The following is a 72089-nucleotide window of genomic DNA, read 5'->3' as shown; positions in this document are numbered from 1 at the left end:
CCAGCTAAATTCAGCAGCCCTTACATGTGGGCAGTGCCCCCAACCCCACAGGGCAGGCTCAGTGTAGCTCAGGTGGTCTCCCCAGCTGCGTCTCCTGATGTCCAGCTCCTCAGAGGATGGAGTCAGCCTGCAACAGCTAAGTATGAGCATCCTGGTCCCCTCCCCCCCAGCCCAGGCCCCTCCCTCACCACAACAGCGAATGTCCTGGGCAAGTTTTCAGCAAACTTTCCTCCCTCCCTCTGGCACCTAGGAACCCCTTTTTCCCCCACTGACAGGAACTGAGCCCTTCTGCCTTCCCCCACACACACGTAAAGTGAAGTGTGATGAACTAGACTGTAAATCGTTTGTGAACATCCTCAGTAAACATGTATCACATTACAAATCATTGTGTGTGCACTGTTCTTAAACTAGAGGTTGCAAACAGTACGGTCTGATGTAATTTATTAAGTCTCGTAGTCACGTGCATTGTGGCTCTTGAAGTATTGATTTTGTAACTGAATTTGAAAAAATGTCTCTTCTCGCTGTTTTGGTTGCAGGCCCCCAATTTAGGAGATGGACTCTGACTAAATAACGAGCCAATCCTCAAGCCTAGGGGGGAGCTCTGTTCTGCTGGAGTTGCCAGTTTGGGGGATGGGCTGTAACACCAAATTCTTTGTGAATGGGGGTTACTAAGGGTTTGTCTACACAGAATTTTAGTGGGATTGAGAGTGAGCATTTTAGCTGGGCTCAGCTGAGTCAAGCTCACAGAGCCTACACCAGTGCTCTAAAAATAGCTGTGTAGACATGCACTGGAAGTTGCCGCTTGGGCCCTGAAGCTTGAGAGGGCAGGAGAAAGGTGTCAGAACTTGAACTCCAGTCCAAGCAGCATTTTCAGAATACCATCTATGCCACTTCCCCAAATCTTTTGACCCAGGCTGGGAAACTCACTACCGCTTACTTGAAAATACGACGTAGACATTACCTGTAGATCCCATTCTGCTCTTCTTTAAAGTGATTGGTTAATTCATACGTAGTGAGCATTGTCCCTTCCTGGTAGTTTGTTTCTGTCTAGCTGCCTCCATGGTCAGTCTGACATGATATTATTTGCTGTTAACACTGCAGGGATGTGCTTCTCTACATTCTTCCACAGAAACTATTTCACTCTGCATTTCAGTAGCCTCCCTGTAAGGTTTGTATATCACCTTGTTACATCTGCAAAAAGGGCATTTGAATTTTTGGAGTGAATATTGGGTAGAGAAATAGGTTAGTCTCTGTACCTAAGAGCTGAGTGAGTTCTGCAGAAACTAGTTTACAAATATTCATTCACATGTTTAAACAAAGGTTCTTCCGCCATGTCTGTGACCCGTTGTATTTGCTTTTTGTGAAGTTTATGCTGCAACATTTTACTAGTTCAAGTGTTTATTGAAAGCAAGTTATAACACTAGTTTACATAAACGTGGAAATTTATAGTACTGAGCTTTTGCACATGAAATCTGATGAGAGCTATCCTCATCCAATAAAGAAACAGAGCCAAATCATGTGACTTAACTGAGCCAAGCAAGTGATGTGAGAACTATTCCATGCACATGAACTGTGCAAGGATGACTTCATTTGTAAATTTCAAATTATTTTTATCTATGATCAGTATTTGCGTAAGTACAGCAAAAGATACAACTACCTTTATGGTAGTTGATGTATAATTACAGCTACTCTCAATTAACATAATTTAGTGGTTGAGGTTATTGGCCAATCAGAATGCTATTTGATCAGTTGCTAACACCCTTATTTTGCATAGAAAAGGGGATCACATCCTGAAGAATTCACTGCTTATGAGAGTTTTATTTGTAAAATGTTATGGATGGAAAAAGTGATCTGACTGGATGGAGAAATTTTCACTCTTTGCCTGGATAAACCATAGCCCAGTTCATAAACTACTTCAGTAGAACTGGGTGCAGGAATGCTGCAGCAAAAGTGAAATGAAGAAGGGATTACAACTCACCACCAGCCTAGACATTATCAGAGGGCAGTCTTCTAAGTGCCATATAACCAGGGAGTGCTGTGGAGGGATTTAGAGAAGACCCTGGTGGAGTTTGATTGGAAGCTTTGATTCACACTGCACTTATGAGCCGTGTCTACACGTGCACGCTACTTCGAAGTAGCAGCATTAACTTCGAAATAGCGCCCGTCACGGCTACACGTGTTGGGTGCTATTTCAATGTTAACATCGACGTTAGGCGGCGAGACATCGAAGCCGCTAACCCCATGAGGGGATGGGAATAGCGCCCTACGTCGACGTTCAACATCGAAGTAGGGACCGTGTAGTCGTTGCGCGTCCCACAACATCGAAATTGTGGGGTCCTCCATGGCGGCCATCAGCTGGGGGGTTGAGAGACGCTGTCCCTCCAGCCCGTGCGGGGCTCTATGGTCACCGTGTGCAGCAGCCCTTAGCCCAGGGCTTCTGGCTGCTGCTGCTGCAGCGGGGGATTCATGCTGCATGCACAGGGTCTGCAACTCGTTGTCGGCTCTGTGTATCTTGTGCTGTTTAGTGCAACTGTGTCTGGGAGGGGCCCTTTAAGGGAGCGACTTGCTGTTGAGTCCGCCCTGTGACTCTGTCTGCAGCTGTGCCTGGCACCCTTATTTCGATGTGTGCTACTGTGGCGTGTAGACATTCCCTCGCAGCGCCTATTTCGATGTGGTGCTGCGCAACGTCGATGTTGAACATCGACGTTGCCAGCCCTGGAGGACGTGTAGACGTTATTCATCGAAATAGCCTATTTCGATGTCTCCACATCGAAATAGGCTACTTCGAAGTAGGCTTCACGTGTAGACGTAGCCATGCAGAGCAAACTTTTCTCAGGGTTAATGGCACAGTTGGCATAACTGCACCAGTGCTGAACACATTATTACAGATGAGACCAGACCATTGATTTTATAATCATATTTAAATTGTTTCCATGTTATTCTTTATGCATCCTACCATCTTATTTGCTTTTTGGACCACAGCTGCACATTGAACACATACTTCCATTAAGCTCTGAGCTGTCCACTGCTCCCTTTCCTGATTTGACAGAGTTAACTTGGCACTATTGAACCTATATGAATAGTATAAGATGTTTCTCGTTCAATATGCATTATTTACTATCTAGCAACTTTGAATGTCATTCATCATGCTGTTTATTCATCTTGTTTGATTGATTCCCTCTGAAGTGTATATATATAGCCTTGTAATCTAAATTACTTTGTGCCATCTACAAATTTGCTACCTCCCTGCTCACTCCTGTTTCCATACCCTTAATATATAAGTGAAAAACTGGAACTAATACAGAACCTACAAGAACTTACATAACACACTACTATTCATCTTTTGCCATAATGAAAACTGACCATTTATTCATACTCCTCAGGGATGTTTACGCTGCACACCCATGGCAGCGTGTAGGGTACATACATGGGTAGTTTCTTTAGACACTGCAGTTTAGACAGTAAAGCATGGTTTAGGCAAACTAAATTAAATACATCACTAAAGCCTGTGGACACAGGCCTTGGTACCCGCCCAAGGAGTGTTTCCTCAGTCTACCCCGCTATTTTTCACACTGTAAAATCCCATTCCCTCCCTGCTGCTGAAGATTTTCCTCATCATGAAGTAAAAATTTGGCAGTACTCACAAGCTTAGTGTTAACCCACTACCAGGCCTGCTAATGGGAATGAAACGCAAAGGGGGACAATTGCCTGGGGATACAAAAGTGTTCGGGGTTCCTGGCCACCACCACAGCTACTGTGGCAGCAGCGGTGGCCAAAGCCTCAGACCCTTTGAGGCATAAACAGAGCCCCTGCAGTGTGCTCCAGGCAGCGCTGGGTGTTGGGGGTGGGTAGGGCGTTCCATGGTCTGGATGCCCCAGCCCTTCCCCTTATGCCCACGGATCTGCCCTTTCCAGAGGTGTAGGGCAGGGCCCCCGCCACCACCTTTGCCACTACTCAGCCCCACTGCCCACTACTCAGTCATATTGCTCAAGCAAGTCACTAAAGCTTGTCTCTACAGAGGGGCCTCATATGTTGCTTTTTACCAGCTGCTTTCCATTTGTAGATCATGAAGTGCCTGATAGGGCATATATGAGCAGCTTCCACCTAACTGAAAGCATTCACTGGGCTGAATTTCTAAATTAAATTAACTTTTCTCAAAGTCTTACGGACTTTCACATCAGCATTCTGGGCTCCATTTCCAAGGTCTGTCTTCAGCTGCTTATGTGACTGTTTGGACAAATCAATTGACCTACAATTTTAAAAAGCATCCCCTGATTTTGTCTGACAGGATTGGGTCATCTCTTCCGTACGTTCAATATAGGACATTTAGAGGTGTGTAACTATTAAATCAAACACGCTCCACAACAAAGGCTATTTCCATAACACAATTCAAATTTCAACCCCCAGTTGCTACAGGTACAAGGCCACATGATGAAAGGGTCCCAAGAAGTTAATGTCTGAAAAGAAAAGTAAACCTTCTATTCTTCACACAGTCAAAAATGGCCCACGCATTTTTAAGCAAACTCTGAAAAACCAAAAGTCACATTCAGGCAGAGGGGAATAAAGCCTGAAGAATTCTCCCCTCCTCCCTCCCCCGCGGAACATTTCAGGAAGTCATAAGCAACTGGAAACAGGGGATTCTTATGGTAATCCTTATGCAGTCTTAACTAGAGAAGATCATAACAAACACTCACTAATTCAACATTTCTTTCAGCCTCTGTTTTATGAGCATTTGTGGGACATCATTTGAGCTGAAGTAATTAAAACACTGGTGCATCTAATGTTCATTAAATTCAGAGACAGTCTGTAGCAATTTCTTCCAGCCAGATGTTTTATTTTACATTTACAGAACCATGCTGTGTAATCTCATGACACAATCTACAGTTAGAAACAAAAGGTTTTAGTTCTGATAGACATATAGACAAAGGTATATATAATATTTCTCTTCTTCATGTCATGGCACGTCAGTGTAAAAGCACTCAAAGAATATAATCTAACTGGCATTATAAACTGTATGTAATTTTGCTTTGTTTCTCTTCAGCTGTAACCATTTACCAAATGTCTTTCGTCAGAAGATAAACATGTCTCTATAAAATCCTGATCACCACTTGCCAGCACATCTCTGAAAGCTTTAATTGTAATCCTATCTCTAAGGCTACATCTACACTACAGTTCTGTTTCGAAAGAACATCTTTCGAAATAGAACATCGAAAGGTGGTCTTTCAAAACGGAGCATCCACACACACCAGCGGGGACCGAAGGTTCAGTCCGTTCTTTACAAAGGCCCCCAGCACAATTTCGAAAGAGAGCGTCCACGCACGCCAGGGCGCTGTTTCAAAAGAGCAGGGGCAGGAAGCACCACGGGAAGGGTTGCATGGCGGATGAGCCCTTCCGGGGCCGCTATCCGCCATCCTCTTAAAGGGTCCCCCCCCGGACCTCAGCCTGCACATGCTGAGGGCCAGCAACCCTCTCCCCAGCCAGAGTGAGAGCAAGAGGGAGTGAGAGCAAAAGAAAGAGGCATCGGAGGTGGCATCCCAGTCCCCCATGGACCCCGAGCAGCACTCCCGCTCCATCACAGCCATGGCCAGTGCCCTGGCCACAGTCCTGGCCACCATGCTGCAGCGGCTCCAGGTGGCCACCACAATAGCCACCCTCATGGATGCCATCCTCAGGGCACAACGTCCCCAGCCAGTCCCCCAGATCATCTGCCGCCTGTGGAGCTTCCCCACAAACAGCGACTGGTGGGACCAGCTGGTGCTCTAGGACTGGGGCAACAACCGGTGGCTACAGAACTTCAGGATGACCACGGAGACTTCCTGGAGCTGTGCCACTGACTCGCCCCAGTCCTCCAGCACCAGGACACACACCTGAGGCCAGCAGTCCCCCTGCAGAAAAGGGTGGCCATCGTGCTATGGAAGCTGGCCACTCTGGACAGTTACCGATCCGTCGGCCACCAGTTTGGGGTGCGCAAAGCCACCATCAGTGCCGTCCTTATTGAGGTAAGCCGTGCCCAGCTCACACCTAGACTGCATGCGGGGGGGTGGGGGACAGCCTGGCTACAGGCACCGTTGGGAGAAGAGCAGGCATCCCAGAGACAGGGGCGGGGATGGGGACAGGCTTGGGTGGGCACCCTGGGGACAGGGGCAGGGATGGGGACGGGCACGGGTGGGCAAGCCACAACCCACCCCACGCTCACGAGAGCACCCCGCTATGCCCTGCAGGTCATCCAGGCGATCAGCAAGGTGCTCCTGAGGCAGCTGGTACGTGTTGGGGACCTGGACGATGCCATCCGGGGATTCCAGGAGCTGGGCTTCCCCAACTACTTTGGGGCCCTGGATGGCACCCACATCGCCATCTGGGCCTTGGAGCACAGCTGTGGGGCCTACATCAACTGCAAGGGCTACCATTTGGTGGTCCTGCAGGCCCTGGTCGACACCATCAGCCAATTCCAGGATATCTACGTGGGCTGGGGTCTTCAGGAACTCAGGGCTGGGACGTCGTATGGCCGAGGGGACCTTCATCAGGAGCTCCCCATCGAGGACATGACGATGCTGTCCTGCATCATGGCAGACGCAGCCTACCCCCTGCAGGCCTGGCTGATGTGGCCATACATCGGGCACACCCGGCTGAGCCAGGACCTTTTTAATGAGCGGCTGAAGCATGCCTGGAATACCGTCGAGCAGGCGCTCAGCTGCCTCAAGGGGCATTTTAGATGCCTCTGCACCAGGCTGGAGGTGGGCCTCCCCAGCGTCCCAGCAGTGGTCGGGGCCTGCTGCACCCTCCATAACCTCGTGGAGGCAAAACACAAGCCCTATATGCAGAGGTGGGCCGCCAAGGCAGGGCGCAGGTACAAATAGCCCCCTGCCACTCGGTGACACCAGGCCCAACAGGACAGGATGCATGTAAGGGAGGCCCTGTGCCAGGCCTTTGAGCAGGGGCCACAGTAACCCCCACACCTGCCACGCTCCCCCCAACCCACATCTGGCCTGCCCATGCCCTGGGGCTGATGTTCCTGTGGGTGGGCTGTGGCCACCCCGGGCGGGAGTGCACACCCCCTCCCCTGGCCCCACGGCCACCAGTCTGCACAGTGTGGGTCCCTCCAGGAAATCGAGCAAGGCATGGTCGGAGGGGGCCAGTCTGGATGGACCCAAGAGGACATCAATGACGAGGGCCCCCTCACTCGAGCCCTCATCATCGCTCATGTCCTGGATCCTTGGGGGGTGCATGCGGGTGGCCGGTGGTCCAGGCAGGTCCTCCCCCTCAGTCCCCATCCCTGTCTCCTCCGGCTCAGTCGGCGGTGTGCAGGTACATGGCTGGGGGTGCTGCCTCCTTGAGCCCAAGGAGGCGGTCCAGCTCTCGGTAGTAGGAGCAGCTGGTGGGCACTGCTCCTGACTGCCCAGCCGTGTCCTGAGCCCAACAGTAGGCCTGCCAGAGCTCCTTCACTTTCAACCTCACCTGGTCCGGGGTCCAGATGGGGTGACCCCGGCCGGTGAGACCCTTGGCGAGGCGCTCGAAGGTGGGCGTGTTTGGGTGCTGGACCTCTGTCTGCTGCAGGACCTCCTCATCTGCCCAGAGGGCGAGGAGGTCCTGCATCTTGGCCTCTGTCCAGGAGGGGGCCTGATGTTTGGGGGGCTGGCTCCCCTCCTGGGAGGATTTTCCCCATTCAGCGGGAGTCCTGGCTGCTGGCCATGGTGCCGGAAGATCTGCGGCTTCCCCCAGGGCGTCGTGTCTGGGAGCTGTGTGCGCAGCAGTGTGGGCTCCCTGCTGCCTGCATGCTCTCAGCTTCCTGCCTAAGGACTTCTGGGAACCTGTGAGCTGAAAGGCAGCCAGACGCTGGAGCCATAGAGCTCTGCTTGTGCTATGAGCGGCGCCACCACCTGCCAGCTGATCGCAGCCATGGAGGACCCGCTCTTTTGAAAGAGCAGGCCGCGGAGCGTCTACACTTGCTCTCTTTTGAAATTGTCTTTCAAAAGAGGGCACTTTTCCCATCCCGGGAGTGGAGGACCAACTTCAAAAGAACGGGGGAGTTCTTTCGAAGTTAATTTTGAAAGAGCGCCATGTCAGTGTAGATGCTCCGCGGCTTCTTTCGAAAGAGCTCGGTCTTCCGATCCTAATTTCAAATGTACTTGCTAGACGCACCCTCATGATATTATATCATTGTGCCAATTTGATGAAAGTCTTTTACTATTTTTTTTAATTACATGTTTACTTTTTATGATTCTGTTCTGTCCAGCTACTTTAGACTGCTAAGCTAATCCATGGCTTTGGCAAGTTCAGCCACAAGTCACGGGGCAAAATACAAGAATTACTGCATAAAATTATATGGCTCGGTTGTGCAAGAGGTCAGGCTAGTTTGTGGGTTTTCAGTCTGGAATCATGTCCCCTGCCCCTTCTTTATGAATGAACAGTAGAAGGGTTTCCTCTCCTACCCCTCCATCTCCCAAGATGTGTGTAACATGGTACGATGGCATAGACAATATGGAAAACCTCTAGACTAGTTGATCACAAGGGCCTTCTGATCCTAACATCTATGAATATTTTGAAATGCAGTTCCCAACCCTTGAGGTTGCTGGAGCTTCTCTGAACTGCCCTAAGGATCTCATACACAGCCCACTGAAATCAGTGACAAGATGCCTAATGACTTTCATTGACTCTGGATTGGCCCCAGTGAGCCAGTCCATCCACTGTAGGATACTCCACCTGAGCACAGGAGAATCCTCATGTGGGATACAGCTGCCACAGTGCTGCCCATTTCATGCTTACTACTCACAGCATAGGATGCATGGATGGGGGAATGGAGGCATAGCCAGGGTATTTCTATGCCCTGTGATTCAGGACTTCTGGCATGGACACGTGAGGGCTGCTCTAATAGGCCTGATGTAAAATCAGCCCCAGAATCAGGGGTTTTGGATGTTTACAAAGGTGGGTTAAAGCGAGACCTCATCTAATTCTTTTCAGTCAAAAATATTTAGACAAAAATTGACCTTTTTTTCTAAATTAAATTTTGTACAGAATATTTTTCTTGAATCCTATATTTTCCAGATGTTAAAAAACAAAACATTTTGGTACTCAACCTTCCTTTTTTTCCCTTTTCCATGGACCAAATGAACAAAGGAAGAAAAGGGGAAAGAGAAAGATATAGGGGGAAATGAAAAATCTTCCGTTTGCAAAAACTCCAGAATATTTGGTTTGCAGAAAATTCTGAAAAAAAAAAGAAAACATCTTGTAAAAGATACTTACTGGCTGGGTCTACATGTGCCCCTCCCTTTCGAAAGGGGCATGTTAATGAGCAGGTTCAAAATATGCTAATGAGGCGCTGCAATGTATATGCAGCACCTCAATGGCATAATGGCGGCTGCGGCGATTCGAAAGTGCAGCTTTTCGAATCGCGCACCACCCATGGAGACAGGACCTTCTGAAAGGACCCTCCCAGTTTTCGAAAGCCCTTCTTCCGATCACCAGATAGGAAGAAGGGCTTTCGAAAACTGGGGGTGGGGTCCTTTCAGAAGATCCCGTCTCCATGGGCAGCACACGATTCAAAAAGCCGCACTTTCAAATCGCCGCAGCCGCCATTATGCTAATGAGGTGCCGCATATTCATTGCAGCGCCTCATTAGCATATTTCGAACCTGCTCATTAACATGCCCCATTCGAAAGGAAGGGGCATGTGTAGACCCAGCCGCTATGTTTGACCACCTGTGGATAAAGCCGCCTTTGAAATGCTCCCATGGGAACAAATAACCAAACACAGCCTAGTTCACTTTCTAAATGGCTGCTGTTAGTCCTCCAACTGAAACAAAAAGTAGGTTGATTTTGAAGGAAAAAAACACAAAAATGAAGAAAGTTGAACAAATATGAGCAGAGCAATTTAGAGTCATAGTCATAGATGTGAACTTGAGAAGGGCTCATCAGATCATCTACTTAAACTTCCTGAATATCACAGGCCACCAACACCTCCCAGCACCTGCACGCCAAGCCCAACAACCAGAGTTTGACCAGCGTATGACAGCCCACTGGAGATTTGACCACTGTGCTCCACAGGCAGATAATTGAAGAACTAGTGCCCAAGGCCCCAAAATAGCAGGGACGTGATTAAGTGAAATATACCCACATAATCCTGGCAAGTGACCCGCCCCTACACTGCATAGGAGGGTGAAAAATCCCAAGGTCACTGCCAATCTGATATGAGGGAAGACTCCTTCCCAGCTCTATATATGTCAGTCAGTTAGGCCCTGAGTTTTGTGAGCAAGAGCCAGCCAGCCAAGCACCTGAGGGAGAGAGAAAGAATGTTCAGTGCCACATCAGAGCCCTTACTCCACCCAGTGCCCTGTTTCCCATCATCTCCTTCCCTAGTGATTCCGAGGAAGGCAATTTTAAAAAGAACAGAACATGCCGGCAGGAGGAATCCCCTCCATACCGCTGCAAGTGGCTGGCTGACAGGCACACAAAGTGTAAATTGGAAGTGAGGCCCAGGCCTGTTAAGTTCTAACCTCCACTAGCACAAGCAACCCTGTCATACAACTGCATGCATAACTTTGTCCAGCTCTCTTCTGAAATTAATTGTTTGTCCCAGACCTCCTATTGGGAAGTGGTACAAGAACCTCATTTATCTGGAGGGGAGAACTCTTCTTCTAATTTCTGCTCTGAATTTGTTCATGGCCAGATTGTATCCAATTTTTTTTTCTTGTGCTAACATCATCCCTTAATTTAAATAGTTCTTCACTTTTCCTGGAATTTATACCTATAGTCAGCTATCACATAATATCCCCTCTCAGCCTTCTCTTCACTCACCTAAACAAACCAGGTTCCTACAGTCTCCCCTCATTCTCAGTCATCCCAGTAGCTCATTTTCTGAAGCTGCTCCAGATTAAATTCATCTTTCCAGAACCTCTTCTTGTGGCAGGTTACATCAAGAACTTTTCTTTGCTGCCCCAGTAAATTATACCAGCTCAAAAGTCTCTACAACAGCTTGAAACAGAAAATACATCTCCATTTTTTAGCTTGTTGTCCCATTATTTTACCTCCAAAATGTTAGTTTAATTTGGTGTAATGTTAACCCTTATATAACTAACACTTTTGAACTGAGGTTCTGACACTGTTTCGTAAAAGTTAAGACCTACTGGAAGGTGTTTACACCTACCATCTATAGATTAAAATGGGCCAAGAAGGATTAACAGAGTCATCCAAAATTACACCAGCGGATGATTAAAATGGTAATGGAAAATGTGAGCCCCAAGTTTCAGCTCTCTGATGCGACCATTAGATTGTATTGATGTGGGAAAGACAGACATCTTGGACTCTCATGAGAAAGTGCTCCAGACCAAAGTAATCACTATCATAAGTGGCTGTAACTCCACTGAAGTGAAGCCAGGGATGAATTGGGCAACTCATCTTCCAATAAATAGAATTTAATGAATTCGTTGCATTTTGCCTTCTAAACTATTAACCCTATGCTGGCGAGAATGAGAGTCCAGGCATATTCATGCAATGCACGTTTCAACATGCAATTTTACCTATTTCTCACCGTTTATTTAAATTGTTTGCAGTCAGGTTAATAAAGAGCCACCAGATGGTTTGTTACCAGCTATGGACACAACCCTGCTTCTATTGAAGCCAATGGAATGATAAAACTCACATTAATTGCAATAAAGCAGGATTGGGCCATAAACCTGGAAGAAATCTTAATCAATTTTAATTAATGAAAAAGGTTTGCTTGGACCCTGAAGGATGGACTAAAGGAAATAAAAAGTGAGTTTATTATCAGTACCTGACCTAACCGGAGGATTGTAACCATTTATTTAAGAATTGTGCCCCTCCATTTCTAAGATTATTTTGGGTGGCACATGCTAAATTATATGCAATATTTGCACATAGAATACTTCATAAATTAATCAGAATTATTTGACTATTAAGAGTCCAATCCTACATTCCTTGGGTACCGAGAACCCACCCTTAAGACAAAATGTGGGGAGCACAAGGACAATACCAAACTGAGTTCCTGTAAACAGAACAAGAAAAAATAATGTTATATTGGTAACATGTGAGCACAGAAGCATGTAAACTGTCAGAAATCAATTTTTAGAGCTCTCAGTTTCAAGAAACAAAGGATCAATTTCATTATTCTGTCAAAATTTATAAATTCTACAGTAAAATGGCACAACATTAGGAATGCAGAGTAAGAGGGTCCACATATGCCTTGGTGCACGTAACGTAATTTATTCTGCCTCTAGATGGAAAAAATTATAGGGAACATGGATGAGCAATTTTCATCTTCTTTTAGTTCACAATAGTGGAAACGTGTATGGAACTCTGTTTTGGTAGATAAAAACATTGCATAAAGTTAACCACATGCTCTGTCTAGTGGTTCTAAGACTTTCTGTGTAAGACTTCTTAGCTGAGGCAAATTACTACCAAATGTACTTGTTCTTTATCTAACATATTGAGAAAAGGTCTCCTAACAACACACTAGGCTGCAGGGGATATTTTTAGTAGCATGATATTTTTCAAATCACCCATGCCTCTATCTGCCAGTATAATTGCAGCTGCTGAGATTATCCAAACAGATTTATCAAGAATGTGTGTATGTATGTGTTTGATAGAGAGAAAAGGGGACAGAGGTCAATGTTTCTTTGAGGTGCCATGTGTGATACATGTCCTTGATCAATTGTTTCTCTATTTTTGCTGAGTCCTTCTAGAGTGAAGTATCACATGCACCTCAGGGAATCCACACAAATACTATGGGAGTGTTAATAAATCATTTGTGCCCACATGCTTTGATAATCATAAAGGGCCATATGTTCTCCAACACTGCAGATCAGAAAAGGAAACACAGGGAGGTGGAAATTGAGCCGGGGAATGGAATGGAGACATTAGGCAATTAAAATATGTACTTCTAATAGCTGGTTTCCACACCCATTGTCAGAGGGAAACGTAATTCACTCCCTTGGCAGGGGAACCAGAGGCAATACAGCCTTCCAGTTGTCCATGCTGCTGCAAGTGGGTTTAACCAGGAGGGCACACAGAGGGATGTGACCTCTTCAGGGTGATGACCCAAAATCCAGGATTCTTCCTGGATCTTCAATATTCATGCCCTTGGTTCAGACTCGGATATAGGCACAAAATGTAAATCCACACCAGACCCAACTAATGCAAAATCTTCAGACAAATCTCCACCGCTACAATGATCATTCAGCTTTTGGCCTCCAATTTTGAGGAGCCTTTAAATACACAAAAAAGATTTCCAAATTATATTTTTTGGGTAATGCTGTAGTGCCTCTTTAACTTGACATAGCTTAGGGCCTCAGTATGTCTCAATAGCTATGTCTACACTTGTATTCCTCCTTCAAAAGAGGAATGCAAATGAAGGAAAACGAACATGAAAATGAGCCACTGATTTTCATATCTCATGTTTCATTTGCATAATCTCTTTTTGGAAAAGATTCTTTCAAAAGAAAAAAGGCAGTGTAGATGAGGCTCTTTTGAAAATCAACCCCATCTTTGAAAGAACCCCTTCTTCCTGAAACAAAGTAGGAAGAAAGGTTCTTTCAAAGATGGGGTTTATTTCTGAAACAGCTCCATCTACACTGCTTTTTTTCTTTTGAAATAATATCTTCCGAAAAGAGACTATACAAATGAAGCATGAGATATGTAAATCAGTGCGTCATTTGCATTTTTGATTTCCCTCATGTGCAATCCTCTTTTGAAAGAGGAATGCAAGTGTTGGCACAGTCAATCTGGCCCTGCACTGGCAGGTCAGATCCCTTATACTTTTGCTTCACCATGGCTACGTCTACACTAGCCCCAAACTTCAAAATGGCCATGCAAATGGACATTTCGAAGTTTACTAATGAAGCACTGAAATGCATTTTCAGCACTTCATCAGCGTGTGGGCGGCCACAGCACTTCGAAATTGACGCGGCTCGCCGCCACACGGCTCATCCCGATGGGGCTCCTTTTCGAAAGAACCCCGCCTATTTCGAAGTTCCCTTATTCCCATCAGCTCATGGAAATAAGGGGACTTCGAAGTAGGCGGGGTCCTTTCGAAAAGGAGCCCCATCGGGATGAGCCGTGTGGCGGCGAGCCGCGTCAATTTCGAAGTGCCGCGGCCGCCCGCATGCTAATGAAACGCTGAATATGCATTTCAGCTCTTCATTAGTAAACTTCAAAATGGCCATTTGCGTGGCCATTTCGAAGTTTGGGGCTAGTGTAGACACGGCCCATGAATCCCTCCCACAACAGAGGGGAAAGTGGGACTGTTTTCTTGATGTAGTGTACTTTATTTATTGTAATGTAAATGTGAACAAAAGGTTGTCCATTCTACCCAAAAATTTGCATTAGTGGAAGAGATGGGGTCTAAATCTTGATGCATCTGCCACACAGCATACAAAGCCATATAGCAGGCTGACCTGGATTCCAGGGAATATCCGGTGGTCTAGAGGGCTTCTCTGCTTGGCATAGTGGCCAGGAAACAATTTTACACCATTCCTGAGAAACCTGTATTGCAGGGACATATTGCAGGCAAAGAGGTGGAGTCAGAAGTCATGGCCAGAACACACTGAGAGCCAGCTATTCTCAATGGCCAGAAAAAAGCTGTGGGTAATGTGAGCAAAACTGAGCTTGAGGCTTCATGAAAGACAACATGGATGAGGTGAAATCGTTTATTGGACCAACATCTGTTGATGAGAGAGACAAGAATTGAAGCTTTCACAGATATCACAGAGGTAGCCGAGTTAGCCTGTTATCTTCAAAAGCAACAAGAAGTCCTGTGGCACCTTATAGACTAACATATTTTGGAGCATAAGCTTTCGTGGGCACAGACCAGCTTCGTCAGATACATGAGTGGGGGGTTTCAGACCTCCTCTGAACCACCCCCCCCATGCATCTGATGAAGCGGATCTTTGCCCACAAAAGCTTATACTCCAAAATATCTGTTAGTCTATAAGATGCCACAGGACTTCTTGTAGCTTTCAGAGGTCATCTTCAGGTCCAGGAACTATAAGATGGAACATATTTTAATGTAAGTTCTTAACACACATTTCAAGGTACATTCAAGGTGAAGTGACTCTTTAACAGCTGTCTAGTCGTAGGGAGGAAAGAGGAAAAGAAAAACTTTGAGAGAGGGAATGGGTTATAGATTGTTGTAATAATTTATAAATCCAGTGTGTTTATTCAGTTCATGATGACTGGTGTCTAACGCAATTATGAATTTAAGCACGCAGGCTTGCCCTTTGAAGGTGTTGTGCAGATGTTGTTTGAAGATAAGAACATACAGGTCAGCTATAGAATGATTCCTTAGTGATAGGTGATAGGGCATTTTTGTCTTTTATCATTTTCTGTGTGAGTTTATTTGTGAGCATAACAATTGAATCATTTCCACCAAAACTTTGCATTAACTGCATTGGATGGGGTACACTACATGTTGTGATAGGCATGTGTAGGACCCATGTATCTTAAAAGGTATGTTGTGGGAGCCGTTGATCATTGTAGCAGTGGAGATACGTCTGAAGATTTTGCATCTGTTGGGTCTGGTGTGGCTTCATGATGGTATGTCTTGGTCTCTGAAGAGCTTGCTTCTGATGGGCTACGTCTACACGTGAAGCCAACATCGAAATAGCTTATTTCGATGTAGCAACATCGAAATAGGCTATTTCGATGAATAACGTCTACACGTCCTCCAGGGCTGGCAACGTCGATGTTCAACTTCGACGTTGCGCGGCACCACATCGAAATAGGTGCTGCGAGGGTACGTCTACACGCCAAAGTAGCACACATCAAAATAAGGGTGCCAGGCACAGCTGCAGACAGGGTCACAGGGAGGACTCAACAGCAAGCCGCTCCCTTAAAGGGCCCCTCCCAGACACAGTTGCACTAAACAACACAAGATACACAGAGCTGACAACTGGTTGCAGACCCTGTGCCTGCAGCCTGGATCCCCAGCTGTCGCAGAAGCAGCCAGAAGCCCTGGGCTAAGGGCTGCTGCCCACGGTGACCATAGAGCCCCGCAGGGGCTGGAGAGAGAGCATCTCTCAACCCCCCAGCTGATGGCCGCCATGGAGGACCCGGCAATTTCGACGTTGCGGGACGCGGATCGTCTACACGGTCCCTACTTCGACGTTGAACGTCGAAGTAGGGCGCTATTCCGATCCCCTCATGAGGTTAGCGACTTCGACGTCTCGCCGCCTAACGTCGAAGTTAACTTCGAAATAGCGCCCGACGCGTGTAGCCGCGACGGGCGCTATTTCGAAGTTAGTGCTGCTACTTCGAAGTAGCGTGCACGTGTAGACACAGCTATGATGAGCTTGGGAGGCTGGGTTGCGGGGAGGGTATTGAAGGCCAGAAGAGGAGGTTCAAGAAAGATTTCTTTCAGGATGTGGTCTCCATCAAGTATGGGTTGTAATTATTTAATGATTAAGGTTTCAGTAGGGGACTGTAGGTGACAAATAAGGCTGTGTGTTCAGAGGGGAGGTTATTTCTGTATTAAAGTTGGTTCTCCTGTGCTATTTGGGTGGGCCTTTCCAAGATGTAATCTGCTTCTCTGAGGGGGTGTCCTTGTTTGGTAAAGGCCATTTGAGGGTGGTGGTTATCCTGGACTTTCTTCTCGAAGCCTATTTCTGCAATGTCTGAGTAAATAACAGCTGTAAATAACAGATTTTTGGTGTGTCTGGGGTGGTAACAAGAGCTATTATGATGGGGTAATCTATGGGTTTCTTGCATATGGCTTGTGATCTGGCGCGATCACAGAAGACTCCTTGGGATTGTTCCACTGTCTACTGATCATGCCACTGACACCAGCCCTCTTGCTCTCTGGGGCTTCCTACCACCTTATGCTGCTGAGCCAAATCCTTTGGTCTCCCGCAAACTCTGCATAGAGTTGGGGTTATTGTTTCCCTGCAGAGCAATGCAGATACTGACCCACTTCAGCTCTGAGAGGATGGAGTTCTAAGGCACTGCACCCAGGAAACCAACCCCCACAATGACACCAAAAATAGTAAAAGTTCTCCTCTAAAGAATTTTTGTAAATCATTTGGAATCCATTGAAATGTTTTGCTCCAACAAAATCAAAATGTTTCATTTCAATTTTTCATCTTAAAGTTTAGTATAATGTAAGATATAATAGAAAATTAACTGATTTTGAAACAAAACATCTTTTCTAACCAAAACTCGAAGTTTCATTCCAAAAACATTGAAATGTTTCAACACTGTCAGAACTTTTGTCCCCTCATTTTTTTCTAAACAACATGTTTGATGAAATTGATATAATTTCAAAAAAGTGTTTCAATTTTGATGGAACTGAATTTTCTGCTGGAAAATGACTTCACTGCATTTTTCCCAACTGGCTATAAAAATGAATAATATCAAACACTAACACACTGCTTGGGGCAGGTGAGCAAGTGTACTTCAGAGTTCTTGGCAAGGTCAATGACTGACAGATGATAGGAATGATGGGCCAATGGTTAGGTACAGTAATAAAGGACTTCAGAGACTTCGATTCTCTGTTGAGCTGAAGACTTCCTTTATCAAGCCATTTGCAGTATCTAACTTCATGTAGACTGACCCAAGCTAGGAGCTGCACATGAACTATCAGTGAGGTTGCAATACCATGGGCTGTACAAACCCATCCAGAGGCCAGGATGATTACTCAGTCACCTAGCTGGCTGTGTGGTAACTGAGCTAGATAGATGAAAGCTAGCTTGCGTGTGTCCACACCTACAACACTCACACCTTGTGATTACAGCGCAGACATTCACTTAGGCTTGTTTTCTTGTGCAGCCCTGAAGCTGCAGCACAGCCACTACAGCACTTAAGTGAAGATGCTACTCCACACTGAGGATATGTCTATACTTACCAGGATATAGACCCAGTCAGGGTCGAACTTCCAAGGTTCAATTTCATGCACATAGTGGGGTCATGCAAAATTAAACTATCAACTCAACAGCCAACCCCCATGCTCCTCATTATCATGAGGAGTAAAGGAGGTTGATGTGAGGACAGCCAGATGTTGATCCTAGATGCATCGATTCCAGCTGTGCAACTTTCAGGTCAAGTGAGGACCTGGCCTAACTGCAGCTCTCCTGACAACAGAGTTAGTCCACTTCCCTGAGAGGCGGGAGCTACGTTAAGAGGAGAAGTGTGATATGTGGATTTTTCACAGCCCAGAGCAATGTAGTTATACCAATTTTAGAGCATAGTGCAGACCTGACCTCAGTCTCTCTGCATCTCAGGTCTGTAAAATGGGAATAATACTTCCCTACCTCACTGAGATGGTGTGAGGAATGGATAAATGTGTTAAAGGCTGCGAGATGCTCAGAAATAGCAGAAATGGTAGTGACTTGGAGGCACTTCCACTGACGGGGTGGGGCAAAGAGGGCAGTTGCCCCCAGGTTCAGTGTTCTAAAAGGGCCTGGAGCTCTGGCCATTGCCACTGCTACTTTGGCCGAGGTAGCAGCTGGAGCTCTGGGCCTCTTTGAAATGCTGTGTCAGTGCTGCTCCAGTGCTGTGCATAGCTCTGAGGGGGGCAGCACTGTGGTCTCAGCGGTGCTGAGGGCTGACTGCCCTGAGCCCTGGCCCTTCCACTCTTGGCCCTGTCCCTTCTAGAGGTGCAGAGCCAGGACCCCTTGCTCTAGGGCCCATGATAGTCCCTTGCCCCTTGCTCTAGGGCCCATGACAGCTGTCAGCCCCACTTCTTGGAGGGTGAGCCTTTGTCCTTGGAGTAGTATATTGTGGTCATGGACTTACATATGTGTGTAATCAAACCAAGTTACATTAAAAAAATACCCCAACACTGTGTCACTGATTTTTCCTTCAATAGGAGAACAACCTACCGGGCCCTGAGACTGGCAACTGCTCACCAGGTGGATGATAACACTATGTGCAGTTGACACTGCAGAGGGAATTATGCTGATGGAATGATCTGCTCTGGAAGTTGGCTAGGACAACACAGAGTGTGAACAGTACTACATGTGCTTTTAAACTCTTTTGTCTTCAGTAATGGAAACAGCCATTTCTCAAGTAGCATAATTCACTGCAATGTTATATGCACAACAGAATTTCCAGTTGTTGCTTTGTGTTTTTGATTACAACATCAGAAAATCATTGTACAATCACAAGAAGATGATGGAATCAATACGTATGCATTTTTACCACACTCATCCTCGTCATATTTGAGTACAACGAACGAAATCAGCAACAACTTTGGAGATGGTTAAAACGTCTACTGTGCGTACTTGATTAGCAAATATTTTTGGTCTCAGTTTTCCTTGCTTCTGGTTTACTGTTAGTAGCCGACAACAAGCACTAGCCAGTCCACCTGGTATTCCCAACAACTTCATGCAGGGCCTGATCCTGCTGTCATTGTAGTCAATGGAAAGATCCCCTTGAATGCACTGGAAGTTGAAGCAGCATCCTAGAGCTTTAGTTGTAGTGGCAGTACCCTGAAAATTGTCAGGCCCTATGGTTAAGTGATGCCAAACATAGCAATTTAACTTCAGCTCTAAACAACCTTGGGAACATTTTAAATAACTAGAAATACATGAAGATGTGGGGAAGAAGGAGCTTTGGTCTTTCTTTTGGTTTCTTTAAGCACGATTGTTTGAATTCTGCAGGAATATTTTCTTTTCCTCACCTTGATTTTATAGTCTTCCTTCCTTTTTATTTTCATGCTTCCATGGATGGACTGAAAAACTATTTTCCACTACTGCTTTTCACTCTCTCCTCTCCCAAGAGAAGCTGGGCTGCAAATGGTAAAAAGCAGGACTTGTACCCTAACCGGGGCTGAATCTATATTCTCCATACCTGGTGATTTGTGCACCAAAATAGCCATCTGGCAGAATGTACTGTGTGTACTGTGGTTTACAAAATATAAAGCTCAGTGTTAAATTATGGTGGGTTTTTGTTTTTCAGAATAGTTGTTAAACTAGGGGAGGGGACAAGAATAGATCATATGGTCACCAGTACCACCTCACAGACCAGGACGCTGTCTGTAAGACCTGTATGCAGGAAAAGACAGTATTAATTAATCATGTGATGTATTTGGTGACTTACAACTCAGTTAAGGTCAAATTTTGTTACTCTTAAAAATAATTATAAAACTCCATTGAATTCCTTGTGTGCAAAATCAAGTCTATGGTGTGCTGGTAAATAGCTAAAAGACAAATCAGGGACAATCAAAATATTTTGTGTGGGTTTGTGTACCTCACAAAGGGTTTGTCAGTCACTCCTGATGCCAAGGAAATTACAAAAATCACCTATTTATGTTCTATTCTAAAAATATGACATTTCTTTCTTTTCTGGAGATAGCTGAAATCAAAATGCAGCAGAGCAATGCAGACACTGACCCTCTTCAGCTTACGTCCTTGTCCCTGCAGCGACAACAGCAATGCAAGCCTGGCTGAGAAGCCCTGCGACATTAGATACACTGTACCTTTTCAGTCACATTTGTATAGAGAAACACATTAATTGCAACTTGTTCTGCACTATAAAACTGTCATTTTTCCCCTTAAATAGCCAGAGTGAGATGTAATACAATTCATTTTTCCCCGTATCCTCAGAGGTGAAAGTAAGGCAGCACAAGCCCACTGGGATGCACTGCTGCAGGTGGAGGCAGGGCATGCTCCCAGCCCACCTCCCAGGGCTCTCCTGCAGGCTGCCGTGCTAAGCACCAGGCAGGTGAAATGGGCTGGCTAGGGGCATGCCGCACACCAGCCTGGGATTACCCCAGGCCCAGACCCCCTCAGGACACCCTTTAGGGAGGGCTGGAAGGGTGAAGCCCCCTGGCTTGCTGCTTGCTCTTCACCTGCCATCACGCACAGGAAGTGGGAGGAAAGCACACAGTGGTGTGCATTCCTCCCCCTCCTGCCCACTGTGGGCCAGGGCAGGGGAGTGAGTGACCCAAGCTGTGAGGTTTCCTCTCACTCCCTGACAGTAAGAGACAGGGAAAAGCAAACAACAAACAGCATTGGTAGGAGTGGGGTGTTTCAGCCCCCCCCAGCCATTCCTAAAAGGAGTCCTTGCCCCCCCACAGCCCCACATCATGCCCAGAGCTCTCCTCTGAGCCCTGCATCCTCCTGTACTGATTCCTGCACCCCCATATATTTCCAACCCTCTGCCCTGAGCCCTCCCATGCCCCCAGCCCTGATTTCTACACACCCCAACTCTCTGCTTTGTGCTCCCCAAACCTAATTCCTGTACAACCCACACACATACCTGAGTCTTACCACAATACACACCCCAACCCCCTGCCCTGAACCCCTGCGCTCCACCCCACACTTAAATTTATTACAGGTTCTGTCATATCACACACCAAATCCTCTGTCCTGGGGTGGAGGGGCAATACAACAGTATCTATAAGAAATTTAAGTTACCTTCTCCCTTGTGTATCACACAGAACTTAAGACTTGTTTCGAACATTCTAACTAGAGCTGAACAAATAATAGGAAATCTTCATTCAAATTCAAAAGAGAATTTGAATTTGACTGTGTTCACAACACTTTTGTGTTCACCTTCTGCAAACATTTGAGTGCTCAAGCTTAACTCACAAAAATCCTAGAGCAAAATAAATGCTCAGATAAGTCCTGATCCAAAACCCACCAAAGTCAAAGGGAAGGCTCATGGTGATTTTCATGGGCTTTGGATCAGACCCACAGTTACTAAAAGCCAACTTGGAGTTACATGCTAGTTGTAAGTTTTGCAACTCAACAGTGTTGTATAGTCACATAAATAATCCAACCAGGAAATGCTGTGTAAATTTGGGATAGTTACCATAAATTATTTATGAATAATCTGCAGATTAATTAAAAATTCAAGATTAATTTAAAGTAATGTATAAATTCCAGACTTTGGGAATATTTTCATGGGCAATTCACAAACAGAAATGGACTAGATAACTTTTTTTTATCAGAAACTATTGTCTCAGGTCTTCGAATAACTGTTTACGTCCTGCTCTTTTTAAACTACATTAGTTATTGCAAACATTTTTTTAAATTAGCCATTAGCAGATAGTAGAATGTGACATTGGCAGAGCACTACTGAGCTCAAGACTAATGTGTTTCTTATTCTTCATGAAAGTGCCCATTTGCATTACCTATACTCTCCCAAGCTTCCTTTCTCGTCTACTGTTTTTTTTTAAATATCCCTCATGGTATTGGATGCCCGCGAGCCAGAATTTTGAGGAAGAAGGGGCTTCCAGAAGGAGGGTTTCCTTCCAGAAGATCCCCGTGGGCTGTGCGTCTGCACATGTATTTTGGAACTTCTTCCAGACTCCCAATCATGTGCTCATATGCTGAAGAGGCAAAGGAAATTTACATCTGTGCCTCATTAGCATATTCAGGACGGCTCATTACCATGCCGCTTTTGGAAGAAGTGGCACATGTAGACACAGCCAACGATTGCTGTTCTTCACTGATGTTGCAGTGACTCAAGTCAAGTCTAGCTTTTACACTCCAGCCCCAAGCTGCTTTGCATTGTGACTTGCTGCTTCTTTGAGATCTGATATTATGCTGGATGAGATAAGGCTGTACCAGAAAGGAGTCTCATTAGGCTCTGAGGTGACATGCAGGTAAACGATACTACCAGACCCTTCCCCACACAGTACCACAATCTGTGTCTGCGCCAAAACCATGTGACTGTTACAATTTGGCTTACTCCTAGGCCTGTGTAACCTGTCCTTGCAATCTTATCTCCGGGTTCAACAGCTGCACATTGTGTTTTATGCACACCCTCCTTCTTTTGTACACACACTATGTCTTTGCCTGTGGTGCAGTATCTCCTGGATCAGAAGGACAGGGGTGTCTCACACCACAGTTCATTGTTTGGGTTACATCTGCTCTGTTAGGTGTCAGGTCCTCAGAAACCCTGAGTGCAGATGCTTTTACCATAGCTAAGTAAACACTGTTTCTTTTCATTGCTTACTTGATCCTTCCTCATTCACCAATGCTATCCATTAACTCAGTGGAAAATCTAGGCTGCGTCTACACTATGAGATAAAATAAAATTTAAAGGAGTTAGCTCGATATTAAAACATCACTGTCTTCACTGTAAATACCATTAGCTCAAATTAGTGAGACCTAATACCAATAGCAAAACGTCGATATTACCGGATAGGTATACCATCAATTTTGAATTCTAAATTTCAAATAAAGGCTGGTGTGGAAGTGCCATGTCTTTAATTCAAATTTATTAGCCTCCAGAAGTGTCCTGTATGTATCCCACAAAGCTATGCAGTGACCCTCTATGTATGGCTGCTTCCTTCTTCGCTGCTCTCCATCCAGGTGTGCAGGAAGAAGGTCACAGGAAGCCCGTGAATTTTTGATTGAATTAGAATTAGAATTTGAATTTGAATTCTCCAGTGGCTAGGCCTGCAAGTATAAAGGTCCAGACGTGCAGATGACAGAACCAGGCAGGGGTCGACAGGGCTGATAGCACAGATGCCTGCTGCTACGCCAATGTCCACAAAGGACGTGGGGCATAGGATAACTGGGCAAGTTTGGGGGAGGGCTGAATTCTGTTCCTGGATAACCTAAATTCTGGGACAGTGGTTGCATTCTGGGGTTCTAACATGAAACACCCACAAACAACTGAAGCTAAGTACCCACAATGCACTGCTCACACTGTCGAAATTCCAAATGGCAATGGTGATGCAGAAATTTGACACAGAAAAATGGTGGGTCAAGTTTCAAGAAGGTTGGTGGACACTTAAATTTGAATTCACAAGAACGAGGTTAAAAAATCAAATGCATTAAAAATCAAATGTATCTCATAGGCTACATCTACACTAGCCCAAAACTTCGAAATGGCCATGCAAATGGCCATTTCAAAGTTTACTTATGAAGCACTGACATACATATTCAGTGCCTCATTAGAATGCCGGCAGCCACAGCACTTCGAAAATGACGCGGCTCGCCACCACGTGGCTCGTCCCGACGGGGCTCCTTTTCGAAAAGACCCCAGCAACTTCGAAATCCCCTTATTCCAATCTGCTGTTAGGAATAAGAGGATTTCGAAGTTGCCAGGGTCCTTTTGAAAAGAAGCATGGACATTTGCATGGCCATTTCGAAGTTTTCAGCTAGTGTAGACACAGCCATAGTGTAGACATAGCCCAAGAAAGCAAAGAGATGTATTGGTACTGACTCCTACCACAGCAAGATTGTTGCCAGCAGTACCAATACTTTGTACAGTCCACCGATTGGACACCCACCATTTCCACATGCAAACAGATCGTACCTTCAGAAAAGATTTCCAAATATTCACCCTAATTTTCCTCTTTTTAAATTTATTTCTAGTTTTCCTACTTATTCTGTGTTCTGTTCTGTTCTGTTCTCCTAAATTGTTTCTCTCCTCGTTTACATCCTTTAAATGTTTGCAAACTTCTGTCCTTCCTCCCTTATTGTTTTGACAAATCGCTACATATTTAGTAGTGTCTTTTCTCATAAGCCAGGTGTAAAGCAGGAGTTTCCAAACAAATTCATGGAGTGTGCTACTTCCTAAATGAGATATTGTGCCAAGAATTACCTCCTTTCCCATCCAGGCTTGTGAAACATCCCTGTGGCTACTCCAACAATTAGTGGAATGTGGAAAAGTTACACTGGCAGGGCCAGGGACAAGGAGATTGCCTTGGCCCTGTGGGGATGGCGGGGGGTTGTCCCAGGCCCACATTCCCCTGCTGATGGCCCTGTTAATACCGATATCTATCTCACAAGGGTCTTGGAAGGATTAGTTAGTTAATCTGTACATCCCTGTGAATATATCTGGTACTACGTTAATAGTTCATCTACATAGAACTCTACGCTGCTCTCCCCCGACCTCTCTCCAATTTGTCACACATTTCTGGCAACAAGGTACAGGAACAGCATACTAGCAAAAATGAAAGAAGAGGTTCCTGGCCAGAGGCTATTACAGAACAAGGGTATGGATCCTGAAAACAAGTGTGTAGTTAGCCTGATGCCCCTGAGCAGTTTTTGCTGATCTCACACGCATGCAGTTAAACAAATGTATAAATGTTTTCATGACTGGGGCCTAAAGCTAGACTCAGAGCAAAACTAATCTACAACAGGCATGGAGGAATGCAAGCAGCAGAATGGAACTCCAAAGAAAGTAGCTTATGGGTTTATTTTTACTTAAACCACACCTAATTTCCATTGGGATTTCAAACAGTTACCTCGTGTGCATGTTGCCTTTCAAGAATTTATTCCTTTTTCTTCTTTTAATCACTGTATAGACACCCTTGTAGTTCAGGCCAATCTGTACTGTTACGACTGACTCAGAAAGTTACTTATGCACAGGAGAGTGAAATACTGTTGGCAAGACTCCTTCCTTTCCAGTACAGCTGGTAGAATGGTATTTGCCAATAGTTTGGCTGATTTGGGTTTTCCTAGACAACTGATGAATAACTATTCCCAGTTGTTTTCCCCATTTTTACAGATGGTTAGATCCCATTTGCCTAACACATTATTTACACATACACAGTTTGTAACTGGCAAAAAAAATTTTCCTGCTGCTTCCCATGGCAGAAGCTAGGGGCCTGGAACAACGTGCAGAGTAGGAATGCTGAGATCCACCGACCCCAACTGTAAACCCTGTACAGGTTGAAATGGCATAATCCACAACTCACATCCAGCAATATATAACAGCAGCGAAGGGTCCTGTGGGGATAACAAGGTTAGCTCAGTGTTCACACCTCCAGATCAACTGCTGGTAGTAAGCCTCACCCTTGCTGACTGAGCTAACCTTGTTAGCCTCACCCTTGCTCTGGCTTATTTATATCTGGCCCTGCAGATTTCCAAGACCAGCATCTGATGAAGTGAGTCTGTGCTCACGAAAGCTCATGCTCAAAACTTTTCTGTTAGTCTATAAGGTGCCACAGGACCCTTCGTTGCTGTTACAGATCCAGACTAACACGGCTACCCCTCCAATACTTGACACCAGCAATATATGTTATCCAGCATGATTAGTTAGGCAGACGACCACTTGTCATGGGTGTGGCCAAGATTCCTGTGGTCCCATAAAGTTTGTCTCCAGCCACCTGTCCAGGACTTCAGTGTTCTGTGCTGTTATTTAGCAGAGGAAGTGTCAGTAATGTGCTAGAAAGCACTCACCCCTCATGGTCTGGTAAATTCTCTTGTTCAGCATCTGTCAGGTCCTGAGGGTGCCAGATGAGAAGTTCAACATGTATGTGATGGGAACTGCTTCAAGTGCGGCGCCACTCTCAGCACCGATGTTCCCTCTAATTTTTTCCATTTATGGGCAGAATAAATTTTACATACACCAAGGCATGTACAGATGTGCACAACCAACAGAAACACGTTGCCCACTGTGAATGGCTGTGGGAGCTCTGCTAACCATCTGGATGGCACCTGAATCTATGGTGACCACCCAAACACTCAGCTCTGTGGAGCTACAGCCTCCGTTGGCGAGGGACAAGGTGGGAAGGGGGACCTGGCTTGCAGCCCCAAGATGGGGTGGGGCCAAAGGGCAGGAGTGGGCCAAAGGGCCAGGGATGGGGCTTAAGGCAGTCAGCCCTGCCCAGAGGACTTCCCCCCCAAACACGCAATATCTCTGGCTGCAGCTACACTAGCAAGTTCTTCCAAAATATTTTTCGAAAGAAGGGGGCTCTTTCGGAGTATCCAGCAGAGCGTCTAGAAACAAAAAGCGTTCTTTCGAAAGGAAACAGAAAGAACTCAGCGCTCCTTTCGAAAGCGCTCTTCCACTCCCGTTTCAGGCACAGCGCCTTCCTTCAAAAGCTTCTTTCAAACGAAAACGTGTGGAGATGCTCTACTGCCCGTTTCTTCCATGGGGCCTGATTTCTCGACCCCTGGCTTGTTCTTCCAAAGAGCAGGGGCTGTGTGGGCGCTCTCTAGCCAAAGAGCTGCTCTCTTTTTCAATCCACTTTGGCGTGTGTGCGGACCCAGGCTTCCCAAAGTACTCTTCGATGAGATCTTCCCACAGGGCTTCTTTCCACGGATCACTGTGGCCTAGACCCAGCCCTGAGGCAACCTTTCAGAGGGGGCGAGGGCTCCAGACAGCCCAGAGCTCCAGGCTCCTTTGACACGCGGACCCCGGGCAGCCGCCCCCCGTGGGCGAGCGTGGCTCAGCTGACAGGTGCCTTTCCCCTGGAGCACGTGGGGGTCAAGCTCCGGGGGGCGGGTCCAAGCCTGGGACCCCGGGGGGAGCCCGGCTGAGTCTCATGCCCTCTCCTCCGCCGCGCTGCCCCCGCTCCGCGGAGAGGATGGGGTCGCCGGGAGGGGCGGGGCGAAGCGCGGGAACGGGCTGGGGGCAGAGCCGGAGGGGGGTGGCCAGTCCCAGCTTAGCCGCCGGTTCGGCTCCGCAGCCCCCGGGGCGCCCCTGTGCTGAGCTCTAGTGCGCCCGCCAGGCTGACTGGCAGCGCGAAGCCCCGCCCCGCCCCGCCCCTCGCTGGGGGATATGAAAAGGAGCCGCCCAGCACGCGAGCTGCCGGCACACAGCGGTGGCAGCAGCAGCGGAGGAGCTGGAGGGGTACTGCGAGCGCCGCGACTGTAGAGCCGGGCAGGAGCCCGTCCGCCCCGCCAGCGCCGAGCGCCCCCGTCCCCCATGAGCGCGGGCGGGCAGCGGGGGCTTGGCGGAGCGGCTGGCGGGTCCGGCTGCACCTTCTGGCCGCGCTAGTGCCCCTGCTCGCAGCGCGGCGCTCAGCTCTGCTCCTCGCTCGCCCGCCCGGGGGTCCGGCGTACTGGGAGAGGCGGCGGAGAGCTGGAAATGTCCCTTCCCGCCCGCAGCCTGCTTAGCTACCTGTTCCCAGCCCTGCTCCTGCACGGTGAGTGCCGGGGGCGCGCCCTCCCGCCGGGGCACCTCCCCCTCCCCTTCCCCGGGACAGCGCTGCTGGCGCGGCGCGGGACTGGCCTGCGGCGGGGCTGTGCGGGCAGGGAGCCGCGCGTGCTTCGTTCCCAGGAGCAGCTCCCCGACCCGACCCGGCCGGGTAGCGCTGCTCCCCGCGCCGCCCGTGTAGGTTGTCCAGCCGCAGAGCTGCTCGCTAAAAGTAACCTAGCGCCTCGATCGCGCTCGGTCCGCTGAGCGCTCCGGCGCCTCCTGGGGGACTTGCAATGCCCCGGGGTGGGCGGGGGGTGGACGGGCCCGGCTAGGCTCGCTCCCGGGGAAGCGAGGCAGGCGGGTTAGGCTAGCCTGTCTCCGAGGCTAGTCCCCGCTCGTGTGATTTAATGCTCTTCTTGGTCCGAGGGGATCTTCCTGTGTGGACGCAGCGCGTGCAGCGGTTTTGTTTCGTGCCTACGACTTCACTGGCAGGACTGTCTTAAAACGATTGCAACGGGCTCGCAGGAGAGGTGCCCCACCTTCACCTCTGGCACTGCATCCCCACTGGGAGCATAATGCCATGCTGCTTTAAGAGGCTCGGAATATAATCCTAACCCACTGCTTTGCTACGGCGCTCAGTGAGGCTAGGATTTCACCTGCAGGCTTTTCCGAAGACTTGTTCTTTGGATTTGGGAGTATTTTATTGAGCGAGATTGAATAACGGACAGAGCATGTTAGTACAGTAGTGGGTTTAATGCTCTTAATAACTTGAGTTAAAACACACAGGCTCCTTGGTGGTGTTACTTTGGAATATTCCGATGTCTCTTTTGATGCTGCCTAAATTTATCACTAAAGCAAAAGCCTCCTGAAACAGCATTGTGGTGTCAGTGGACTTAATTTTTAAGTGATATAGGACAAAATGATCAGAGCTGGCATTCAGTTTTCAATAGTAGCCAACACCACAATCTCAGTTCCCTTAAATGGTAGTTAAGGGTGCTTAGCACCAGTGAAAATTAGGCTATTTAATTAGGGGCCTAAATACATCTTTGCAGATCACTATGCATCCTTATTTGAAGCTCTGGTGACTGGGTCAGCCTATTTGGTTACATCAGCCTTTTGAGGATTGTACCTAATACCCAGCCTTACTGCACAGGTCCCAAAAATCTGCTTTTAAAAGGAGGTGCCTATTTCACGTATATTAAAATTGGGCACCCCTGCAGATCCAGCCTTTGAATAAGGAATGGGAGTCAGAACTTTAAAGTGCTTCTTCAAATTGGCTGTTTGGAGTGAGGATTATATCTGTCTTTGTTTATATAGTTTTAAGCTAAACAGAGGGATGATGTTCACTAAATAATAATTTGTGTCTGTAGCTTTTATAGACAGCATTTGCTCACCTCCAAAATATATAGACTATGTAAACAAGTTTAGTTGGTTCAGACCTGCCTGGATGCCAAGGTGTACCTTGAAACTCTGTGATCTGGGAATCTGAAAGTCCAAAATGGAAGGTTTGAAGTTAGAGAGTAAAGAGAGAAGGTATAATTATGGAGTTAGACTGCCAGCCTCATCATCTTGGAATTACAGAGCAGTTTTAAACTTTGGCTGAAATGAGAAACAAATCAGGGCCAATGATCAGATCAAAATAACAGCTGCCAAAAGAAGATGAAACAGGAAAAAGTCATCTATTTTTTTTTTTCCATCTGCAGTTATGTATCTCAGAACAAAATATATCCAAATATTTTTGGAAAGAAAACTTAAACTCATTGCTAAACCTATACAGATCTGTAACATAAAGACTGGAGCTGAGATGTTATAGAAAAACTATTTCTCCCATGGGCGGAAGTAGGAATAAAGCAATGGGAGACAGTGCTCAAAGATGTAGTTTCCCCTGGATTCTAGTCTATGCCCGTTCTGTGCCTGATTATGTCTCAAATTCTGCATATACAGTACTGATTGTCCCTGGAGCTTTTTATTTTGGGTCATGAAGTGATATCTGGCTATCTTGGAGTCAGTGATTAGCTGGTGCATAGTAGAAAAGGACTACTAACCAGATTAGAAGACTGTAGTGCAAAGGTCTTCTAGATCACAAGATTCTCTGTCAACTGAATTGTTCTTGGAAATCCAGGGTTAATTAAATGGGTATACCTAAATAAAAATGAAAGCTTTTGTTCTTTTTAAACTGTGGCTTATTAATTAGTGACAGTATGACTCAAGCTCAAATTTTCATTGCAGTGTTGTCAAGCTGATGTTTTGGAAAAACTTGTACTCATTAGTCAAAATGAAGCCTATAGAATATCAAAATTGGTTTGCAACTGGAAGTTGTCCATTATTCTTATTTTCTTTTTTATATGAAAAGCCACAGAAGTTTTGGATGTCAAATGGTGCAAACATTCGGTTCCAGAAAACTTGTTTAATCAATGCGATACTAACATAGATTTAAAACAAAATAGCTAGCTTGTTTTGTAAATGACTAATTTGTTACAAATGTGATGCAAGAGTATTTCTGAATGTAGTTACAGTAATGAATTAAAAACTTTAGTTCCCTTGTATGATAACATGCCCCACTAAAATATTCAGTCAAGACTGAGATGTTTTGTGGCAGAATTATTTATGCAAATATAAATTAATACATAAGTGCTCCAACCATTTCACTGAAACTGATTGGATGGTTTATTTCCTTTCTTGCATCATTCATTAAAATACAATGAAAAATATAAGAAAATACATCCTTGTATAAATAAAAGTAGGCAAGGCTTGAAGTGAATGGGTGTGAGCTATGGGATTTATAGTCCCCTTAGTAAAAACACATTCAAGAGAGGACAAATAAGGCGTTCCTTCTGTTCAGTCCTTACCATTTCAGATATGGAGGTGGATGAAAATAGAATTCCACTTTCAGTTAGAATAAATGCTGTTCCAGAATAACTCTTGACTGTTTTTCCCCTATGGAATCATAAGTTTATACTGATAAGCCAGAGCTAAATTTTATGCTACACAGTGTTTTGAAATAGTGTTAGGTTATGTGTCTGTAAACTTAAAAATTAAACCAGTGAAAATGATGAAGAAATTCTGATATTCAACACAATTAATACTTTTGTTACTAAAGCAACTTTTTTGTTCAGTAGTTACGTCTGTAATGTATGCTTCCTCTGAACAGATCGCATAATAATTTTGTTTGGTATAAGATCTTGTCCTGTAGTAGTTAATCAAATGCCTGTAATTTTTAGTGGGAGTTTTTCCTGACTTTTTCCCTAATTTGTATGTAGTACAGAATAGATGGGTGTGGATGGCTGTGGTATAGAACATATGTTCCTTTGAAAAAAGGTGAAGTCCAACTATTTTACCTATTGTGTTGCATTTAGGATCCCGTTTTCTCTCCTGGAAGTCAATGGCTAAGCTCCCATTGACTTCATTGGAAGCAGACTTGAAACCTTAATGGTTCACAGAAATACATACTTGAGATGCCACTTCTTTCTTCATTTGGTTATGGTAGTCCATTCTGGTCTAAAAACAAATTCAGCAGGACAGAGTTCACTATTTTATAAGACAGTTTAAAATTTTTATATGAAAACTTATTGACTATCTTCCTGCCTCTACAGTGGTAGGAGTCTGAGCTGTTTTAACTTTTTCATGTACAGGACGTGCTAAAGTTACATTAAAGACACTGACAAAGAATTGATCATGACATTTAATTATTACACTAGTTTATTACAGTACCTTGAAATTATAAACCTAGAAATATATAAACATTACCAGATCCATTCATTCCTCTGCCATGCATGCAAACCTTGTTGTGAAGTTGCTTTTGAGAAATATAGATCTGAGAGCTGTGCTTTAAAGAAGAGAGCAGAAATGCATCTACTTAAAAATTAAATTCAAATAACTTCAATAGATTTAGTTTTTCCACAGGTATGGGCTGGGGGCGCAAGCTCCCACTGGTATTACTCAGTTAAGTGAAACAGGTGTTTTGGAAGAGTGAGAACTGACGGTCTAACTTTAAAGTGCTGAGTGAACTGATTTCACTAGGTTTTGCAGTTGTTCAGCCTCTCCTAAGAGTTTCTCAGATGTGTTTGGTACTGAGCATTGAGTAAGGACTTCAGGATTTACACCACAAAATAACAGAATATCTAATTCTAGACAGTTAGCCTTGATAGAGGGTTTTTTCATTATCTTATTTCTTGTCTTGTGGTTCTATTCAATAATTTCACCATGGTCTGTTTGCAGACCTATATCTTAAACTGTATACTGAAGAAAGGTAATAGGTATGTACATGTGAAACAAAAGCACATCATGATATCTTTTACAGTTGTAAACTTTCTCTGGCCCAATCCTTTGCTTGCAATTCCTTGCTGTGGCATTTCTAATTTAAGGCCCAATAATGGAAGGGCCCTTTGAAGTATAAGACAATAGTGGAGTAAAAAATGTGCATCTGTCTGGCAATGGGACTTTATATTCACCATTGTAATTACACAAGTTTACAGTGCAATTAAAAAGCTGTCAGAGGTTATCTAGCATCAAGAGGTAATTTAACTAACATATTTAATTATGTAGGGCAGTTGACTAGGTAAGCTACATAGTTAATCTAGTTGATTCATCTGTTTGAAAGACTTTTATTGCTTCAGAGAAGTTCCAAATCAAAAGTAATTAGCAGAAATAGAATACTTGTTACACTTAATTCCCTCCAAGGCTGAAATGCCCACAGATACAGCACCTGGGCTTCTACATGAGGTTTTGTATAAACACAGGCTAAAAGGAAACAACAAACAATTTATTGGTGTAAATGAGGAAAGAGGCTGGCTCTGTGGGTCTTGATTGTAAATTAGGAACTTCCCATGTATCGGACACACTAATCCTGATATAGGTTTGAATTTTGTTGCAGTTTAATTCTCAAACAGGCCAAGTATGAAATTCAAACATGCAAAACTTTGAGAAATTCTGGGTCTCAGTTTTGAACCTCTAACTGTTTTGAAGCCAGAGTTTGAATTTACCTCATTACAAGTGTATTGGTCCAAACTTTGCTGTTGGATACCTGGATTTAAATCAGTAGCAATTTAACTGATATTGAAAGAGTTCCTTCAGTGTAAATCAGGGATAATGGAAAGCAGAGTTTGATCTATAAATTCAGATCTAGGTCCAGAGCTGGGGTCTTCAATTTGTGTTAGAGCGCAACTCCCATTATAGAACCACAGAACTGTAAGAGTTGAAGGAACCTCAAACAGTCTGCTGCACTCATGGCAGAACTAAGTATTCTCTAAACCAGTGTTTCTTAAACTTTTTTCTGAAATCACTGACACCAAATAACTTATGTGGAACACATGAAAATTTTCTTCAAAAAATTTTTAGTTTTGACAACAAACAGCAACCTAAATAGCAAAACCAAAACAAAGTAACTTAATCTGGTATCATAGCTATGAAGAAGAAATGTTGTATCTGGTTTTAATAACAGAAAATATGTGCCATCAGTGCATGATATCAAAGTGTCAGACATTCACAAAATACCAGTGTTCCATGGAACATAGTTTAAGAAGCACTGATCTAAACCATCCCTGAGAGGTGTTTGTCTCATTTGCTCTTAAGAATCTCTGACATATTCCACAGACTCCTAGCAATTTATTCCAGTGCTTAAACTGACAGGAAGCTATTCTTAATGTGTAACCAAAACTTGCTGCAATTTAAACCCATTGCTGCTTGTCCAACTCAGAGGTTAAGGAGAACAACTTTTTTCTACTTCTTCTTTAACTATCTTGTATGTATTTGAAAACTGTTATGCCCCTTTCAGTCTTCTCCAGACTAAACAACCCCTATCTTTTCCAGGTTTTCCTCATAGGTCATGTTTTGTAGACCTTTACTCATTTTTGTTGCTTCTCTCTGGACTTTCTTCAATTTATCCATATCTTTCCTGAAACCTAGTGCCTAGAACTGGACATGTTTTAGCTGAAGCCTAATCAGTGTGAAGTAGAGCAGAAGCATTACTTTTCCTGTCTTGCTTATGCATTCCTCCAAATACTTCCCAGAATGATAGTGGTCTCTTTGATTTTTGCTAATGTTATGCTTGTGGTCCATTATGACCCTTTGGTCTTTCTGCTGTACTCCTTCCTGGGTGGTTCTCTGTATTTTGTATGAATTCAACTAATTCTTCCTTAAGTGGAGTACTTAGCAATTGGCTGTATAGAATTTCATCCTGTTCACTTCAGACCATTTCTCCAATTTGTCCAGATCATTTTGAATTGTAATCATGCAGGCACTTGCAACCCCTTCCAGCTTCCTATTATCCTCAGACTTTAAGTGTATTTTCTCATTCACTAAATCCCTGATGAAGATATTGAATAGACATCAAGTCAGAACTGATCCTTGTGGGACTCTACTGGATATGCCCTTCCTGTTTTACTGGGAATCACCTTCTGAGTAAAAGTTTTCTAACCAGTTATGCACCTACCTTGTAGCTCCATCTGTTTCCCTACCTTTTTGAGAAGGTCATGCAAAACAATGTCCAAATAGCTATTTATTTCCATATATACCACATCTACTACTACACTATCCCTTGTTTAACAAGTACTTATGAGTACTCCGAGGGACATACGTACCTTTGCTCACTAAGTGAACTTCCCCCACTTACGAGCCAGATGCAGGGTACCTGGCTGGAGATGTAGGGAGACCTGCAGCTGGTTCTGCTCCAACTGGAGGGGGGGGCAGGGTCCATGGCCGGGGGAGTGGGGGAGCCCCACAGCTGGCTGTGCTCCTGCTGCAGGGTCCCTGGCTGGGGGTGGGAAGACCCCCAGACTGGCCTGCCTGCAACTCCCCACGCACTGCCCTGCCCAGCCCAGCCCAGCCCACTCCCAACACCCACCCCAGCTTGGTCCCTGAACCCTCCGGCCTGCCACACCCCCAACAGGTGCTGCTGCTGCAGTCCAAGGAATGAGCAACCACCTCCTCCCCTGGAGCCACCACCAGGTTTAACCCTCCCTCATGTTTATGGCCCTGAACTGCCTCCAGCTTTAACCTTTGTCAACCCATCCCCCCACCCAAGTTTCACTTACCTTTCAAAAGCAGCACCACATGCTGCCATGCCTTCCCCCAATTAGGAGCACTAGGAACCAATCAGACTTTAATGTGCATTTAATGGTAACTTAGTGTCACTCTGCATTTTCACCTATGAGCAGAAAGTTGGCAACCAGTTGTGCTCATATAGCGAGGCAGGAGTGTGTATCCTGTTAATTAACTGAAAACTGAATACATAGTAATCGAAAATGTTCCACAAAATTGCTTATAGAAGACTTTGTTACCAGCCTTTGGACCTAATACTATTATCCTGCTGTATAAACTGTCAACAGCTAATACTTTTTTAAAAATTCTGTTTCATAATCAGTTGATTATTTTCTAGTTCATAAGCAACTTTTCTGTTTTCATTTCTTCATGTAGAAAACTCTCATAATTTTTTCCTTTTGCCTTTCTCACAGAGCTGCAGTTATGACTTTCTTCTTTCTTTTTGACTTACTGTCATGATCACGCACTATCATGATGAGTGATGCCATCTTTGTGAAGTGTTGGTTAGTTAACTGAAACTACGAAGCCAGGAGGACTCCTCATGGTATTTTTGTGAGTTGTATTTAAAGTCTGAGTTGTTTTGAAATATATCAGACTTCTCAGCAATATACAGGTAATTTTAAAAAAACTAAGATTTAGAACTAGTTTCTTAGATTTCCAAATTTATAGCAAACTAAAGAGAAATCAAATCCTGAGTCTACATCACTTACATAGCCCTTTCAGTGTTTATCATTTTCTTTTATCTATCTATAGCTGCAGCAAGATAGCACTGAAGCCCTTTATTTCCCTCTGTTGTAGAAAGAGCACATTCAGATCCCTTTCAACGAAAGCCAATGTCCATTATGTTTGGTCTCCAGTGTTTAAAAATGGTCTTTTAAATTAATGTCTGTTTTTTCATTTCATCAAAGCACAGTTGACTTTGAGGTTGCTAAAATATTTCCATTTTATATCTGCCGAGGAAATACTATGACATTAATGAGTACTCTCACACTTAAAGCTGAACAGTTCCTTAAGCACTTTCCATTAAAACCCCTTTTTAGGCACTTTTTTACATGTTGTATTGCAACATTCTTTGGTATATTAATCATAAAAATCAAATAATCGTGTGTTCCTCCCCCTTGTAAATGAAAATAATATATTTTCAAAGTGAAGAATTATTTGCCAGTGCTGATGTGCCAGGTTCCAACTCTCATCTTTTAAATGCCTCATGAAAACCCACTCTTTCTATTAAGCCTTAAAATGCTAACCCAGCCCGCTGTGATCGAGCGGCAATAGTTACACTGCATCAAGCTCAATGTCAAAGCTGAATAAATGAAATTATGTATAAAATTTCATTAACACATTATACAATTTGAATCATGGGTCCCCTCTTTCCTTAATGAAAATGCCCCAAGTGGATTTTTTGCTGAAGTGCGCTTATTCATTTGCAAAGCATTATTGCATTCAGAATATCAACAGCCTGGGGATTTTCATTTCAGAAGGTGGAGGAGAAGGAAAATGTGCTGCTGCACAAACTTCCCCCTTCCCCTTGTGTAGAAAAGCATTAGATAAATGGTTAGTGGAGGCCTTGTATCCTACTGCTGTCCATACCCTTTCAAGCCTCTGGCAGTATTCAGGAATGGGAATAAGCACACTTGAGTTATATCAAGGGCAGAAATGTAAAGGCAGTGGCAGCATTGTTTATGTGGCTGTTTACTGATGTGTCAGGCTTGGATGGAGAGCTAAAAGGTGGCAATGTATGACGAGTTGTATCTGATCTAAGGTGATGTAAAGAGTAAGGTCCCACATCTGGATACCTCTGTACGGCAACAACACGTACAGACAAAGATGCAAGCACTGAAACACTTATTCAGGCATTAGGAGGCTGTGCTCATCGAATACTGCACTGCCTCATCCCATAATACACACATTACAAGATGCATCCAAAAGCAGGTGGCTTTTTGTCTCCACCACACAACTCGGGCCACAAAACATCCTAGCAGTGTGACTATTTATATATCTGGATCTGGAGTGTGTATGTGCATGTTCACACTCTCCTCACATCCGTTCCTCACTTTGTGGAGCATGGAGTGCTTGTGCCGGTGCTAATTAAATGGGATGGTTGGAGCAATGAGATTTATAACTTGCCCATACATTGAACAACTAGATGGGATGTTTTGGCACATTATTGGGCAAATTAAGCTATGAAATGCTAATACCCAATGCTGAGCAATACTGACTTTATGATAAATTCAGCAAACACACTGCAAGTTCTAATGAATTATTTATATTTCCACTCATCACATAATAGTTTTAAATTGTGGCTCACCAGCATGGCAGTTAGAGCAGTAATGGGTAGTTATTGTAATAAAAGTGGCTGTCTTTCTAATTAGTAATCTAAGGTTTGTATTTGTTCACCTGTTAATCCTAGACATGCTTTTTTCCTCATTTCATGTTTTCCTACACCTTGTGTAGTAAGCAGCCTAAAAGATCCAGAAGCATTTTCTTAACTAATAATCATTTTGTTCGATTAATTCTGTGTAGAAAGATTGCTGTTGAATTTCCTAGGTATGTGTTGCTAGAAACCAAAATTACTGTGTGCTGGAGATAAAATTAGCTTTTGAAGTTTCTTTTTCTCTGAAAATAAAAAGAGCAGGATCTGCTTTAACTGACCACCTCAGTCTTCACAGAAACTTCCTGGATACAGAAGCTGTACTTTTAATATCTGCTTTTCCTTTGAAAGGTGGCCTTTATTTGCAAGTGTATTATGGAAGCATTCAAATATGAGGTGTGCCAAAGCCACAAAGATCACATTTGATCTGGATCCAACTTTCCTGTAGTCTGAGGTGCTTAGGCCAAGGTTTTGGGGTTGTCCTCTTACTGGCAGACACAAGAACAAGCTGGGAAGTGCAAAATCAGATCCATACTTTGCATTTGAAGTATTTGACTCTGGAGTTTTGATTCTGGTCCTGTTTTCCTTGTACCACATTAGTGAAATCAAGTTCAAGGACTTGTCCCTCACTAACAAATTGTTTCCCAATAAGGCATCTCTTCCTCACATGGAACAAATACAATCAGTTTTTTCCCTAACCACCTAATATGGCCAAGCAAGCGATGTTAGTAGTGTTCAGTTAGCGTGTCTGTCAGTGTCCTTTCCAGAAGCCCTTGGTAACTAACACTTTTACTTCCCAGGGCTGGGAGAGGGTTCTGCCCTGCTTCATCCAGACAGCAGATCCCACCCTCGGTCTTTAGAGAAGAGTGCATGGAGGACATTCAAGGAATCGCAGTGTCATCACATGCTGAAACATCTTCACAATGGAGCCCGAATCACTGTTCAAATGCCTCCCTCCATTGAAGGGCATTGGGTGTCTACTGGGTAAGGATAACAAAAATGTTTTTGAGATACCTGAGTGTGGAAAATACCTACAAATGGAAAAACATTTTTCAGATAATCAGAATGACTGATGCTTTAATCACACCAGTAGAAACTCTGTTATCCAGCACCCCAGTAACTGGCAGATTCAGTTAACTGGCATGCCATGGGGCTGGCTGACCAGCTGGGGCCATTGGAGTGGGTCCGCACATCTGCTGCCTGGCCTGGGGGCGGGGCAGAGCAGAGACAAATGCCAGCCCCAGCTTGACTACCTGGCACATCTTATGCTGCATCCCTGGTTCCTGGGGATGCCAGATAATAAAGCTTTTACTGTACAACAAATGACATGCTGTAGATCTACCTTGTTGTTCACCAGTCTGCATTTTAAACAGTAAGGAATGCAATATTTTAACATCCTTTTTTATTTAGAAGGGACAATGTTTTAAAAACCTGCTTGTGTGGATATTTCACTGTATGACAAGACTACCTAATGAATGGACCTTGCTTTAAGAGCATTTGTGTGAATAAATTTCATTAGCAAATTACGTTACTTTGTTTTATTAACCCAGACACATACAAGTGCTTATCTGTACATCAGTGACCTTCAGTGGTGAGATTTCATTTCAGTGTCTCAGCTGTAATATTCATTAACCTATCTTAAATTATTTTTGTCGGGCTGTTTGGGCACTACAGGTTGTACCTCCCTCATATGGCACACTCAGAACCTGAGTAGCCCTGGATGAGGGACTTTTCTGGACAAGGGGCATTAAATGCCCTGGGTCTCCCCTCCTGTCCCCCACCCATTTTCAAGACTTCCTGCTGGCTCCCCACAGCTCCCCCTGCAGTTCCCTGGCTGCTCCTAGCACTTCCCTGCAGCTTTCCAGCTGACTTCCGACCCATGGTTCCCTGGCCAACTTCCTGCTGGCTCCAGCCACTGGGGCACCAATGCTCACCACTGGCACTCCAGTCACTGGGGCACTCTGGCTTCTGCTCCTCAGCCTCTCTTCCTCTTCTGTGGGGGCTTAGCAGGCAGGCTCTGACCCAGCCCTGTACTCCAGACAGGGCTCTACTCTTCCCTGCACCCTCCACAGTGCTGCAGCAGGACCAGTGGGGGCTCCAGCTCTGGCCCAGGTCAGGCTGCCAGCCACTGCTATGGCCCCAGTCCTGGGACACCCTGGTCCTGCAACATCTGTGGTGATGCCGGATGACAGATGTTGCCAGACAAGAAAATTCCAGATTTAAGAGGTTGAACCTGTATAAATATCTTAAAACATCAGTCCTGTAATCTTACTCAGGGTGGGGTGGGGCAGGGGGAAAAACTACGACAGACTTCGGTGATAGCTGTTTCCAAGTAAGGACTGCTAGATTTGGCCTATAATTATCCCTGAAAATGACATAGATTTCATTGGGAGTTTTGTGTGTGGAGAAATTTTAGAGACTCTTCTGACTGTGCTAAGCAGATCAGCTGCAAGTGGCTCAGACAAGCTGCAAATTTAGCTTCTATTACTATTGTAGCTTTTTTAGTTGTTATACCTGACATTCATTGTTTTTTATAGCAAAGTTAAAGCAAGTTCACAGTATCGAATGCACTTAATGAAAAAGATTGACATGACATTTAGTGTAGTAATTATTTTATGTTAATGAAACCCCTTTTTGGAAGGGATTTTATGTTCTCCTGTGACATATAGCAAGAGTTCCTTAACTCTTTTGCTTACACTTCCTTAGCAGTAGTGTGGATCCATCTAAATGATGGATCCAAGGACACATTTTCCACACAAGTATGGATCTAGACCAAAAAAGTGAGGTCCTGATCCAAAGCCCATTAAATTCAATTGGAGCTTTTTGCATTATCTTGGTAGGCTTTAAACTAGGACTTGAAACCCTAAAACTATCTTGTAAACAGGGGAGCAACCCCTATATTTAGGTTAGCTAGCACTTGTCAGGAGTCTTTTGGAGAAGAAAGTGGTACGTGTTTGTGCAGCTGAAGGCTGTATCATAGATTACACACAGATGGCAAATCAAGATTTGCATGAGCAACCTAAATTGTAACTTTCAGCTGCTTGATTTCAAAACCTAAACAACATTCTTCTATTGTTCCTCTATCTGGTCACAGGAATGTTTGTGTAAAGAATAAGTTGTCAACATGCTAAATAAGAAATAAATGGAAAAATTAATCTGACTAGAACCTTCTGTGCTAATTCTTATTCAATTGACTATTTTTGAAAAGTGTGTTTGAGCAGCCTGGATGGCACCCAAAGGAGAGGGGGCTTTTTTCCCCCAAAGGCACAAAGGGAAGTTTGACTGCTAATGTGAGCTGAGAGCCTAGCCCTCCCACCCCACTTTGTGCCTTTGAAAATTTTCCTCAAGGTTAATAACATAGCCTCTCACCTCTAGGTCACTCACTCAGGGGGCCAAAAAGCATTACCAGCTGATGGCTATTCAGTAATTTGTAAAAGTGAGTTGGTGGTTAAGTCCAACCTCTGAGCATTTTTTCACTCTTGTGTATATCAGTTTACACTGTTTAGAAATTTGCACGACTGATACCAATAGTGTGCCTGTTCTGTGGGCAATTAAGGTGCTTCATATTTCCGTGTTCTCAGATGCTCTAAATTCACTTTTTAAAAAAAAAAAAAAAAAATATGCAGAACTGCTTTGTGACATGCCAGAGACAAAACCAAAAATTATAAACTAATTTTTAAAAAGGCAAACATTAAAACATTCCAACAAATATAGTCAAAATTAACCTTCAGCTTCTAATAATCATAACCCTAGAAAGAAAATGTAGGTGGTGAGAGATTGGGGGTTAATTTTTCCTAGGAGCAACTATACATAGGACGACAAGAAGCCCTGTGGCACCTTATAGACTAACAGATATTTTGTAGCATAAGCTTTCCTGGGCAAAGACCCACTTCATCAGATGTGGGAGTCGGGGCGGGGGGGGTAGGTTCAGAAGAGGATTGAAAGAGGGGAGGGCCAGAGCTGACAAGATCTATTCAGTCAGGGTGGAAATGGCCCCTTATTGGTAGCTTAATGTGGAGTAGTGAGCATCGAGGGGAGAAAACAAGTCAGATCATCCTGGGTGGGATGCAGCCTGTTGCCATTCTAATTTGGAGGTGTGAACATTAAGAGCAGAGAAACTACTACTCATCAGAGACTGGGAGTTGTTGGCCCATTACAAAAGCGGTTTCTTGATGTTCATTACTCCACATTAACTGCCCATAATGCAACAAAATGTTAGTCTATGAGGTGCCACAGGACGACTTGTTTTGAAGACAGACTAACACTGCTACCTCTCTGATACTGTACATAGAACTACACTGTCCCTTCTACCCCACTCTGCCCTGTTTAAAGCAATGTAAGCTAAAAACAGAACATAGCTCATTATTCCAATTGTGCAAGTGACAAAAGAAAAATGAGGGTGAGGATGAGCTGCACAGCAATTAACATAGGAACCTGGGGCTTGGAAATACCCAAGTGCAGGTCTATCCTCTGTCACTTTCTTTTATTAATATGGGTGATTGATTTAATTGTCTTGGGGCCTGAGTTCTGTAAAATGAAGGTGAGAACACTGGGGATAAATGCATTAAAGATTAGGAGGCACTCAGATACTTCAGTCATGGTGGCTATGTAAGGACTATAAGTTAAGTGGCATAAGATAATGCATTTAGGGGTGGTTTGACTGTACTAGTGCAGTATTACTATGCTAGTGGACACAGTAACACTGGGCATCTTAATATGATCATGTGGCACATCTCTAAAATTTTTCCTCATTTTCAATCCTCCTACAGGTGTGAGGTAAGATCCGGCCCAGAGTTCATCACAAGATCTTACAGATTCTACCACAACAACACATTTAAGGCCTACCAGTTTTATTATGGTGGGAACCGCTGCACAAACCCTATCTACACCTTAGTTATCCGTGGTAAAATTCGTCTTCGTCAAGCCTCCTGGATCATCCGAGGGGGAACTGAAGCCGATTACCAGCTACATAATGTTCAGATCATCTGCCACAGTGAAGCAGTAGCTGAAAAACTAAGTCAGCTGGTGAACCGTACATGTCCTGGATTTGTACCAGACAGCAATCCGTGGGAGCAGGATGTGAGTTACAGTTTATGGCAAGAAGAGAATGGCTGTGAATGCACTAGAGCTCTTAATTTTGCCATGCATGAACTTCAGCTGATTAGAGTAGAGAAGCAGTATCTACATCATAATTTAGATCACCTAGTGGAGGAGTTATTTCTTGGAGACATCCACACAGATGCTACTCAGAGGATGTACTATCGACCTTCTAGTTACCAGCCTCCTCTTCAAAATGCAAAGGTACACACAACTTTAGTCTTTGACAAAAGAAGAAAAAACAAATTTGTTCTTTTACAAGTGAAGTTATGACTGAAAGCCCCATTCTTGCAGAGTAAGAGGTGAATTGCAGTGTTACAGCCAATGGAATTTGAGCTGTTTTTTTAAAGTGGTAATTCATGATAGTAGTATCCCAGTTGGTTATGAAACTGCATTACACTCTTAAGTTTGGGTCAATGGAAGGATGGGCCGCTTGAGCGGGAAGAGTCAGTTGCTGGAATGGGGAGATGAGAGATGCTACAGAGATGAACAAAGACTGAAAGTGAGTAGCAGAGACAACTTAGGACAGAAATGAGGGGAGAAGGAAGGGATCACAGTGGAAGGCAGATGTTGGTGGAAAAGGCAGTAGTAGTGAAGAGGAAAATAAAATTGTGTGAGCACATGGAAATCCGGAAGCTGAGAGCATTGCAGAGTAAGGACATAGGTGTGGCAGAATGAAGGAGGGAGAAATTGTAAGACCATGCATTGGTAAGACTCTGACTTGTATGCATACATAACTTATTTGAAATGAAAACCAGGAAATTTTGAAACTGAGCTTAATTCCATTTTAAGCCTGTCCTCTGCTTCAGTATGAGCTGATCAAACCGTAGTGAACAAAAAAAAATCAGACTGGGAGAGTGTGCTGTGCTGCACATTTTGCGGCGGTTCAGTCTGCCTGCATCAATTTTCTGATGTCTCACAGCAATGTAGCAACAGGAACCATAGGCACTGAGGGTTTTTCATATCCCTGTGGATGCTCCACCCTCATTTTGCCTCTTCCCCTTGGTCCCTGGCTGCTTGCTGCTCTCTGCCCTCCCCCAATGCCTCCCGCAGCTGTTGATCAGCTCTGGCTGGTGCATGCTGAGCACCCACTATCTTTATTTTTCCCTCATAGCTTCAGCCCTGGAGCACCTATAGAGGCAGCGCTTATGGCTGGAACCACAGTTGAGACTTTAGCTGCCATCAGTAACTTCCAGTCAGGCTGTGGGGGGATCATTACCAGTCAATGGGTTATCACAATTGTGTAACTTACAAAAATTAACCACACAACGCTAAGCATGAGTAGACACAACAGAGGAAGAGGGTGAGTTTGGGTTCCCATTCTTCCACATAACCCTTCAGCCTTCCCAGAGTTGTTCCCTATTCTCTCCCTCACTGAATCTCTAACCATTTGACACCTAGGCTGTGTCTACACATGCCCCCACCTTTTAATGAGGCGGTTTGGCAGATGTTTGAGGCACTGACATGAATATGCAAGGACTATTAGCATAATGGCAGCTGCCCGCGATTTGAAAGTGCTGCTTTTGGAACCCAGGTCACCTGTGTAGACAGCCTTTGGCAAGGACCTCCCTGACTTTGAAATCCCCTCTTCCTATTTGGTTTTAGAAAGCAGGGGGCTTTTGAAGTCAGGGAGGTCCTTTTGAAAGGTTCCTGTCTACATGGGTGGCATGCATTCTGAAAGCAGCACTTCTGAATCACGTGTGGTTGTCATTGTACTAATGAGGTGTTGCATATTCATATCAGTGCCTCATTAGCATCTTCCAAACTGCCTCATCAACATTCCCCCACCGAAAGGAGAGGGCATGTGTAGACACAGCCCTAGACTGGTAGTGTTCATTTTTATAATCAGCCTTGTGGGAGGGTATACAGTTCTGATTTTTCTCATCAGCTCATGTCATATGAGCCTGGAATAATTTTTCTTTTACTTTTAAACCTTGCATCGTCTCAGAGTAGACAGATTCTAGCAGGAGTAGAGAGACGCACCATCTTCAGAGGCATGTGCACAAGTCCCATTGAAATAAGTGGAAGTCTGCTGTGTGGACATCCATCAAAACACCTGAGTTCAGAGCCGTTTTAATTTTTCTACTTTAGTTAATCAAATGACTTTTATTTTAGATTTTTCTCTTATTTTGGAGTGAGTGTTGTCTTAAATTCATTCTTTGAAATGAATCCTTAAGAACAAAAGTGGATCTTTTATATCTATACTAGCAAATTTTGTAGGTGTGTTTTTCCAGAACAGCTGAATGCAGAGGAAACTCTGGTTTCAGTATAACCAGCTAAGACTCTGGGATAGACCCACCAAAACTGGTTATCCTGATATTGGCAGTTAAATAACAAGGTAAAAATGTCTGCATGTCATTTTAGAACTTGAATAGAGGTTAAATTTTAGAATTTTTCACTGTTTATACAGCCAGCTGAGCAATAACCAGGATTTTTTCCAGTTCCACCATAACCTTGATGTATTTTGGTCACCATTCATTCCTCTGGCCTGTACATTGCAATGGCATTTCTGGACTGCTCACCTCTAAAATGCAACATTCTACTGAAAAGGAATAAATCTTGCAAAATAGGTCTGATTCCTAGACCCATTTTCCTGCTGTGTGAAGTCTGTCTGACCTGTCATTGGCATTATATGGGCCCAGTAAAGAATGTTTGCAAAAAATGCAGGTTATATAGGGTTCCACCCATGTACTGTTCCACAGTATGTAAGATGAAGGAATATAGTGGATAAGCTAGAAAACTTTATAAATATCCCAAAATATTTAAAGCTGGGTAATTAACTTCAGGCGATGCTGGAAATCTGCCAGAGTCCACACCCAGTTAGTGTCTACATTCTTCCAGATATTACGTCCCCATCATCTTCGCTTCTGGACTGCATCTACACCAGCAAGCTCTTTCGGGGGGGGGGGGGAACACGTTTTCCAAAAGAGCCCGCAGGATGTCCACACAAAATTGTGTTCTTTCCATCTGAAATCAGAAGAACATAGCACTTTTTCCAGAGGCTCTCCTGTCCTCCCAGATGAGGAAGTCTTTTTTTTTTTTTCTTTCTAGAAGATTCTTTTTGGGGAGGGGCGGAGCGTGTAGACAGTCCAAGAACCCTTTTTTCAAAAGAGCAGTCCTCATGGCACTGGATTTTTCAATCCCCAGCCTGTTCTTTCAAGAGTAGGAGCTGTGTGGATGCTGTCTATAGAAAGAGTGGATAGGTTTTTAGCCATTCTTCTGTGTGTGGACACGCTTTTCAGAAGATCACTGTAGTGTCGATGTAGCCCTGGAGTTTGGCTCACAGAAACCACAATGTAAAATGCACTATTTCGCTCTGAGTGGGTCATGCCTACATAGTGTAGATTAGGGGCAGCAACGTTTGGCGTGAGCTGATTTTCATGAGCACGTGAGAGAGGAGCTCAGGCCCACTCTTCCTCCCTCCGTGCCGCCAGAAGCTTGCTCAAAGCCATTCAACCTGTGGGTTAACAAAAAACCCAACTAATGCTACCAACCACTACCTAAACGGTAAAGATCTGTGTGTTGTAATTAGGACTATTAACAATTTTAAAAAGTATCACTGGCGCTCAGACTGGTTTAGAGATCAAATTTTGGAACGCTGCTTGAGAAGTTGCAGATCCCTGTTGTAGACCATGGCAAATATATTCTTTTTTTGTAGAATCCAGCAGTCTTCGTCTGGGCTCTGGACCAGGTTGTGTCAGGAAGCAGTCAATCTGTCTCAAGTGTAAGATATTAATATATTTAAAATCTTTGGTGGGCCACATTTTGCCTTTGGAGGCATGTGCACACGTCCTATTGAAATCGGTGGCAGTCTACTGTATGGATTCCAGACAGATTCAGATTCTGTGTTTACCAAAACTGGTGGAAGAAAAGTTAGTAACTTGAAAGGTCAGTATTTCAGGAGCTCCTTGCCTCCAAACATAGGCTTAACTATCTGCATAACGGCAGACTCCAAGTCCTGAGGCTGTACTAATGCCATTAAAATGCTGTTCATGTATTTATCACTCACCAAGAACACCATTAATACAAAGGGGGGCAAGCTAATGCTGCGTGTTCTTGAGGTACCCAAAAGTGCAAACAGATGCAAGTACCAGATAAATAGTAGGTAAATCTACTGACTTCTGGTCCACTGCTCTAGCTTTATTCCCTGTTTGTCACAGAGCCACTGAGTGACTTTGGCAAATCACTTCACTTTGGTTTGTCCTCCCTCCTTTTATCTATTGTGCGTTTTGAACCAAAAACATTTCAGGGTGGGAACTGCTTCCCTCTCTGCCTGTACACTGCCTGGCCCATTGGGGTCCCAGTCTTGTTTGGAGCTGTTGAGTAATAAAACAACTAATAGGATCTGTGAAATTCTGCAGATATTTTCAGTTCTGTGCATCTTGTGATCTTCCCCCACCTTTCCCAGGAAGTGGAAAATTTGGGCATTGAAGTACAGTTAGCAGTAGGAAAAAAACCTTTGTCTATTTGCATTAGCTGTCATAAAAGGCTGCTGAGTTTTGACATGTACTTATCCATGAAGTCTCCTGTATGAGCAGGTTGTTAACCTGGTTCTGGGCTGCAGGGGTTTTCTGGTTGTAGGGAGAATGGTAACAGAATTTTTTTTTTTTTTTTTTTAAAAAAAAAAAAAAGAAAAAACCCACACAAACATACCACTGAAAGGTTATAACCCTTCTGCTTTGAACGCCTTTTCTTTTCTAATTGCTGGCCTGCAGGGAGCCAGCTGAAAATGACTTTAAATGCTAAATTGAGTTTAAAACCACTAGTCAGACTCCTCTGGAAACTGGACACCTTAAATAAATAGAAACATTAAATCAACTTGTTTTTTTAAGCTTTCTACCATCATGCAGCAAGACTGGGAAGGTGAGGAAACAGACATTGAATTGAATCAAGTGTATTGTGTGGAATCTTTCGTATATGGCTTCATTTCCTTTGTTTGTCTTTAATGTAAAATCTTGGCTAAAATTAGTTTAAGAAGATTCAATGTCTGTATTAAAATCTGTAATTAGTCCTTGATGAAGATGCCAGCTCCTAAATTTACATCACTTAAAAGTTGGATGTGATAGCCCCTGCATTTATTACTTAAGCAGTGGAAGCAAATGGTAATTTTAAAAGCAAATGACGTCTGGGTCAGTCAGAAATCCTACAGCTGCGTGATCAGACTTTAAGCAAATAGAATTGGGCCTCATACAAATTCCTGCAGTGATCAAGCCACAGGATGATAAATCAAAGAGGCTGTCCGAAAACCAGACCTCTTAAAGCCAAGCTACTAATCTAAGTAAACTCACAAGTACCTATCTTACTCAAGTATACATATGACATTGGGGAGGTGTTTAAAAAAAAATCTAATTTGTAATCTGTTAAGACCTTAAAGTTTTTAGATAAGTACATACCTTACACAAATTCCTCTCAAATTACTTGATTTATATTCAACTCAGACTTGTATCTGTGATGGGTCAGTATGTTGACAGCGGAAGATAATTTCAGATCTGATTCTGGAAGCTACTGAGCATCTTGAGCTTTTGTTGGCAGCAGAGTTCAGAAGGGTGCTCTGTACCTTCCAAAGTCAACTTTTTAAATTTCTCAAAACTGAGAGGCAGACAAGGTTGGCGCACTTCAGTCATATAATGGCAGCAATATGTTCTTCCTTGAGTGTCCCTGTGAGTGCTCCACAATAGGTGTCGGGCTCGCCCCGGTGCCGCAGATCGGATCTTTCCAGCAGTTTCTGCCTGACCACGTGTGCACCGGCGCGCGCCGCTCCCCTGCGTGCTCCCGGCCACGTGCACGATCCGGTCCCCACCAGTTTCTTCTTAACCGCCATCGGCTGCAGACAGAATCTCCTCAGGCTGCGGCCAGAGTCAGCGTATTTAGAGTTTCTTTTCAGAGTTCTTAGTTAAATTGTTTCTTTATTGCAAAAAAAAAAAAAAAAAAAATATATATATATGTAGAAAGTCTTAGTAATGAGAAAGAGGAGCGGAGGCAACCCGGGGATGTGAAGGGCGGCAGGCTGGAGTCCGTGAGAGGGGAACAGGCACAGAGGAGGTGCTAAGTACCCTATTAACAGCTCAAAGACTCACCGCAATGTTCCCTTCAGGATTCAAGAAGTAAGAGTCATGCCGCGAAGTTATGCCGGCCTCTGATGGGCACAGTCAATGTATTAGGTGCCTGGGGGAATTGCACGTCACCCAGAAATGCTCCTTCTGTGCAAAGCTCACGGCCAGAGACAGAAAGGATAGAGAAATGCGGCTGAAAATGCTGCTGTTTGATAAGGCCCTCCAGCCAGACGTGCCGGAGAGGCCTCAACCGGAGGGACCCCCAGGGCTCCATAAAAGGAAGGCGGTGTCCCTCACCCCCTCAGTGCAGAAACGGAGGAAGCTCTCTCCAGCCCGATCCCTGCCGGCGGTCACAGCAAGCGGGACGGGCGTAGCACACAGCCCCCCAGCCACAGTCACAAGCAAGCGGCAGCGCATGTGGCGGAGGCTGAGCCTCTGCCTCCGATTACTAAGCAGCCGGCCCGTGCATTCAGAGCAGCAGCCAGTCAAGTGTCGGAACCGGCGGCACCACTGCAAGCAGCACAGACCCCCATGGCGCCAACAGTGCAGGGCCATCAGGCATGTAGCCTGCAGGCACTGGCGGAGACCACCCACGTGGCACCGCAGATGAGCGTGCCGAGCGTGGCACCAACAGTGGAGCTGAAATCCCTGGCACGGGGAGGGGCGGAGCCAGCCCCACAGGGGAGGGGAAAGGCAGCAGCAAAAACCCGGCACCACAGCCCTTGAGAGTGGTCCAGGTCTCCATCCCAGGAACCATGCCCGTGTTGCCATGGTCGTCCTTATCACGCTGGGCATAGACAGACACCACAGGCGCACACCCAGGGGCAGGTCCCCCTCAACTGCCCAGTACCCCTGCGGGCACTCACGGACGGGGACGGAAACACAGCTGTCTCAAGGGGAGCTGATTTTTGGAACCCTGAGATTTTCCCTCGCAAGCCTCCAGTGAGAGGGTGTACCACCGGCAGCAGGACCCTGAGAGTTCAAGGGAGGTCTACCCTAGTGGTTCCTCCTTGTCCGCCCCCAGGGATGTTGCCCGCACCCCCCCCCCCAGACGACCTCAAACAGTTTCAGGAGCTGTTTAAAAGGGTGGCTTTCATGCAAGGCATCCAAACAGCAGAGGTGCAGGAGAAGCACCACAAGCTCCTCAAACCTGAGGCTTCTGGCCTTGTCCAAAATCACTATCCCGCTCGACGAAGCAATCATGGAGTCTGCTACTACCATATGGCAGACCCCGGCTTCCACTCCACCTATAAACAAGAGGGTGGATAAGAAATACTTCGACCCGGTGAAGGGCATGGAGTTCCTGTTTAGTCACCCACAACCAAATTCTCTGGTGGTAGAATCGTCTCAGCAGAGATCGAAGACTTCCCAGTACAAAGCAGGGGGGGAACGGATAGAGATGCCAAGAAGCTAGAGCTATTCGGCAGAAAGGTATACTTCTCCTCCACCCTGCTGCTGAGTGGCTAATTATGCAGCACATCTAGCGAACCACAATTTCGACAATTACTCCAGGCTTACTTCTCTCATGGATTCACTTCCAGAAGATAAGAAGCCGGTGCTGAAGGCCATCGTGCAAGAGGGCTATGCAGCTTCAAGGACAGGAGTCCAGATCACCCTGGACATAGCGGACACGGCGCCATGCTCAACAGCTACAGCAGTGGTCGTGCGCAGGGAATCCTGGCTCCAGACATTGGGTATCCCGAGGGATCTGCAGGCAAAATTGTCTATCTCCCTTTCGACACACAGAAGTTGTTTGCAGAGTCAACTGATTCAGTCCTTCATTCCAGTAAAGACTCGAGCCACACCCAGAACCCTGGGTATTTATACCCCTCCATACAGAAAGAAAAAGTATTACCCTCAACAAAGGCGATACCCGTACCAACGGGGCTACGACCAAGGGTGGCAACAACAGTATAGAACTCCTAGGCGACATTCCCAACAAGGCCATGTATCCTCGGGGCAGGCCCAAGGCAACAAGTTTGACGGACAGGTCGAGGGCTGCACTATTACTACCATCGCGCAATGTCATCCACAATTAATGTTCCATCATCGCCTCTGACCGTTCCACTCAATGGCAAAAGCTCACCACAGACAAGTGGGTACTAGAGATCATAGTCATGGGTTACGTGATCCCCTTTCAGTCACTCCCACTGCCAAGACCTCCAACCAGGCCTCATCTCAGGGATGCCTCCCACAAGGCAAAACTCAAGCACGAGGTGGACCACCTGATGCTTATGGGGCGGTGGAAAGAGTGCCAGAGTGACTCCAGGGGAAAGGGTTTTATTCGCAATACTTCCTCACAGAGAAGAAAACAGGAGGCTGGAGGCCCATCTTAGATCTTCGAGGCCTCAACCGGTACTTGCGCAAACAACGCTTTCGGATGATCAGTCGCCTCTATACTCACGGCACTGGACAATGGAGATTGGTTTGCAGCCCTCGACTTACAAGATGCGTATTTTCATATAACGATCCACCCGGCACAGACGTTTTCTCCGGTTTATGGTCTGCAAAGAACATTTCCAATACAAGGTTCTGCCATTCAGCCTCTCCTCGGCCCCCAGAGTCTTTACCAAGACCCTGGCAGTGGTGTCAGCCTACCTGCACAGACAGGGGGTATTTATATTCCCATATCTGGACGACTGCCTACTGAAAGGGGCCTCAAAGGCGGAGGTACTACGCATGATATGCGTAACAGCAAACACGTTTTCTTCGCTGGGCCTGGTCATCAACCTTGCGAAGTCAAAGATCAGCCCCACACAGGACATAGAGTTCATAGGGGCACGCATAAATTCTATCACAGCAAGGGTTTATCTACCCAACGCTCGCTTTCGTGCCATCGGTTCCCTGGTACAAGTCATTACATACAGCCCCACGGTGCCGGTTTTAACGTGCTTGCAGCTGCTCAGCCACATGGCAGCGGCAACATTTGTGGTACAGAACGCCAGATTGCATATGCACAACCTACAACATTGGCTGGCGAGCGTTTACAAGCCGGCATCCTATACTGTCTACACCGTGGTGTCGCCCACGACAGAGGTGCGCAGATCCCTGCAATGGTGGGTAAACCCCAAGAACATGCTAACAGGGGTACCCTTTCACCAACCACAAATCTTTTTCTCACCACCGATGCCTCCCACATAGGGTGGGGAGCACATATTGGCAAAAAGGTGACGCAAGGACTGTGGTCCCCTACGGAACAGTCACTGCATATAAATATACTGGAGCTCAGAGCAGTGTTCAACGCCTGCAAACACTTTCAAGACCACATACAAGGCAAGGTAGTCGGGATCAATACGGACAATATCTCCACCATGTTTTACATAAATCGACAAGGCAGAGCTTGATCCCATGCCTTATCTGCGGAAGCAGTCCGGCTGTGGAGCTGGTGCATCGCCAACAATATAACGTTGAAAGCCTCGTACTTACCAGGCGCTCACAATGTGAAGGCAGACCAGCTGAGCAGGCACTTCACACTCGCACACAAGTGGCAGATCCACTCCAATCTCTGCTACGACCAGTTTTTTTTTTTCTCCATGCATGGGGGTTTCCCCAGATAGACCTGTTTGCCACTCAGCACAACAAGAAGTGCCCCCACAGTGCTTATCCACAAGGTCCTGCAGAAAGCCAGGAGGGAGAGAGCCCGCATGATCTTAGTGGTCCCCACATGGGATCGACAGCAATGGTTCCCCTTGCTTCTCCGCATGTCAGATCGTCCACCGCTTCCCCTTCCGGTAGCGCCGGACCTGCTCACGCAGGCCCAGGGGTCCATAGTGCATCCACATCCCCGAGGTCTGCGCCTACAAGCATGGTTAATCCATGGCTCAGCTCCCTAGAAAGTACATGTACGGAGGGAGTACAAGTCCTAGAAAGTAGCCGAAGGATCTCCACCAGGAAGACCTACAAACAGAAATGGACTCGATTTCACTGCATGGTGTTCCACCAAGCAGTTAGCTCCCCTTGAAGTGCCTATACCTGTCATACTAGAATACTTACTGGACCTCGAGAGGCGGGCTCTCCCTGTTGAAGGTCCATCTCGCCGCTATATCGGCTTTTCAGCATGAAGAGGAAGGGCCCAGGGTGTTTGCCCATCCTGTTGTTACCTGGTTCCTGAAGGGGCTGGTAAACCTATACCCCCCTCGGAAACCACTTCCACCATCGTGGAGCTGGCGCTCAGCGCGCTAACGGGACCACCCTTTGAACCCTTAGCCACGGTTTCCCTCAGTCTCCTTACGATAAAGACAACCTTCCTTCTTGCAATCGCATCAGCTCGCAGGGTGAGTGAGCTCGCAGCAGTTATGGCAACGCTGCCCTGCACGGTATTCTCAAAGGAGGCGGTAACCTTACAGCTGCACCCAGCCTTTGTTCCCAAAGTTTCCTCAGAGTTCCATCTTAATGAACCTATAGTTTTACCCAAAGCCTCATAGCTCCAGCAAGGAGGCATGCCTGCACCTCCTGGACGTGAGGAGGGCGTTGGCCTTCTACATAGACAGAACTAAGTCCTTCTGGAAAACGGACAGACTTAGTCTCTCTCGCTCCCAGGTCAAAAGGAGAGGGTGTCTCTTCACAGAGAATCTCAAAGCACATTGTGTCCTGCATAAAGATGTGCTATGAACTTAGACTCCTTTACTGGCCCCGCCTAGGGCTTATTCCACCCAGGCGGTGGCGGCATCAACAGCCTTTTTCAAGGGCATCGCGCTAAAAGACATCCGCAGAGCGGCGACCTGGTCATCCTAGGACACCTTCGCCAAGCATTATGCCCTACACCGGTATTCCAAGAGGATACCCGCCTCTTGACAGCGGTCCTTTCAGGGGCAAGCTGCACATAACCCGATTACCCACCTCCTTTCTTGGATTGCTGCTGGGTAGTCGCCTATCGTGGAGCACCCACGGGGACACTCGAGGAAGAAAGAGAAGTTACTCACCGTAGTAACGATGGTTCTTCGGGATGTGTCCCCGTGGGTGCTCCACCACCCGCCCATCCTCCCCGCTTCGGATCTCTGATTGGTGTTTTTCAGGAGCATCCGAGGCTGTTGGTCAAGGAACTGGCGGGGACCGGATCGCGCACGTGGCCGGGAGCACACAGGGGAGCGGCGCGTGCCGGCGCATGCGCGGTCTGGCAGAAACTGCTGGAAAGATCCGATCTGCGGCACCGGGGCGAGCCAGACGCCTATCATGGAGCACCCACAGGGACACATCTCAAAGAACCATCGTTACTACAGTGAGTAACTTCTTTTTGCTGTGTCATATAGAAGATCAAGGGTGACTTCAGGGATTCTTGCTCCTTAGCCATAAAATTGCATGGTTTTGCAGAAGTGATGTAAAATAAAAGGCCTCTAATGGTCTAAGAAATCAAGAACATGTTTGGAGCTCAACCTGTTCTTTAGTGAACGAATAAGTTCTCTGTTTCAGAAAGCTTCATACTCTTATTCACCATCTTAATTTTTGTGTTTGTGTGCTCAAATATTTGCTTCTCATTAAAAGTGCATTTCTCAACTTTTTCATTCAAAACCATATACTAAGTGGTATTTCTTCCCTCTTGCAAACTTTTTTATTTGAGCCTGATTTCTCCCTTTCTTGCCCCCCTCCCCACCCCGCCCTGACTTGTTTAGTACTTCAAGTACTACTTGATTGTCGTTGGAGTTCTGGATGCTCAGCTGAAAAATTGGATTCAGTTGAACGTCAAAATCAGAAGTGTCTTAAATTAGTGGATGTATTTTAAAATTCAGTTCTTAATCCTGTTTCATCATCTTCCATACTTATTAGCCTAGTAATTACCCAGGGTAATTTCAAGGATCAATTAACTGTCTGTAAAGTATGCTCAAACCTCAGGAAGTGATGTGTGCTTTAAAAAAAAAAAAAAAAAATTATCTCACTCAACAAATAGTTTTCTGAGGTTGGTATTCTGTTGATTTGCCAACCCATAAATACTGGTACCAAAACATGTAAGTCTGTTCTAAATGCAGTGAGAAATTTGTATTTGCATAAGGCAGTTGCTTATGTAGGGTATGGGAAGGGAGAAGCTCTCTTTAAAAAGGCAAAAAAAATTAAGCTGAAGACCATTGTGAATAATAAGATGTATGGGATTGGCTGAGTGGTTAATTTACCTTCATATTACAAATCTCTGGGTGTAATGTTGCAAATGATCTGGTGGTCTTAAATTTTTCTTGCTTTAAAAGTCATGTACTGTATTTGCTCTTAAGCCAATGTATTAAAGAACAGTTAAGGTGAAATATGAGTGGTGCTGTCTCCAAAATTATACTTATTTTGTTTTGGAATACTGTTAGTTCTATTGGGCAATAATGGTAAAAGCATTCTAAAGCCTTCAAGGCAAATATAACATAACATAACCTGTTTCGTCTGACAACAGAATAAAAATTTGCCTTCAGATTGACTCAACCAACACTTATATTGGTACAGGTCAATCCTCTCTCATCCAGGTGACAGAATTTGCCAGATGACAATGCTATTAAACAACACTGATCTCCGGTCAACACTTCACTGCTTACTGGGCTCTTGGAAGACATGTAGGGGTAAATTACAGCTGAAGAACAGCATAGAACACTGAGAGTCAGGACTGGTTGCTAGAAACAAATTTTATGGGACCATGGGGAAACCTGGCCACAGCCATAAGTGGTTGTCCAGCTATCTGTAATCCACTATAATTTTAGTTGTTGCCAGAGGAGTTCTGGATTAGTTCAAACTGTATCAGTTTCATCCTTACCTGCCATCTAAGCACAACCTATCAAACCACTTTTTGAAGTAAAAGCAACAAGCAGTCCTGTGGCACCTTACAGAGTAACAGAGATTCTGGAGCATAAGCTTTTGTGGGCAAAGACCTACTTCGGCAGATGCAATGTAGTGGAGACTCCAGAGGCAGTACTGTTTGAGATAAGCAGGCAGAGGGGGAAAAGAGCCTTATCAATAGTGTTTTTACATAATCCAGACAGGGTGGATGTACAGATTTTTAACATGATGGCAGCAGCATAACCAACATTTTGAGGCTGCTTTATTCTTTCAGTTTTTCCTTCCCAGTGTCTTCAAGCTCATGTTCAATCAATCACTTCCATCACTTTTTCCAGGAACACTTTTTTGTTTGCTTCTGTTTCCTAAAATATACAGTATATGGTTTGTTGCTTCTGCTTCCGAAAACTATGATTTGTCACTATAAATGACCATCAGTTTCCCTCAAATGCAAGTAAGCTCATCTGAGGAAAATGAGACCCCAAACAGATTTCATCCATTGCCCTAGATAATGGGAGTTAAATTCAGGAAGACCCACAAATTTAGATGTTCATACTCTGATATTTTTATGTGGGGTTGGAAAATTTAGTTGAAATCATTTTATATCAGAAAATGGTGTAATTATAGTGCCTTCAGCTTCCTTTCCTGCCTTTCCCTGCTAGGGAGCATTTGACACATACAGTGCCCTAAAATTTGTGGTGGTCATATATGGACAGATCTCACTACTTCCCCACCCTTTTTCCTGCTCTGAATTCCCACCTAAAAACCCTTGCCAACACTGCAGCTGGATTACCAGTTTTTCCCTAATGGCATGAAACCTCTTTCAGTTGCTCCCTGACCTAAGTTTTTTTTGTCTAGTTTATTTAAATCTGTTTGCATGAGTGCATTTAGCCTGTTTGGCAGCCTGAGTTACACAACTGCATCTATCATACTTGTCAATGACCAGTGTTAGCCAACTTGTTCACTATATGAAGTCATGGCAAGCTTAAGTATCACTTTGTGATGGAGTTGACTAGAGTTGTCTTGGCCTGGAATTAATCTGAAAGGGTGGATAAGTTGAGTGTGAAATTTTAGTGGGTATCCATGGAAGTGACAAGGTGGGTGAGGTAAGCTTTCTCTCTCTCCCACTAACAGAAGCTGGCCCAATAATTGGCATTACCTCACCTTCCTTGCCTCACTAAAATATCCAAGGGGCAACAGCTGTACCAGCATTGCATAGCCTTGAAAGTGTTCTTTTTGTGGCCCAAGCAACTTGACAATGTAAGATGAAGTCCAGCTTTTAGCATTTATTTTAAGACCCTTTTAAGCCTCCCTCTGAATTTAGTAGCTCTATCGGATGGAGATATATGTAAATAGTTTTTTGTTTCTATCATGGAACTCTTTTAGGGGCTAGGTCTAGGATCTGCTCTCTAGCTTCTCAGGTGATGAGCTGTTTTCAAAGTGTTTATGAAATGGCTGTGACTTGGCTCTCCTCTTCTAGTAGCCAGCTCTCTCAGCAGTGGAACTTAACAGATTTTTTGCTAGATTAGTGGTAAGAGTATCTTTATTTTTTCCCTCCCCTCTCTTCCCAGTACTACCAGTGGCAATGTTTTTTCATCCAGTTGATTTCAGTTACTCAACTGAGTCACAGCTCTGATCACTTTCAACTTTAAAAACTAATTTTTTCTGAGACACAAGCAGACCAGGATCTGCTGCTTGGGGGCAGAACCTCAGCTGCTGTGAATAAGTGTTTGTCCATTGATTAATGGAGTGATAAATTTATGTTGACAAAAGATCTGGCTCTTTCAAAGCAGCTTTTTGCATGAATTAGTGCCAGAGTAGGCAAAGGAGCAGGATACTTCATAAATTGTTTTTGTTTGGATATAACTTTATGAAGCCTGATAAAGTCTTAAGTTAGTGACATTGTATGTAAAGTAGGTGGGTTATTCTAACTGAGCAAGATTGTGGTGGCAGCAGTATAGAAGAGCTGCAGCACTGGCTCAAACCACAAGGACAGGGTGAGGTGTAACTTAAACCAGAAGCATTATGTATATGCCTGTGGAGCGGAGCTTAAATAAAAAGTGAAAGTTAAAAGAAGTGGGGCCCCAAGTGAGACATTACAGAAAGAAGCAATCAGTCTGCCAAGAGGGTCTGGGCTGACTTTTTGTTTTCCAGTGGCGTCATTGGAAAGGACATTGTGGGATAAGGAGCTCAAAGGGAGGGAAGCAGGATAAGAGAGGACATTTTACAGAGTACATGCTTGTGAACACCTTATAGCCCTTAGCCTTTTAACTTGTCTACTCCTCTGAAGCTGCAGAGGAGAGGGGAATTGCAACCCCCCCCGCCCTTCAGCAGGTGTGAAGGAAGGAATGATTTCCTATGCCCCTTTCCAAGTTAATGGGAATGGATGGTCTTTCCCTGAGTCCAGCTGTGGAGAAACTTTTTTTTGGGGGGGAGGGGGCAGGAAGGAGGGTGTCTGGGATCTCTGACCCACAGAAAAATCAGGAGGCCACACAAGTGAGAAGCAAAAATAAAAACATCACTGAGGGTGGTCCCCAGCTGAAAAACAAAACAAAAAAAAAAACCCACTTGCTCCCTTCACACACGAGCTCTGGGGAAGTGTGGAGGGTGGGGCAGGGCTCATGTATTCAGTGGGCCCTCTGGGGGTTCAGTGTGGGAAGGGGCTACCAGGAAGCTGGCCCCTGGTGTGTGGTCTAGGTGCAACAGTGTGCCAGAGCAGGCTGGGGATTAGAGAATTTGAGGGGCTGGTTGGGCACAAGGGTGGGTTGGATTTGGGAAGCTGGTGGGAGTGGGGTGCGGCAGCAGGCTCTGGAGTCTGGGCAAGAGGAGGTGGAGGAGCAGGCTTATGTTGGGGGTGGGGTCTGGGTGGCAGGAAGAGTACACTAAGGTTTGAAGTGTGGGGTCTGGAAGAGAGGGGCACAGTGTGGGGAGGTGTCTGTGCAGGAGAGGTTGGGAGGGGAAAGGGTCTGGGTGGATGGGAGTGGGATGCAATAACTGTTTGGTGCAGGGTTTGGCCCCTGGGGAACTGCTTACCTGGGGAGCACCCTGCCAATGCCCAATCACCACTCCCAGATGCTGTCCTCTGCTGCTCTGATTGGCTGGAATTCCAACCAATCAGAGCAGCAACAGAAGGAAAAGGCTTACCCAGCAGCACAGCGCTGCTGTTCCCCTGCGCTGCCCTAGCATCCCATCTTTATTTGCATTTCTAGAACAGTTCAAATAGTGTGAATTTTAGGCGTTGACATGCTTTTTAAAAAAAAAAAAAAAAACTACTCAGAACATTAGTGTTTGTAGCTGTGGGTCCCTTGCCTCAGCACTCTTAAGCCACATCAACCCTGCAATTAAATACCATGGTCCTTGAGCCTAGCTTTCAGCCAGAGTCCAAGCAGCCACATTGCCCCTTAACCTGAGCTCTGCCAGCCCATGGCATATGCCAACTGTGGCTTTTTAATTGCAGCATAGACATACCATCAGTCTCGCCTCTTCTTATCGCAAGCAGACCCTAAACCCATTTGTTCCCTATACAGACACTCTCCTGTAATAAAGGGCAAGATACCAAACTTCTGAATGGGACTTTGAGAGCTACGTGGCACCTTTACCCTCACCAGGCATACCTCTGTCTTTTTTAATGTGCCCCAGCCTGAGAGGTGTAAACTCCTATTAAATGCATGAGTAAAGGGGGTCAGGAAATGGTAAATATAGTCTGTCATAATATTCAAGAAAACAAAAAGTTTTAATTTTTCAACATGTTTCAAAATGTTTTACACTTACAAATGTATTTCAAAAGCACCAGCCACTTTTCACAAATGTACTTTTGAAAAAGGAATGTTTTATTTAAAAAAAAGAAAAACTTTAGTTCCATCCTCTGTGCTATCTCAAGATGAGGCTTGTTATCACTACAGTAGAAAGAAAGAAAATTAGTTCATCTCCTGAAAACAGCTGCATTTTTGTAATGCCACCCCTATCACCATTGTCTGACATGTAGCTCTCAGAGTTAAGTCATTGTTCTTGGTTGGTAACTACACACTTCTGAAATAAACAGCATTAGTAATGCATCCTGCACCTGGTAAACAAGTTATCTCATCAATACAAAAAGTAGAAGAGGGCTGTTTGGATTCTTCCTGAATGCCAGCTGCCTCTCTACTTGAGAGAATATTCATGCTGTTATTCTGAAACGGGCTTTTAACTTTGCAGAATGGGAGTGAAGTAGGAACATGCTCACTTCAGCCCAGACAAATATCTGCCCAAGGGACAATGTTAGTCTTTGCTACTAAGACATATTTTACCATTGCTTAGAGGTGCAGAAAACAGCCATCTGCCTGAGGGAGTATCTGTAGACCTAGCAGAACAGCTTAGAGAAGAACAAGTTCCAGGCAACAAAAGATTGTAAGAAAAATAAAATATAGGGGAAAGGGTTGTGCTTCTGAACTCCCAGTCACAGGGGGACTTTAAAGAGGAATCCTACTCCTATTGCTGTTTTAATGAGGTTTTTCCCCAGCTGAAGCCAAAGGTTCCTTGTGGCTATCAGTTTTGCAGTAGAAAGAGCAGTGGTGATATTCTTCACATCTCTGAGATCCTCTTTAGTCCCTGAGCTCCTGAACAGTGCTGTCAACTAGGCAACTGGCCTTACTCTGCTTAGCCTTGCAGTCTGACTCAGAAGTATCACCAGGACAGAGAAAATTTGGGGAACCATGCAGTCAGCATTATGCAGCTATTAGCAAAGGAAAAGCCTCACTCACAATCAGGAAAAACCCACAGCTCCAGCCAGAACCTTACTTTTTTGTGAAGCAGGAGCTATCCATCTTATCCACAGCTCATTTTAAAGCATTTTCTTATTTCATGCTTGGGAGCTTATTGGAAATCACTGTAGTTGTATTTGGACAATAGCAGCAATCAAATGCTTTTTGCTGCCCTTTTGTGTTTTCTTTAGATGTTTAGATACTAGATCCTATTGCTGTTGCTAACAACATTTGGAAAGGGAATGATTTACAAGGCCTTAGCAGCGTGATTTACAGCCAAATACAATTGGCCTGGAAAAGAAAGGTCTCACAAGTGAAAGCAACATTGAGAAAATAAAAAGTCACCCTTGAAAATAAATACCATGCTATAATTAGATCCATTCATTTTATTACAAAAATTAAATCTTTCTTCCAATAATTTGGCAACATCTACATCTTCAGGAAGTTCAGAGAATATATAAGCACACGCTTCCTATTAGAAAGGTCATGGCTCTCTTAAAAGATGAGTTTCAGGCAAAGCTATAAAATCTGAAAGGCTTTTATGTGGGGGTGGGAGGGAATAGACTTGACCACAAAGAGCAATATCTTCAGTAGAACTCCCACTATAAGGGAGACAGAATAAAAAGAAAGATTAGAAAATTTATATTAGATTCCTGCTAATAAACCAACCCTAAAATACAATCCGATTAAACTTTTGTTATCTCTTTCCTCTGTCCTATCAAAAAATTACCAGGTTTTATATTCTGGCTTGGTTGGAATTTACAAAATTCATCTATCTATCTTCAGTAGGAAGTCTGATTTTACTTGAAGATTTATGGTTCAGAATTGTTCATGGACTGATAATTTTTGAAAATAAGAGACTATCACACGAATCAGTAAAAACAATGAGAAGCCCTGTGGCACCTTGTAGGCTAACAAATATATTGGAGCATAAACTTTCATGGACAAAGACCCACTTCATCAGCTGCATTCCCGAAAAGCTTATGCTCCAATATTAGTGGTTCTTAACCGGAGGTACACGCACCCCTGGGGGTGCGTGATGCCCTTTCTGGGGGTGCAAGATGTGCCAGATTTTTTAAAAGGTGAATCATTGAAAACACAAACTAAACACAGGTACAAAAAGTACAACTACTTCATTTCATCATACCTATGTGTTTATTAACATTATACATTTTTAATGATTACTGTAATATACAAAAAATTATTTTCAAGTTTTTAAGCCAATTATTTTAACTAATTGTAGCAACTATGTACTTGTCAGAGAAGTTTTTTCATCACTCTTGCACATCAAAACAAAAGCCAGAAACTGCTTAAATGTGAGTGGTGATGTGTGGCTATCTCAAATAAAGTTCCTTGTTCCTCAAACGTAATTGAAAAAGAGCAACAGCAGAAGAGTCACTGATATGGTTAACAATATGTTTTGGGGGCCCAGGCCAGCCGGCAGCAAAGTAAATCACTCTGAGCAGAAGGCAGGACTGGAAAAGGCCCACCTAGAAGCTACTATCCTGCATCTGGCTCAGCTGCTAGTCCTGGCTGGGCTGGAGAGGCTGACTGACTTCCTCTTTCCTACGCTGCATCGGGGTTAGACTCCTGCTGCAAGAAGCTCTGCAAATTCTCCATCCCCCCAGCTGCAGGACAAGGGATCACGTACAGAGAATTGCTCTTGCAGCTGCCCATCCTCCGTGCACCCCAATCTCCTCCACACCCAGGCCCTCCTGCTGAGCTTCCTCCCCCACCCAGATGAGCCCCACTCCTCCAGCACCTTGAACACCCCAGCAAGATACTTGCACCCAGATTCCCCCACCACCAAGTTCCAACCAGCTGCACCTGGAGCCCCACCCCAGTAAGTCCCACTTCCCACATCCAGACCCTCCTCCTGAGCTCTTTCCCCTCTGACATTCAGCCCCTTGAGCCTGAACCACCTTCAACTGGCCCCTCGCCTGCAGTGTCCCATTACCGGTGCACCCAGAACCTCCCAACAAGCCCTTGTGCAGCCAAATCCTCAATACACCTGGAACCTCCCACTGAGCCACCCCCCACACAGAGCCCTCTCACCCCACAGCTGGATCCTGTCTGTGCTTGCCTGATGCAACTAGGCGGCCCAATCTTTGCACTGTATGAGGGTTGGGTGAGTCCGTCTTCCAGGGAGAGCTTACACGGTGAAGCCCAGTGCCATACTGGAGCTGCTACATTTATTTGACAATAAAATTTGCAGCAATTTAAAATATTGCATTCAGACTTTTCTTTTAACACGTGTTTAAGTTCTTGGTGCGGAATGCCCTCAGGCGTGGAACTCCATCCCTGTAGAACAGGGGTGTCCAATCTGTTCACCACTCGCCCCATGTGGTGAATACGACACTGCGGTGTGGTGAATATGGGGGTGGCCAATCCACGGCTCTTAGCGCCTTTAAACGTAGCTCCTCCTGAGAGCTGCATGTGGGGAGTGCCGGCTGCCTGCTCTGCGCAAATGCCCCACCGCTTGCTAGGAGGAGAAGCATGGCGGTGGTAGCCCTGATGGCAGCTCCAGTGGCTCTGGTGAGTTGCCAGCATTGAATTAGAATGAGGGAGAATGGGGTTGCCTGGCCTGGGGGAGGGAGGCCATTTATTTTGAGCAGAGGGGGCTGGGAGTGCCTGGCTCTGTAAAGTTACATAATGTGGCAAATATGGAAGGACAACCACACCGCTGCTCTAGTATGTGAACCCTGTATAACCTTTAACATACTTTCACTACATCAGTGCTAGGCAGCAAATGCACAATTTGCACATAGGGGAACTGAGGCACGGAATCTGGGTTTCTTTTGTCTGGTGGTGGTTTTGTTGGTTTGCCTCTAGGGCACATAGGGAGCCTGTGGCAGAGATGGGAACTGACCTCTGATTTCCAGGCTACCACCTGAGCCATTGGCCCAGCAAACAAACTCCTCAGAAAAGGCTACATTGTCCCAGTTGTCATACGTTATTGGTGCCCTTTTAACATTCATGTAAGCTAACTAGTCAGGACCAAGCTCTGGTCTCAGTTGCACCAGCAGAAAACTCTAGGACCTCCAGTGGCATTTTTCTGTATTCATGTGGGTAAGGCTGTGTGTTGTGTACCTTTCCCTTGAGCTACGCATGTTTTTTCTCCAGTCTAGCATAAAGTACCAACCACAGCATTCTGTATGTCAAAAGCCCTTTACAGAAGTTCTGCTCCAAAGATGATATATGTAAACAACAAGTATGTAGCAAATACACAAGGGGTGCTGGTAAAAACAGAAAATTTTGCTTTCATCTAACAGTGGTCTGGCTGTTCTGCATATGTAAGTCAAGTTAGCTAAAAAAAAACTTGTTTCACCTTACTTTATTCTCAATAAACTGTGGTTCAAAGGTTGCTTAGCAAAGCAGGAACAGTTTCTCTTGCAGCTGAATAGTGTATATTTTGAAAGCAGAATAGCTAAACAGCACTCTTGCCAAAAAAAAACAAAAAACAAAAAACCACCACCTTTACAAAATCTTAAATAATTAGTGTTAGAAGCTACATAAGTGTCTTTATAGTTTTCATTTCCAATGTTAGAGGACCAGGAGCCATGAAAATGGCATTCCTCCCTCCTTGAATGTGACATCAAGAAAGGGTTAATTCTGCATGTTACAGCCAGGCCTGCAAATGGGGGTTGGTGGGGTGGCAAAGGGGTCTAATAATAGATATCACCTCCCCCCTCTTTTCTTCCTAATAATGTGGGACCAACACAACAACAACACTGCATATTGGGCCGAAAGAATGGCCGCATTGGCACAGACCAATGGCCCATCTAGGAGTATCACGTCTTCTGACAGTGGCCAACACCAGATGCTTCCGATGGAATGAAAGGGATTTGATTTCCAAATTTTAAAGAATACCTTTTTCTTCTGTTCTCGCCTGTTTAGCCCTGATGGAAGTTTTGGGGTCCTCTTGCAGGTGGTGGTGGTGTTGTTGGGGTTTGTTTTTGTTTTGTGTTCGGGTTTTTTGTTTTTGGGGTATTTATTTCATGTGAGCTTCTCTTGCGATGTATTTTAATGGCTTCCAGGCAGCTTGCAGGCATTTCATGCTTGTTACTTTTTTAATGTCTGCTTAACTAGTCTCCTCATTTTTGTGTAGTTCTCCTTTTTTTAGTTAAAAACTACTGTGATGTATTTCTTTGGTATTTTTCCCCTACAAGGATGTTAAATGTAATTGTATTATGAATGATCTTACTGAGTGGTTCAACTATATTCACTTCTTGGACCAGATCCTGTGCTGTGCTTAGAACTAAATCAATAATTGCTTCTCCCCTGGAGTGTTCCAGAACTGGCTGCTCCAAGAAATAGTCATTAATGGAGTCTTAAATATTTTCTCTCTACATCTCATCCTGAGGTGATATGTACCCAGTCAACATGGGACTAGTTGAAATCTCCCATTCAGATATTTCCAGTTTTTGTAGCCTCTCTAACGTCCCTGCATGTTTCAGTCACCATCACCATCCTGGTTAGATGGTCGGTGGCATGTTTCTTCTGCTATATTCTTATTATTCAAACTTGGAACTTCTATTCAGAGAGATTGATTGTCCAAATGAGTGAAAAGCAAGGAGTAAATCAGCCATGATGAGTACATTTGCTCAGTTTAATCTTCTATGGTGTTTTATTAATAACACATGAGAGAAATTTGATATTCTGTTTTTAAGTGTAAGGCCAAACTTTGCTTACACATATCCATGCAACTCCATTTAAGTGAGTGAAGCTGTGTGCATACTATTGAGACACCCAGACACCACTGGAAATGAAATTTCTCTGTGTTGATATTTCACACTACAGCTTAATATATCTTCAAAAGTTTAAATAGCGTGATATTGTCTGAACTGCTACCCAGATTCTAAAAAGCTAAGGATATATATATGTCCACAGCATCCCAACTTGTTAATTAAAATGTGGCAAATACAAAGCTGACAAAGGTGTTCTTTATAAAGAAATTAAGAGCAGGTTTTAAAGGCACCTACTTTTGTGCACTAGCTGTTCTACCAGCATTATAGATTCAATGTGGTTTTTTTTCCCTTCAAAATGAAGGAAACAAAACACCTGAAATAAAACATTTGTTCAAAGTAAACCCGGGAAAAGAAATAAATATCATAACCATCTCCCTGCTGCATAATCGACTATGTGCACTGTATTCTAGGTACGTCGTTTTAATATACAGAAGCTACAGTAAAATGCAGCAGCACTGAGAGGCAAATGTTTTAAATTCTTAGCTGTGAGGTGGATTTCACACCAGCATGACACTAACATCACCATCTTCATTTGGGAGAATGTCTAACGCAGTTTTTCTCCACTTTGTTTCAGAACCACGATCACTCCTGTATAGCATGTCGAATCATTTACCGGTCAGATGAACATCATCCTCCAATCTTACCTCCAAAGGCCGATTTGACTATTGGATTGCACGGGGAATGGGTGAGCCAGCGCTGCGAGGTGCGTCCTGAAGTCCTCTTTCTCACCCGGCACTTCATCTTCCACGATAACAACAACACCTGGGAAGGTCATTACTATCACTACTCTGACCCCATCTGTAAGCACCCCACCTTTACCATCTATGCCAAGGGACGCTACAGCAGGGGAGTGCACTCTTCCAAAGTGATGGGAGGAACAGAGTTCGTGTTCAAAGGTACGGCTGCTACATTGCACAGTTGGGTTTGGTTACCAAGTAGAGGATGGGGGGTTGTTCGTAGCTGAGTAAAAATTGCCATTGATAATGATTCAAAATTCATATAGTGTTAGGAACTTCCCAAACTACAGAGAGAGGAGTCATGTCTCTCCTGTCCTCTTCCTCTCCCCCAACCCCATGTTGACAAACTGGAACGCAGCAATTTCTGAGGCAGAATGTGGTAAATTTTAAATAATGCACAGCAAGATTACAAAAGAGCTTGAATCCCTAAGGCTGTGTGTGCACTGAGCCCCAGTGCCAACAGTTTGATGCAAATAAGCAGTCTTGAAAATGGATTATTTGCATAGTCACAAGATTAATGTGTATATTGATTGTGCTTATTTGCATATTCGCCACAGAACCCAAGCCGTGTAGACGTGGTTCTTCCAGAAAAAAAAACCCTTTGTCGCCAGCCCTTTATGCCTGGTTTTTAAAAGGCAAAACAGGCTGCCAACAAGGGTTTTTTGCCTGCAGAACCACATCTACCTGGCTCAAGTGCTGCTGTGAGTATGCGTATTAGCCTCGTGAGTATGCACATTAGCTATGTGAATATGCAAATTGGACTACCATTTAGCATTTTCAAGACTGCTTATTTGCATCAAACTCTCGTCACTAGGGCTCAGTGGAGACACAGCCTAAATGAAGACTCTCTCACTGAAACTACAGGAGCCTTTGAGCAGATTTCAGTTATCCAACAGATCAAATCCATGTGGTGATAGCGGTGGTCTCTTCTGAAGAATACTGTAAAGTCTTTCACAGTAAGAGATCAGTATCTATAGCACCTTATGACAAAGGACAGTTCAGGATTGTCAGTCTCGCCCTATTAGCTCATCACCAAACCCCAAACACTGACTATACCTATCCTGCTAAACCTGAGATATGCCAAGATTCACAGCCCCATGTGGTGTAACTTGAAAAGCCTCTTTTAGACTCTTCGACATCTCAAATTTTGGAAAAAGCCAGGCTGGAGGAGCTAACAGATTGGACTGAATTTCCAAAGGAGCCTGAGGGTTGCTCCAGTCTACCAGAGACTATGCTCAAAATAGCAACACAGAGCCATGGAGGTAATTGCACAAGCTGAAAACTTCAGTAAGGCCAACGTTTCACCCATGCTGCATGTTTAGAATGGTTGTGGTAATCCCTCGATTTACGCAGAGGTTGTGTCCTGCGAAATCAAATTTCGTGTAAACTGGGGGGGGAAGTTGGGGAGATCCCCAGAATTCCCCTGGCTGGGGGAGCAGGCAGCTGGAGCCTCTGCAGAGCTCTGCTGCTCCCCAACTTCCTGCAGCTGGGGGAAGCCAGGGAGCAGCAGCGCTCCACCACCATTCCAGCCATCCACTTCCCCTGGCTGGGAGAAGCAGAGCAGCCGCTGGCTGCCCCCAGCTGGGGGAAGTGGGGGGAGGGGAGCCGTGCAGCCCCCAGCTTCTCCCAGCTGTGGGACACACAGCTCCTTGCAGTGCGGTTTCTCCCAGCTGGGTGAAACTGCGCTGTAAACAGCCATCTGCTGCCGGGGTCTCCAGCTGGAGGAGCAAGGGCTGCGGGCGGCGGGTTCAATCTGCACTTAACTTGCGTTAATGCGAGTTAAGCGCAAATCGATGTCACGCTTCTTGAGGGTTTACTGTATTCAGTCTGCTGCTGAACATATGAGAATGCAGCACTAGAAAAGCAAGATGAATTGTTAGTTTTCTTCAATCAATCTTTGTGTAGCACCTGGGAAATAACTTGGGTTGTAAAACTGTCCAAACACACACGATTATAAAATCACAATGTGCAAATTTTGAAAAGTCTTGCTTTAAAAAATCTGGACTCCCGTATAGAATACTAATGTCCTGTAGCAGAAGTTACATTTCTGAAGGGTTGTGAGAGATTTTGTTTTAGTAAAGTTTTTCTTCAGGTCCATTGCAACTGAGCTGTTGAAAATCAACACTCGCTGCCAAACCCCACTGAAATCTGGTCAGGAGAACCAGAATTGAAGGAAGTTGTAAGATTTATGTCTGCAATTATAAATTGCTATTATTTTTTTATGATGGGATAGTGTATCCCCCTGTAATTCAGAGCTAAAGATGTCATTTATTTGATGGCGTGGATAGTCTGTGAGGGATGGTAAAATTGACATTTTCCGAGATTGAGGTTTTCATTTGGAATTTGTTAATTCATTAGCATGGTGGACCAGTAGATCTTCAAAATATTCAAGCTGTCCATGGGATTAATATTTTATTAAAATTGGAGTGAAGTTTTATTGTGTCTTCTTTCCTTTATCTTTGTATTTAAACTAGCCCACCGAAGAGAATCAAGCTCTCTGTTGTATCTCTGAATTCGGCTCTGTTCTAGAAGAAGACTGCCACCTTCACTTTTTGTTTTGTCCCTCCAAGATATTCAGCTGTCTCTTTTTCCTTTACAGTAAATCACATGAAAGTCACCCCCATGGATATAGCTACAGCCTCTCTACTGAATGTCTTCAATGGGAATGAGTGTGGAGCAGAGGGATCCTGGCAAGTTGGAGTGCAACAGGATGTGACACACACCAATGGCTGTGTTGCTTTGGGGATCCGCCTACCACACACAGAGTATGAAATCTTCAAAATGGAACAGGATGCCAGGGGTAGCTACTTACTGTATAATGGCCAGAGACCTAGTGATGGATCCAGTCCAGACAGACCAGAGAAGAGAGCCACTTCTTATCAGATGCCATTAGTTCAGTGTGCGTCATCAGCACCAAGACATGAAGAGTCGTCAGAGGAGAATAAAATAGGCCGTTATAGCAGCGGGGCACCAGAAAAGGTCTCCAGTGTATTTATCCTCACCCTGACGATGTTTATTTGTACTGGGTTCCATTGGAACAGTCACAGTTGAAAAGAAAAAGCTATTTTTTTGTAACTACAAAACCAGGATTTCATTTGACTGAGGGTTGGGGCTTTTTTTTTCTTTTTACTTTTCAGAAAGAAAAGGACATTTACTTTCTTGATGCACTGGAATGCCTGAGAACTGTTGTTCTTTTCCTTATTTTTTTCCCTTCCTTGAATCACGAACGGCACTCGTTTGAAGTTTCTTGCTTTGAACTTCGTCCAGTCTGATCCCTGGCCTGACTTGACTGCACAGCAGTAATTGCACTTTACGACTGCAGACTTATTTGGGTTTTTTAACTGCTAGGGTAAATCTAAAGCTCCTGCTTCAGTTGGCTCTGTCATTTTGCTGTTGTGGTTCAGTCCCCACCCACCCCTCACCCAACACTCAGCTTCTCATCAAACTTCAATTTTCAGGAATGATGCTGTACAGTCTTGTGTTAATACTGTGATAACGGCTTTTGTCTTTTTCTTTAGGGCTCTGCTGTAGATATGTACATATAAAGAAACCCCACAAGGATCTATCTAAATATAATCTTACAGGTTTTACACAAAAGAAAAAATATATAAACTATTCTCCAGTCAGAAGGTAAATGGAAAATTCTCTCAAGTATCAGTCAAAGTAATTTAAACTATTTTTACATATAATTGTTTAACTTGTAAAAACAACCAAAGGTTTAGTGGGACGTATTTTTCTCATTCAGTTATATTAGGTATGCAATTGTTTTGTGCCTGTTGTTGTACCTAGTAGTTATAATGAATCCCTGCCCCTTTAAAATCAAATAGAGAAAACATTTTTTTCCCAATCAGGTATGCACAGTATGTAAGTTGCACAAGTATGAGTGGCTTGCTCGGTGTTATACTCCTTATATCCTCTCTATGCAATGTTTCTGCCCGAGATTTCGTTTTGTGAGGGTTGTACAAAACAGTGGAGGAGATGGGACCATAACACAAATTTAAAAACCCAAACTTCTGCCTACATCGAGGAAGAATTGTAAAGTGACAATAGGAAGTAATGAAAGGGTTCTAGCAGCAACTCTACCATGGGCCAAACCCTGTCTTCCCCTTTTCAAGTTAGAGAGCAGGGAAATACGTGAACATTTGAAAGAATGGACCAGATTTCTCCAAAGGGAATCACACTGCAGACATCCAAAGCACTCCCACTCTTCCCTTCGGTACACGCCGCTGTACATGGTCACTGAGTTTGTGGCTCCACACATTTGGGAGGATGGGGCTGGAAAGGGAGAGTTCCTCTCCACCTCATCATGTGAAGGACATCAGTTTAAAATGGGGAGATGATTCAGTTGAGTCTAATAACAGCAGGGAATCAAACACTATGCTCAGACTCCAAGACTGGCTCGCATTTCACATAATCCCCAATGTTTTCTATAGACTCTCCCCTTTTACACTTAGTTTCCCAGGCTTGGTCTCAGCACTTTATTAGGCGAGCCAGTCCTTGTTTCCATGTGACTGTCTAATATAAAACTAAAATGTTAGCATATTTGGAGTTGATGTTTTGTGAGGATTTGGCTTTGCATGTAGCTTTCTTAATTATACTGCTAGCTGACAGGACAAAAGTTTAACTCGTCTTTACGCACAATTCATATTTTCACTACCACAGGCATGGTTAGAAAAAGAATCACTGGGTAAACATTTTTATATTGCATTAACATAGGAATTCAACCTGGGGCTTTACTAGTTCACTTCCTGGGAAACATTAGGTGCAGTTATAAAAAAAAGTCCTTTGCATATCCCTCATCTGTTGTTTTTTTTTAAATGCCTCCCTTTGTCCATACACAAAGTATATTTTAAATATTATTATTAGTTACCTATTTTCTTATCTTCAATATTACAGGACTGAGACAGGAATAAGTCTTCAAATTTTTGAGCAAAATATGCAGTCTATATGCACTCAAGATGCATGCAGTTAGGTTACATATGCAAATTAGATGGCTGAGAATTGCACGGGTTATTGGTCATCTAATTTCATCAGACTCATTTAAGTTGCATAGCACCGCGTATGCCTATGGGACAATGCAAATATATTCCAGGCCGTAGTTTATCTGAGAGACATCACTCCATGGCCTGTCAGCCTTTGGTGTTAAGACTTGGCAATGGAGGATCTGTGAATAGCTTAATTTATATAGGTTCAAATGTTTTTAAGAAGTGAAAGGATAAAGCCGTTTTCTCTCGCAATTGTGCAGCTTGACACTGGAATTCTGCAGAAACATTGTGGCATTCTGTCCCAGAAGTTATTATACACAAAATAACCCAGAATATAACCAGCAAGAGAGAGACGTGATCATGCAAATCATTTTTACACTTTAAAAAAAAAAACTAACTTCTTTCAAAGCACAAAAGGGAACAAAAAGGAAAAAAAAGTGATCAGAAATATAAGACTCCTGTGTTTCACTACAATTTATAAATTGTGCCTGCTGTCATAGTTCAGAACATGACATGAGTCCCTGTTTTGAGATATAAAGTCACCCTCGCTAATGTTGGAGTGTGTTTGCTTAAAGCCCAGGATTTTAAAAATAAATATATTTTTATTTTTGTAAATTTATAGAAAAATATTTTTCTTCCCAACTTTGTGTTCCAGATTAAACTTCCAGGGACATTTGAACACTTGTTAAAATATTGACTGAAATAAAAGACTGAGTGAAGAACTAAGGATTCCTTGGTATCTTATCTGTACTGGCTGTGTTCTGTCTCCTTTCCACCTATAAACAATAAAAAGCCTCTTGATAAATTATATCCAAACTAGACTGAAACCCTTTATCTAATAACTTAGCTGCAGAAAAACAGGTTTTATTATCTAGTCAACAATAATTTTGCCTCAGATCGCCTCACCTGGGGTTAAACAAAAAGCTCTGATGAACGCAGGTATCATTAGTTAAGTGTCAAATTAAAACACTTCAGGTTCTTTTGATGAAATACGCTGAAAAATATGCTGGAAGCACGCAACAAGGAATGACACTGTTGGCCTAAGAGGAATGTACGGTCATCCACGCCGAATGGCTGTGTCAGTACAAAGAGAGTTTGGTTTCAATAGAAAGAAAATGTTTCTTTTAAATCAACTCTAACCAAACACATGATTTCTGTTCTGGCTCACTTGCTGCAATTTGTATGGACGGGTAAAAATCGAAGGCTAGATACTAAAAACCAGGATAGTTCACAGTGAAATTTCATAAACTTCATAATATTCCAAGCCTCTGTCACAAAAGTATAAAAACATTTTGTACTTCAGCATTTTTCCTTCATGCACTCCACCTCTTTAGTGAGATCACAGTACTGATTATTTTACTATCACCGCAGATTGATTTAATAACTCTCTGAAGTTTTACTTTACTACTAAACTAAATTGGTAGCGGGAAATCTGTTATTCAAAGCAAATATTTTCAATAACCCAAGAAACAGAATGTTGACATGAAATTAACTTTTGAATAAACATTCTGCCTCGCCACCTGCCTCCATCCTTCTCCTTTGCAAGTTTATTACAGCGAAAAAGTCCTGCAGAAGTGGTTCTAGTCACTGTCAGCCTCCTGGAGCCAAAATCAATTCACACCAAACTTTCAGTAAAAATGATCAATGAATGTTATCTGAAACAATGAGTTCATTTGCTTAGGCGCTACCCATGTCCATTCTGTTCAGTTGCAGTTACAGCTAGAGCTGCCTGCCTCTGGAACAGATTTCTCTCTCTCGGGACCAAACCAAAATCAATTTTTTTGAGGCAAATTAAAAAAAAATTATTTTG

The 72089-nt window shown here is 44.4% G+C and overlaps 1 protein-coding gene across 1 annotated transcript; it reads left to right on the top strand.

The window, feature by feature from the left end:
- Window positions 1–27473: 27473 nt before the first annotated feature.
- Window positions 27474–71066, top strand: APCDD1 (APC down-regulated 1). The gene is made up of 5 exons (XM_074985849.1): window positions 27474–27777; window positions 37980–38163; window positions 41949–42480; window positions 65132–65453; window positions 67894–71066. The coding sequence occupies exons 1-5, from the start codon at window positions 27720–27722 to the stop codon at window positions 68343–68345; spliced, it is 1548 nt and encodes a 515-aa protein (XP_074841950.1). The 5' UTR covers window positions 27474–27719; the 3' UTR covers window positions 68346–71066.
- Window positions 71067–72089: the final 1023 nt, after the last annotated feature.

Source organism: Carettochelys insculpta, chromosome 2 (genome assembly GCF_033958435.1).
Source record: "Carettochelys insculpta isolate YL-2023 chromosome 2, ASM3395843v1, whole genome shotgun sequence".
Lineage (NCBI taxonomy): Eukaryota > Metazoa > Chordata > Testudines > Carettochelyidae > Carettochelys > Carettochelys insculpta.
The sequence above is the reverse complement of the archived record's forward strand: the minus strand, read 5'-3'. Positions and strand labels throughout refer to the sequence as shown.

What these genes read in the sequence shown, in the direction of transcription:
- APCDD1 (XM_074985849.1), top strand. Translation starts at nt 27,720, where the DNA reads ATGTCCCTTCCCGCCCGCAGCCTGCTTAGCTACCTGTTCCCAGCCCTG. An exon ending in CCCAGCCCTGCTCCTGCACG is followed by an intron (nt 27,778 to 37,979) that starts GTGAGTGCCGGG and finishes TTTACTTCCCAG; the next exon opens with GGCTGGGAGAGGGTTCTGCC. An exon ending in CTCCTCTTCAAAATGCAAAG is followed by an intron (nt 42,481 to 65,131) that starts GTACACACAACT and finishes ACTTTGTTTCAG; the next exon opens with AACCACGATCACTCCTGTAT.